Raw genomic sequence first — 72,089 nt, 5'->3', positions numbered from 1 at the left:
TCTAGGGATTTATTCAGAAAATATTGCAGGAAATTCTCCAGGAATACTTGCATGATTTTTTTAGGAAGTTCTCCTGGAGATTCCTTTAGAAATTCATCCAATTTTTTTATTCACCAGGGAATACCTCATGGATTTCTCCAGCAATTTCCACAGGAATTCATCCAGAATTTTATCAAGGAACTTCTTCAGAAACTCCTCCAGGAATAACCTCAGGATTTTTTTTTAGGAATTCCTTCAAATATTTCTCCAGGAATTGCTCCTGGACATCCTTCAGAAATTATGTCAGTAATTCCTCTAGAAATTTTTCCGGGTTTCTCCAGGAATTTCTCCTGAGATTCCATCAGGAAAAATTCTTCGAAGATTCCTTCAGGAAATCTCTCAGAAGTTCTTTCATGGATTCTTCCACGAAATCCTCTAGAAATACCTTCAAAAATTCTTCCAGGAAATTCTCCAGGAATACTTTCAGAATTTTTTCAGTGATTGCTCCAGGTATTCCTCTAGGAATTTCTCCAGGATTCCTCCTGGGATTTCTCCACAAATTTCTTCAAGGATTCTCCCAGGGATTCTTTCAGGAATTCCTTCGGGGATTTCTCAAGAGATTTTTATTTTCAGAAATAGAAAAATAATAAAAATAGCAATCTCCCAGAATTCCTCTTGGGATTTCTTCAAAAAATCATCCAGTAATTCTTTCAAGATTTCCTCTAGAGATTCCTCAAGCAATTCTCACAGGAGTAATTCTAGGAAGTCCTCCAGGCATTCCTCCAGGATTTTATCCAGGAATTTCTCCAGGAATTTCTCCAGAAAATACCCCAGGAATTTCATCAGGAATTTTTCCAGGAATTGCTTCTGGACATCCTTCAGAAATTATATGTATCAGCAATTCCTAAAGGAATTTCTCCAGGAAATCGTCTAGGGATTTCTTCAGAGATTCTTCCAGAAAATTCTCCAGGAATACTTTCCGGATTCCCTACGTATATCTCCAGGGATATTCCCAAAGATTCCTCCGGGGATTCCTCCAGATATTCCTCCAAAGGTTCTTCCAGGAAATCCTCCTGGAATTTCTCAAGGGATTTTTTCAGTAATTTTTCCAGCAATTCCTCCCAGAATTCCTCTGGAGATTTCTACAGTTTTTTTTCCAGGGATTACTCCAAGAATTCACCCAAGAAATTTCTCCAGAAATTCCGGCTGGGTCTTATCCTAGTATTTCTCCAGGAATTACGCCCGAAATTTGTTCAGAAGTTTCTCCAGGATTCTTGCTATAGATTTTCCCAGTAATTGCAACAAGGATTCCTCCAGGAAGCCCTCCTGGTATTTCTCCAAGAATTTCCCCAAGGAATCCTCCAGCAATTTATGTAGGGTTTCTTCTAGGATTTTTTCATGAGGTCTTTTCATAAATTTCTCTAGGAATTCCTCCCATAATTTATACAGGAATTTCTCCAGGAATACTTTCAAAAATTCTTCCAGTGATTCTTACGGGAATTTCGCCGGGAATACCTCCAGGCATTTCTGTAGGAAATGCAACAGCGATTCACCCAGGGTCTTCTTCAGGGATTTATCCAGGAAGTCTTCCAGGTATTTCTCCGGGAATCCTCAAGTGATTTCTTCAGAAATTCCTCTCAGGTTGTTTTCATAAATTCATTCAGGAGTTCATTCAAAAATTTTAGAAATCCTTCAAACATCTTTTCAGGGATGTACCCAAGGACTTTTTCAGGATTACGTGATGTTTTTTTCAAATTATTTCAAGAATTTGTAGAGGAATTCCTCCAGCGAATAATATTGGAAGATAATTTAAAAGGGATGCATACAGGCACCAGGAATCTTCCAAAAATTGGCCACCGCTAACAGCATCACGATGATTTGTGTAGATCAGGCGAGCTTTTTTCAACGCATTTTACGGATTATATAATGCTTTAAGAATACAATGTTAATATACTCAGTTTCATCGTGCTGCGTTTAGTTATAAAAGCTAGTAGGTACAAATTTGCTAAGGGTGCTTGCCCCCCTCTGACCGAAAAGCTGGCTACGCCCTTGAAAAAAACTCTAGTATTTTTTCAAAGATTGAGAAGAAAAGTAAGTAATTTAATTAGTTTTTATTTAGATTGTCACAGTCCTTAAGGGGTTATATGTGTTGAGTTGCGTGAAAATAAGGAAAAGTCTGAACTTTTGTAAAATCATGTAACCATAAATATAGTTTCAAATTATCGTGTGACGTCATACATAGTACAATTGTTAATTTGTAAAATCAGCTTGAAACATGAAAAAGTAGTACCAATTAGCAAAATTATAACATTTTCTGTAAAACGTGTTTTCTTTAAAGAGGTTTGCCGTGACTTTGAATCATAACACTGATATGAATTTTATTTTGAAAAATGTCGATCGTTCAAGGACATTTCTCATACATAGATGTAGTTTTCAATATCATCATATGATAATAGCTTATCCTAGTTGTTTATCACGTTACTTAACCTAAATAAGAGCAGACTTTTTGTAGTTCAACTTCCCAGTAGGTTTTATCAACTTTGCATCCGGGTTAGATACGATGTTGTTCTACAATACTAGCTTTGATTTTTTCCGTTGTCCTGGTGATCATTTCCGTGTGCTCATCTTGTGGAACTTCTCGTCGGAAGACGTACTTGTAGATCAGAGGCATTATCATACCGGCTAGCGGTGGTGCGACGAAGTAAATCTAAAAGAGACGACATTTTAGAACAACAGCCAGAGGGTCGATATCGATCAAACTCACCCAAGTAGATTTATAGCTTGCATTCCACACCGACGGCGGAAGGGTTCTGGCCGGGTTCATACTCGCCCCAGTGTACGGTCCAGCTGCAATCGCAATTCCGACAATAATCAGCGCGAACTTCACCGGTAAACCTTCTCCAAATTTACTGTTCCGGGGGTCCCACAACCCACAACACGTCCAAACCAGAATTCCGGTTATGAAAAATTCCACTCCGAATGCTTCCCATGTGCTGAGATCGTCATGTGGTGCGGTGACACAAGCCCCATTTCCGGTTTCCAGCGCTTCGGTGAACAACTTCATAGGGGTAACGGCCATTAGCAAACCGTAACCGCATAGGCCTCCCAGGAATTGAGCGATCAGGTAGAGGATGAACATCTGCGGGAACGTTTCTATCAAAGATTGTTTTAGGGAAAATCATGAGCTAAGACTCACCGGAATATTCAATAATCCATAAACCAGCGCTGCAATCGACAAACTCGGATTGATATGTGCACCGGAAACGTGACCGAATATGATGATGGCCATCATGATTGTGAAGCCAATCCCGATTGCGACGGACACGTGAGTAGGCGTGTTCCCGAAACCGGTAACGCAGCACATGCATCCCAGGAACACGAGCGTCGCAGTGCCACTGAACTCCGCCAAGAAGATTGATACCACATCCCGTGCGTTGTGGCCGGTACCTAACGGAGAGAGCCATAAAAATGAGGAAATTTATTATAATTGGTGCGCCTGAATGAATGCAGCAAGCAGTGCTGGAGCATTGGCTGCAATGGAACTGCCACATGATATACACTACCCGTCATAAGTATGGAACGGACTCACTTGAAAAAGTATTGCAACACTCAGTTGAATATTGCATCACCTTGAAAAGTTTAGCATCACCTCAAAATAACTACATATGTATGTGCTGCTGTATCACAAATTTCTGAAAGTATGCAAAGGTACAGTTTTCAGCAAAGTTGTTCGGAAGGTCGTTGGCATCACAATGGCAAGCAGTTGGATTCGCAATTCTGCCGCTAGGTGACGCTAGTGAGCATGGAAAAATGAGCATTTCTAACTAGTTCTATCTCGTGATCCTGAAGAGATAGAAAGTTCAAGTCTTCGGCAAAGTTGTTCGGAAGGTCATCGACATTATAATAACAAGCAGTTCATCCACTTCATATTCAATAGGTTCAGATCTGATTCACTTAATGTTCATGTGATTCAGGTGTATGCCATTTTGATCTGAGTGATTCGGGTCTGATTCACTAGATATTCAAGAGGTTCAGGTCTGGTTCAGTCCATGTTCAAATGATTCAGGGCTCATTCACTTCATAATCAATTGATTTAGGTCATATTTAAGTGATTCAGGTCTGATTCAGTTGATATTCAAATGATTCAGTCCTGATTCACTAGATTTTCAAATAATTCTGGTCTGTTTCACATTATGTTCAAGTGATTCAGGACTGATTCACCTCCTACTCGAGAGATTCAGGTCTGATTCAGTTGATATGCAAGTAAATCAGCGCTAGTTCACTTCATATTCAAGTGATTCAAGCCTGATTCAATTGATATTCAAGTGATTCGGGCCTAATTCATTAGATATTCAAGAGGTTCAAGTCTGATTCATTACATGTTCAAGTAATTCTGGTCTGATTCCCTTCATGTTCAAGTGATTCAGGGCCTATTCACTTCATAATCAATTGATTTAGGTCTGAGTCATTTAAATTCAAGTTGTTCAGGTCTGATTCACTTGATATTCATGATATTCAAGTGATTCAGGTCAGACTTCCTTCACACACTTAAAATAAAGTACCGCATTCAGCTGTTCTATTTTCGGTAAAAGTTCAAATTACCGATTGTTCAGCAAAATCTTACCGAAGTTCGGTGAAAAATTACCGAACGTTCGCTAAACTGTACTGAATTATCGGTAATGTTTACCGAACGTTTGGTAAAAATAATTGAACTTCGGTAAAACTGTTCTGAACTTTGGTAATCCAAACTTTTACCGAAAATAGAATGGAGGAACAAGTGACTCTAAAATAAATGTGCAAGTGATTTAGGTCTGATTCACTTCATGTTCAAGTGATTCAAGGCTCATTCACTTCATATTTAAGTGATTCAGGTCTCAGTCATTTTAATCCAAGTGATTCAGGTCTGATTCGGATCATATTGAAGTGATTCAGGTCTGATTCACTTTATATTCAAGCGATTCAAATCTGGTTAACTTAATATTCATGATATTCAAGTGATTCACTTCATATTCAAAGGGTTCAGATCTGATTCATTTCATATTCAATAGGTTCAGGTCTGATTCACCTGATATCCAAGTGATTCAAGGCTCATTCACTTCGTATTCAAGTGATTTAGGTCGGATTCACTTCATATTCAAATGATTCAGGTTTGATTCACTTGATATTCAAGTAATTCAATGCAAATTCACTTCGTATTCAAGTGATTCAGGTCTGATGTATTTCATGTTCAAGTGAGTCAGGTCGGATTCACTTTATATTCAAGTGATTCAGTTCTGATTCACTTCATATTCAATAGGTTCAGGTCTGATTCAATTCACGTTCAAGTGATTGAGGTCTGAGACATTTTATTCAATCCAAAAAATTGAGGCCCGACTCACTTGATGTGCCAAGTGATTTAGGTCTGATTCACTTCATATTTAATAGGTTCCGGTTTGATTGATTTCTTGTTCAAATGATTCAGGTCTAATTCACTCCATATTCAATAGGCTCAGGTATGATTCAATTCATGTTCAGATGATTCAGGTCTGATTCACTTCATATTTAAGAGGTTAATGTCTGATTCACTTCATATTCAAGTGATTGAGATCTAATTCACTTCATATTCAAGTGATTCGGGTGCCATTCACTTCATAATTTACAGGTTTAAGTCTGATTCAATTCATGTTCATGTCTGATTCACTTAATATTTAAGTGATTCATGTCTATCAAAACAAAAACAAAAATAGAGTTGCCAAATTTCAATGAGCATGGTCGTGCAGGGTGACCAGTTTGTCGAATTAAAAGTTGACCCCGGTTATTCGACAACAGTCGGTGTCGTATTAGCGGGGTAATACGGTAATTCACTTAATATTCAAGTGATTCAGATCTGAGTCATTTTAACCACAGAGAACAGACGTCTATCTTTGCTTTCTGCCTTGTGTAAAACTTTGTAACGGTCATATCAGAGTATGTGGTTATGCTCCCGTTGCGTGGCGCTAGCGTCCCATCACTTACATTGCTGTGTTGTCAAATTTGTTTCCAGTGCTCGCCGTTTTTGGCCGTTTGGCGCTCGTGTCGTTTTGTGGGCTAGTGTATTTTAACGATGAACACTGCCATCGTGGGGTCAAATCGACTTTATAAGTGGGGCAGTCTCCGTTGATGGCGTTGAGGTACACTTAAATCGTTTACACACGATTTCGACGTATTTTTGTTCGAGCTTAAACGTCTGTTCTCTGTGTTTTAACCCTTAATAGCTCTGGACGAACAACTTTTTCACAAACGGCAGCTACTCAAAGACCATACAATCAAAAAAAAAAAAAAATTGAACGAATTTTAAATCAAATGCGATTAGTTGGTCTTCCAATATCTGGGTGTGGCATCCCCCCCCCCCCCGACCCCTTCCCCCGTACGGGGGAAGGTTTCAGGGTATTGAGAAAAGCGATGCCACGAGGGTATTTTTCGGCAATTTTATTGAATCTGAAACATATTTTCGTTCTGGAAATTTGTATTGTAAAATGTGTTTGATCATAAAATGATCGCTCTATGCTGCCGCTACGGAATCGGTTCCGGACGTTCGGATTTCCGGACATATTCTGCGGAGGAAACTGCTACATACTGTATACTGTGGTTCGCATTCATAATCCTTTTTGCGGCTTGAAGTATTGAGTTTAGAGGTATGATGTCTTAGAAGAGTTTGTTTTATATACTTAACTCTTGATTTTGGAATTTCACCTTGATGATTAATCCACCTAAAAGTGCGATAGGAATTCACTTTTCTCAAAAATGAAGATAGGTATTGTTAGGAAGTTTACCGAACAAACTATTACCTTATTTGCTCAACTTTAAGAGCTATGTATCATTGTTTGTGGACGACCCCTTGTAATAGATTTGATGATATAACTTTTCCTATGGATTTTTGGATTTTTAGGATTTTTCGAGTGTTCTACAAAATTGTTCTTTGTGATGGAATGCACCTCGATCTGCTTTTTTCTTCGTACTAGAATAACTTTCCAAGTAGAACAGAGCCTACATCTCAACTTCCCCAAAAAATCCCAAAAAGGAGAAGTCTATGGAGTTCATGGAATGATTATAATACTCCTTCAGGAATTATTACCGTAATAACTCATGCAATTACAGCTGAGATTCCTGTATAAAAAAATCTGCTGTGATTCCTCTAACAAGGGAAGGTTTCGATGGTTTCCCCGGGGATTTAAACCGGACTATCTTTGTTGCATTCTTCATGTGGAAATATGAATAAACCCAAAGCCTTTTGGGTGATGGGCCAGTGGTATGGCCAGGCAAATAAGGCAAAATATACCTAACATTATTGAAAATACTCAAACGTCATCAAAATGCAAATTTCACAATGTATTGTAGGAGAATCAGTCAGAATATGCATGAAATAGTGATTTCATATCATATTTATTTTACCATAGGCGTTGTAACACCTTGTTCATCACCCATCTCACCCTGACAACGCCTATGGTAAATTAAATTTATTGCGAAATCATGTATTAATGCATATTCTGTCGGTTTCCACTGTAATACATTTTCAAATTTGCATTTTGATGACATTTGAGCATTTTCAACAATGTTATATTTTGCATAATTTGCCCCTTTGAGGGCCCCTCCTGACTACACAACTGGCCCATCACCCGAAAGGCTTTGGATTTATTCATATTTCCACATGTAGAATGCAACAAATATAGTCCGGTTTCCGAAATATCCTGCTGTGATTCATTCAGGGATTTCTACGAGGATTCTACAGAAACTATTCTTAGTATTTACCCAATAATTCATTCCGGAAATCCACTTGCGATTTCTTCGGGAATTCTGGATAGGATTACTCATGGAATACTTCTGGAATTTCTTAAAGAAACCACCAGGCAGTGTTGTTGGAGCTCATCAGCCAATTAATGTTGGTTATCTACCAGGAATTCATGGTGAACTCCTAGGAGCAATTACTGAAGAATCCTCAGATGATATTGTTTGAGAAATTTCAGCAAGCATTCCTGAAAAAATAGTAGAGATATCTGAAGGAATCCTAGCAGGAATTTCAGCTGATGTTGCAAGAAAAGGAATTTCTATAGACACCGTTACCGTTTTTTTTTTTCAAAACATTCCTCCACGAATTTAACTTAAAATTTCCCCAAAAATACTTGTTAATTTTTTTTCCACAAATTCGTCAAGTCGTTCCTCTAGCAATCACCCTCATTCTTGTTTACGAGCGTATCCACTTTCGAACGTTTTTGATTCGATGGAATCAGTAGGCCATTTGATTTTGCTGGCGTAAACGGAAAGGCGACCGTTTTACGTTCGAATGTGGATTCGATCGAAAACAAGAATGAGGGTGAATATCTTTTGGAATTTATTCAAGAATTCTTCTGGGATTAGCTCTAGATCATAGATTATTGATAAATCTTGCAAGATCAAGGAGAGATTCCTTTACAGGTACTACATGAAGCTGCGGAAACACCATTTGGATTGCTACATGGATTTTCAGCAAAGTTCTTCAAAATACTTAACGTATTTCTTATGGGGGTTTTTGTGTATTGAGAACATCCTTAACGAAATCCTTAGAAAATTGTTTTAATATTTCCGACGGTATATTTAGTAAATATCTCCCAGATTTTTCCTGCGACCTGTATCAAAGCACATACCTTTTTATTTTTGATTTTATACGATAGTTTTACGAAGTATTTTGATTCTTAACATGTTCGCAACTTAGGCAATATATTTTAGATTGGAGGCAAAACTTTCGAGGTGTCGCGGTGCACTTGCCAAGGCTTTGCAGTGCACCAAATGCACCGCGGTGCACGATCTGAAAACCCTTGCTCTAGATATTCTTGTTGAGATTCATCGAGTTATTCTTGATAGGATTCATCCAGCAATCAATACTGCAACTTCTCTATGGGTTCCTGCAGAAATTCACCCAGAGATTTTTTTTCAAAGAATTCCTTCAGAATTTCTCTTGCAATTCTTCCAAGAATGAATCTATGAATTGTTTCAGGAATTTCTCTTTTTTATTGGAAATCTTTTTCAGATTCCTTTGAGAAATTATGTCGAAATTGCTCCAGATATCTCGAGGAGTTCGTGGTGGGAAACCTTTAGGAAGTCTTGCTGGGATTCCTCGAGCAATTAATGACGGAAATTATTCATCAATTCCTAGAGGATTCTAAAGATCAATAACTGCAAAAATATCATCTGGAAATGCTTGTGAAATCCCAGCTAGAACTCTTCGAGAAATCCTGGTAGGATTTCCTGAGGGAACCCCAGCAAGAATTGATGGAGATACTCCGAGAGGATTTCCTCTAGAAGAATCATTGAAGAAATCTCTAAAAGAATCTTCGGAACGAATTCAGGATGAATCCTTGAACAAACTGTAGAATGTTTCAGGTATATGTTGGTTGCGTAGCAGTCTCTTAATAAATCATAAACTAATTTGTTTCTATGTCCGACGTTTCGATATATTTAACATCTTTTTCAAGGATTATATGATTATTGCAACATAACATAAACTTTTTGTGGTCAAGGAAATTTTACAAATCTTTCAGAAACTTTAGCTTTTTTGTCAGGAAGCTCTAGTTGCTGAGCAGTAGTCACAGAACATACAAACATCCGAACAAAAACTTTCTACACACATCATTAAAAACAATCATCACAAGTTTAAGTATATCTTATAAAATCATAATAATTAGCGACACAAAGCACTCCTTCCTTATGCTTACTGCTTCAAACGATTGGTTAAATGTTCGACATGTTCCAACGGTTTGTATGATACTTTGGATGCGGATGTTTCCGCTTCTTCACGCTGTCGACTCCTCCGGTTGATCAATCTATATGTCTGAGCGGTCTTGGGTAATGATTGAGCGCTCCCTCAAGGATTTCTTGCTGGAATTCTTCTCAAAGGATTCATCTAGGAATTTCTCTTGCAATATATCCAGTAAACAGCAGGGATTCCAAAAACACCTTCCAGAATTACTTCGGAAATTCTTGCTTATTATTGTCCCAAAAATCCTGCAGGAATTCCTGGAGGATTTCCTGCAGATAGTGCATGGGAAACCCAGCAAAAAATCCTGTAGGATACCTACCTGAAATGCCTATACAAAAATTCTTATCAGGGACTTTTCAAGAATATTTTTACGACAATTAGAAAAATTAGATTAAATCGTACAAGGATTGGGTCAATTTTGAAATTCCATACATTTAGCATAGATTGAAAAATAGGTGAAAAGCTTAAAACCTCATTTACTAGCAAGTCGATTTTTGTCACCTACACCCCTTCGCTTCTAACGCCTTCAATTCTTGTGTGAGTCCTTGCAGAAATTTACGGAAGAATCTCAAGAGTAATTCCTGGAGGAATTCTTGTTAAACACTTCTGAAGAAAGCACAGAAAGAATTTCTGGAAGAGTCCATGGAGAAATCCCTTCAAATGTCTAAATAAGAATTTCGGAAGGAATCCCAGCAGACATTCCTGGAGGATTTTTGGGAGCAAAATCTGCATGTATCCTTGGAGAAATAACTGGAGGAAGTATTGTGAAGATATTTGGAAAATCCTCTAGTGGAGTTCATGAAAACATTCTTGGTGCAATAATTTAAATAAATACCTGAATGAAACGTTGAAGCTATTTCTTCAGCAGTACCCGCAGGAAACGCCTAGAGAAGTTCATCAGGTATTCCTGGAGGCATTTCTTTTGAAATATCTACAAGGAATTTTGAACATATTTTTATACATATTCAGAAGTATTGTACCTTCAAGGATTCCTCCAGAGATTTCTCCAAGGTATTCTATAGAAATTTTTCGTGCGATTCATTCATAGATTTCTTTAAGGATTCCTTTAGATTTTTTTTCCAAGCGTACTAGCAGAAATTCATACTAGAATTTCTTCAAGAATTCTTGCTGGCATTTCTCAAACATTTTCCTCTGGGATTGCTCTATAAATTTCGCTTGAGAGCCCCTCTAGAAAACTTGGAAGATTCTCAGCAGACTTTGCCTGAGAACAGTGGCGTAGCTAGGAATTTGGAGGCCCGATGCGGAATTAAATTTGTGGGCCCCCATGAAAATTACAGATGTACATATACAAAGATGTACACATACAAAGATAAATCTATACATTTAACTGTCGAATGATCACGCCGTTGTATTTTGAAAAAAAAAAACGTTGAAAAAATCTCGATTTCTGTAGCTTAGCGTTGTGCAGGCAGTATTGGTCAACAGACTCACGGAAGGTTAAACATTATTTTCTATTATCCTTTATGAATTTCTTCGGAAATTTCTGCAAGGGTACATCCTGGAGTTGGGGTCTCCAGTTAGCCTAGCGGTTAAGGCTATAAATCGCCAATCCGGAGACGGCGGGTTTAATTCGCGTTCCGGTCGGGAAACGTTTCTCGACTCCGTGGACATAGTGTATCGTTGTACTTGCCTCACAATATACAAATTCATGCAATGGCAGGCAAACAAAGCCCTTCAATTAATAACTGTGGAAGTGCTTAAAGAACACTAAGATGAAGTGAGGCAGACCAAGTCTTCCAGTGCATACCTAGAGCCATAAAGGAGAAGAAGAAGAAGAAGAAGAAGAAGAAGAAGAAGAAGAAGAAAAAGAAGAAGAAAAAGAACATCCTGGAGTCCCATAAATAAGCGTAAGATTTATTTTAAAGAATTATGTCTATTTTTAACAAGTTATTTAGGTTACAGTTAACCTTTAGGAATTCCTTCAAAGATTCCTTGAGCGTTTTCTTTAAAACAAATCTTCCTTGAAAAATAATTTGTCATCAAGGCAGTTAATGCAAGGATGTCATTCAGTATATCTCTAAGCACTCCTCAGTGTTGTCTTCGAGTATGTTTTCAAAAGTACTTCAGAGTATATTAAAAAATTCTTGAGGCTTCATCGAGTATTTCTCGAAACATTTTTTCAGAAAGTTCACCAGGGATTCTCTCAATATTATATCAGAGATAATATTGAGAGAATCCCTGGTGAACTTTCTGAAAAAATGTTTCGAGAAATACTCGATGAAGCCTCAAGAATTTTTTAAAGTACTCTGAAGTACTTTAAACGAAAATATCTACAAAAGCAAGCTAAAACAATTAAAATTGGTCAAACGGTTAAAAAGTTATAGGACTCTAAAGTTGAAATTTTTTGTAAAAAGAAGAAAAAAATGAATTAAATCTTCAAAAACTCATATTTTGTGTGACTTTGGAAAAAATGATGTTCTACGAGTTTATTCGAAATTTAATTTGTGAGAAATTCATAAAAAAAGATTGAAAATCGGTTGAAAATTGAGAAAGTTATGGCACTTGAAGTGAAAACACCTTTTTATTACTCGAAAATTCGACTTTGAAGCGATTGCGCGACCTCTAAATCTCAATATTTTTGGCTTAAACTCAGAGGTTTCTCTTTTTGTGTCATTTGAATCCAAAGGAGCTTACGAATTCCAGGTTTCAACAACTTTTGAAAAGTAAGCCGCAGCCTAATAGACACCCTATCTTATCAAATCAAACAAGTTCTGCAGAAGTTTCTCCAAGTTTCTCCTAAGACTGTTTTGTTCAGGAAGAGCCTGGAAGCATCCTTTAAGTGATTAATGCTTGGCTATGATTTCATAGAGGATATCCATCGGGAATTCTTCAGGAATCGCTGCAATAAATCCTACAGCATTTTTTCCAAGGATTTCTTGAAAATTTCTTTAAACAATCTCTTGAAAATTATCAAAAGACGCTTTCAGAAATTCGGCAAGGATCTTGTAAAAACTCCTGCAACAGTTTTATCAATCGGATAAAGCTTTCCTTGCTTAGTTTATTTAAAAATCTCCAAGGATTCTACCAAGGATTACTTCTAGGATTTTTCCATGGATCGCTTTAGAAATTCTTCCAAGGTTTTATTAAAAATTCTGCAAGAAATTTTTCTCCCAAACTTTTCTCATGATTTTTTTTTGAAACATTTATTTAGTAGTTCAAATTCTCTGGCGATTTCTCCTAAGATTCGTGCGGATTTTATTCAATTATTTTCTCACAATATCCTTAATTGATTTCATTCGTTTATTTCAAGCTGGTTTTCCCAGGAATTCTACAAATAATTTTGTACATGAAATCTATCTGGTATTTTTTTCCCGCAAGGATTGCTTCACGTATTTATATAATTATTCATGTATGATTTATTTTGATGATTTTTACACAAATTCCTTCATGAAATTCTATAAGAATTCCTCCAATAAGCCACTCAAGGATTCAGGAACTCACCCTTTAGAAATTTAATTAAAAAAATACAACAATTCTTTCAAGAATTCGCACCGAAATTTCTGTAAGAAATTCTACTGAAGTTTCTTAAAACATTTTAAGGAATTGTTTCTTGATTTTTTTTAGGAAATTGTTTGTGAGCTTCTCTGGTAATCACCTTATTTTTTTAATTGTTTAGGAAAGATGCAGACGCAATTAAAAAAAAACGTAGAAATAAAAATCTGAAGAAATTCGTAAAGCCATTGCTGAAGCATTGCTGAGAATTGATTAAAGAAGTTTCTAAAGGAATTGCCGAACAATTTCTCATAAAAATTGCCGCTAAAATTTTTAATGAGGCTTCTAATGGAGATCCTATAAAAAACATGATCATTTTTATGAAAGGAATAGCGAACTCAATTTTCGTCACAATAGCTGAGACTGTTTTCAAATGAATTGCTTAAGGAATTGCAAAAAAAAATATCCGCACACACTATTCAGATTTTGCAGCTCAGTAATTTTTTCACTGAGTTCAGTATTTTTTCTATCTTTTTACTGAGTTTTCAACAGCAGATTTATCTCGGTATACTCGGTAATCGTATTTGCCGTGCTTCAGTAACTTTTGACAGTTTATTAGCTGAGCTCGGTAACTAATTTACAGAATATCCGCAAAATAAACAACCGAGTGTACCGAGTTAAATCTGCTGTTGAGAACTCAGTAAAAAGATGAGGAAAATACCGAGCTGATCTTAGTGTACAGTAAATTTTTAGAGCAATCGCTGAAGCTATTTCCAAATATTTTAAAAGATATTCATACCTCAACGAATTGCTGCAGTGATTACTGAATATTTTTAGCGATAACACCCGTTTCGTCCTGATTCCATTCACGAAACTTCTCAAAATTTCAACAAGCATTTGTACCATGTAAGGAACTCCAAGAACTTTTTCTTGGATATCTTTTACGATTTATCATGAAATTACTTCAAGGGCTTCTTTATAATTTCTCCAAGATTTTCTTCGAAAGTTGCTACAGCAATTGCTTCGGGAAATCTTCCAAGCGTTTCTTCAGGAATTCTTTCAAGATTTTTTAAAGAAATTTCTTGAAAAAATATTTTTGCAATGCCTCAAACTGTTTTTCATGAAGTTTTTTCAAGGATTTTTTTACGAATTTGTTTAATCATTTCTTTAGTTATACCTGCAGGGATTTCTTCAGAAATTCCTCCAACAATTGCGGTAGGAAATTGTTCAAAGATTCCTTAGGCGATTTTTTCTAGTCTTCTTTCACAATTCGTTCAAGAATCCTTTAAAAAATCCAGTGAAGATTGAATATTTTTCTTCAAGGATTTTTTCAAGCTACGTTACAAAGATTCTCAAAGCTTTTCTGCCAAAATCTCCCAAAGGATTTCTGCAGAATTATTCTCAGAGGGTCCTACATAAATTCCCCCAAGGCCTTCCGCAGAAATTCTTCCAAGGGAATATATAGGATTTCTTTTGAAGATTATTTTTTGATTTTCTCCAAAGAATTTGAGAGGAATTCTTTGGGGTTTCCACCATTGATTTATTTGAGAAATAAGCTAGGCATTTCATCATTAGTTCGTCCAAAAACTCATTTGCTTTTATCTTAAGGAATCCTTTACGCAATCTTTCAAGAATGTTATCAAAGATACCTCTGAAATCAACCCAATGATTCTTTGCGAATACATCGTGGAATTCATCTTCATTTTTCAAAGATTCCTTTAGAAATTCCTCCAAAAATTCATACAAGCATTTCTACAAGGATTCTTTCAAGAATTCCTCCAAAATTCCTTTAGAAAATCCTATAGAAAGAAGGATCCATTCAAGTATGGCATGATTTCTGATATTCATGAAAGATTCATGAGGAACTCCTGCAAGATTCCTTCTTGGATAAATCATTCAAAATATTCTTAGAGACATTCCTTAAGGTTCATCTGAAGGATTCCTTGGAGGACTTCATGACATAATCCTTGAAGGACTTTATGAAGGATTCCGAAGAGGTATTCCTAAACGAATGCTTGAAGAAATTCATAAAAAAATCTTGAAGGAATTCCTGAAAGATTTCTTGAAAAGCTCATGAAGAAATGCTTGGAAAAATTCCTGGAAAAATTCCTGGAAAAATCAATGTAAGTATTCCAAAAACTATACTTTGAAAAATTTCCATCTTTACCGAGAAACGATTGGCCCTTTTTTACACCGTCGTCGTCGTTGCCCCTCGAGTGGTCCGGCATTGGCAGATGCGCATCTCTCCCGTTCCGATGATTTGTAGACATATTTAATTTTTTTTTATTTTTATTTGTTTAATTTATTTTGCACACTTCGAAAAACCGATTGTTCGTGGAATGCACCACTTTTTCGTTGCACCGCCGACGTCACCACAGAATCACGACCACCTTGTTGCGCTGCGCGCGTAACGAACGTTTTACCGCGTTGCTGCAATTCAAAGTCCGACCGTTTTGCGCGCCAGTGCCAGGCGAACTAACGATCGCAGATGACATGCCCTGCTGAGGAAATTGTGTTTCACCTGTGCCCTGTATTGGACCGGTGGTGCCGCCGCGTCGGCGGTGGCGGTCAAGGCGTCGCGGCGGCCCAGCGTCGACGCACGGTTTAACGAAGTGGGCGCGTACGTAGGGGAGCGATTCCAAGCAACAGCATCAAAATTAAGGAAAATTTTTAATTCATGATTTTCTATTGAACTGAAACTTTGCACAGTTTTTCAGTTCCATCTAAATCGCCATTTTTCGATATCAAATTTTTATTTAGAGCCACGACTAACTTTTCAAAAGGGTGTATGTGAAAATGGTTCAAAAATATTCAAAAATATGCACAGCAAAAACGGATTGTTCGATTGTTATGAATTTTTCAGCAAAGTTAGATAGCTAAATGGTGATTTCTAAGAAAATATACACTGTGAAAAAAAATCTATTTTATCATTGAAAAACATCATTTTTGTCACAAAAACTCAAATATCTCAAAACCCTATCATTTTACCAACTTGAATTTTTTAGGGAAAACGGTCCATTGTATTAGCAATCTACCATAAAAATTTGGTGATGGTAAACTAATAAACAAAAAAGTTATAACATTTCAAAAATTTCACAATTTTTACATTTAGTAAAAAAAATTTTTCTGTGTAAATTATTTCGGCCGGGAATCGCGATTTGATGCTGATTTTATTGTTCAGCAAAGTTAGATAACTAAATGGCGATTCCTAAGAAAATGTACACTGTGGAAAAAATCTTTTTTAACATTAAAAAATATCATTTTTGTCACAAAAACTCAAATATCTCAAAACCCTATCTTTTTATCAACGTAATTTTTTAGAGAAAACGGTCCATTGTATTAGCAATCTATCATGAAAATAAACAAAAAAATTATGACAATTCAAACATTTCACAATTTTCACATTTAGTAATAATTTTTTTTAGTGTAAATTATTTCGGCCGGAAATTGAAGTTTGATGCTGATTTTATTATTAATGGCCTTGCGTGAGTAAAACAAGTTGTTTTTATTATATATTATATATACATATAATATACTATGTACCGTAATGTTCCGATTTTATCACGCCCTCCGCGCATTAGTCGTTTATTCATTAATTTGCTGTTACATTTGAGGACAAGTGTTTTCCCTCTTCTTCAAGATGAATGTTGAAAGCGTGTTTTGCAACGTTAAAAATATTGAAATGGGTATAGATGTTGAAGAATATTACAGGGCATTTTTGAAAAGGGGCGTAATTAAATTGTTTAAACAGATGTCGCTGATGGCAATTTCTCAGTTGTTGTCGTTTTCGAACTTCCTGCGCCCTGCTTTACCGATGATATACAGATGGCTCGTTTGTCAAATTTTAGACGGCAGGACGTGCAAATGCGTAATTTTGTACACAATGTGGACATTTGGGCATAACCAGTCTCTTTCAGTTTATCTATGGTGCTTTCGGTGAGATTTCGTAACTCTTTTGAACATTTTTTTTCATCAAACGGTCTACAAGAGAGCGTTGAGTTGAAGACCTTTGAGAAAGCGACTGTTCATCTTGTTCGTTAGATTATAATAAACAAAATCACTTATTAATTTTAACTTACTTGGTGGCTGAAGAAAAAAAAAATACTATACAATTTTTAATATTCATAGCGGTAGTATTTTTTTGTTTTTTTCGTGAGCATTGTCAGGTATGTATACAGACAAACAAACGTAACACTGGCGAAATTTTCATTGACCACGCCTTCAACGATCATTTTGAATCTTGGTTGTGGCTTTCATAACAAGAAGAGCGCCCATCGTTTTTCTTTGCGTTTGACGTTTCACACTAGCGCCTTCTGATGACGATATTGCACAACGCAGTGTTTCGTGAAACATTTCCACCAGGTGGTGATAGTGTGAACTGGGCGATGAATTTTCACTAAAATTGTTCTAGGCGTTTCGTCTGTTTGTCTGTGGTATGTACCTCTTATGCATTTGTTGTTGTTGAAGTTACTCGCATTCTTCCGATCATAAAGTCTGTTCTCTACACAATTAATTTTGATTACCGAGTTCGGTAATTTTTTGACGAGATTAAAACTGCTGAGCACCGAACTCGTTCAGCAAAAATGCATTGTTTACCTTTTCCATACGATTTTGACAGTTGTTTTACTGAGCCTCAGTAAAATCGATTACCGAAACTACCGAGATCGTACTGCTGTTATAATCTCGTCAAAAAAGTACCGAACAGGCAATTCAGAAATAAGTGTGTAAGAGGGATTTTTTTTGCGGATAAACTAGACGTATACGCGTATAAAAAACTTTTATTATACAGCTTTTGTCTTAAAAATAAATTCAATTCCATTTTTCTTATAATCAACAGCTTTTCAACACTATCAAGGGATTTTTTCACCAGTCACGTACAATAAAAAGTATGACAATCTCAATATTTTTGATCACAACACTGGATCGCGTCTAAGTTTCAAATAGATACTATAGTAATTACGAATAATCAAACTAAAGTATCATGAAAACAACGTGTTTAATTCAGGCGGTAGCCTTTACAATAAAATCAGCATCAAAATATAATTCTCGAAATAATTTACACAGAAAAAAATTTTTTTTTGTTACTAAATGTAAAAATTGTGAAATGTTTGAAATGTCATAACTTTTTTGTTTATCAGTTTACCATCACCAAAATTTTATGGTAGATAGCTGATATAATGGGCCATTTCCCCTAAAAAATTGAAGTTGGTAAAAAGATAGGGTTTTGAGATATTTGAGTTTTTGTGACAAATATCATATTTTTTCAAAGAAGAAAAAGAAATTTTTTACAGTGTATATTTTCTAAGGAATCATCATTTAGTTATCTAACTTTGCTGAAAAATTTATAACAATCGAACAATCCGTTTTTGCTGTATAGCTTTTAGAATATTTTAGAACTATTTTCGCATACACCCTTTTGAAAAGTTAGTCGTGAGTGAATATGAAGGTTTAATATCAAAAAATGGCGATTTATATGAAATTGAAAAACTGTGCAAAGTTTCAGATATTTTTGAAATGGTCGCTCAGGATCGACTGACATGACTCCGTGGAATTCCTCAGGGGACGATGGGATGAAATGGCGAAATGGGAATGGTGCAAGCTTAACGAATGCAACGCAGCCCAACTAGTAACTAGTTGGGTTGCGTTTCATTCGTTAAGCTTGCAACTGTGTTCTAATATTATATTCTGAATAAGGGGCTGTCCATAAACCACGTGGTCATATTTGTGGGACTTCTCAACCCCCCCCCCCCCCCACGTGGTCATTAGTCCATACAAAATTTTTTATTCGTCCATACAAAATGGTCATTGGCCGAAACCTCCCCCCTCATGACCACGTGATTTATGGACAGCCCCTAACCTCATTTGCTGCTAATTATTGTCATCAAAATTTATAATATTTACTAGCTACTCCCTAAGATTTTAATTAAAACTGCCAGAAAATTTACTTCTATGAACGATTTTGAAAATAGGTAGCAAGTTTTATCATAACGATGCGGATAAAACAAAACAAAAAGCCCTTCGTTGGATCACTAATCGGTAATAAATCAATAACTTTTTCCAAAAGCATCCAATTGTTTTGCGGTCTTCGAAGGAAAGTTTCATAAATGATTTTTCTACAAGAAGCATTGATCGATTTGAATTAAGGCGGCAAGGGCCGAACTCTAGGATTTTTTTTATCTGAAAGAGTAACTTTTCCCATAGCAAATCCTATGAAAACTTTGTAACGCTAGCGCTAAATTACAGTTTCACCGATTGCGCTGAAATTTTGTACGGTTCATATGAGACCTAAATGGAATCTAAAAAGTCGACTGGAGCGAGGATTTATTTTTTCCATACAAGCGTGTCCCATATTACTGGGTATGCTGCGCAATTCAGATCCCAATGTGATCCACTTGCCTCTACCCAGCAATTCCTATCCCTACCTCCACGCGGTACCGGCGGGAAACTATGAGCAACCTTAGGAAAGATCGGGTAACCAACCCCGGTGGGAACTTTGGTCGTAGGCTGACATGGAAGGGAGGGTTTGCTTCGGCAAACCTGAGCGTCTGTTCTCCAGGAGGAGCGGCTCACAATAGCGTCTGATCCGCATGTTAGGACCGGCTGATCAACGTCTGAGTGCCAGGGAAGGACTCTAAGCTCAACTGTGCACTATGGTCCTCCGGAAAGTAGGGGGTTGGTGTCAGCCGTGAAAAAACATTGTAACGGAAAATCAGCAACAGATTAATACGAACCGAGACGAACGGCAACGATCCCAGTGAACAAAACGGACTTGTGATTGGAAACTCGGTACGTGGAACTGCCGATCTCTCAACTTCATTGGGAGCACCCGCATACTCGTCGATCTGCTGAAGGACCGCGGGTTCGGCATCGTAGCGCTGCAGGAGGTTTCTTGGACAGGATCCATGGTGCGAACGTTTAGAGGTAATCATACCATCTACCAGAGCTGTGGCAACACACGCGAGCTGGGAACAACTTTCATCGTGATGGGTGATATGCAGAGGCGCGTGATCGGTTAGTGGCCGCTCGACGAAAGAATGTGCAGGTTGAGGATCAAGGGCCGCTTCTTAAACTTCAGCATAATAAACGTGCACAGCCCACACTCCGGAAGCACTGATGATGACAAGGACGCATTTTACACGCAGCTCGAACGCGAGTACGATCGCTGCCCAAGCCACGACGTCAAGATCATCATAGGAGATTTGAACGCTCAGGTAGACCAGGAGGAGGAATTCAGACCGACGATTGGTAAGTTCAGCGCCCACCAGCAGACGAACGAAAACGGCCTACGACTCATTGATTTCGCCGCCTTTAAAAATATGGCCATACGTAGCACCTTTTTCCAACACAGCCTCCCTTATCGTTACACCTGGAGATCACCACAGCAGACGGAATCTCTAATCGACAGCGTTCTGATTGACGGACGGCACTTCTCCGACATTATCGACGTCAAGACCTATCGTGGCGCCAACATCGACTCCTATCACTATCTGGTGATGGTCAAACTGCGCCCAAAACTCTCCATCATCAACAATGTACGGTACCGGCGACCGCCACGGTAAAACCTAGAGCGACTGAAACAACCGGATGTCGCATCAGCATACGCGCAGAATCTCGAGGTCGCGTTGCCAGACGAGGGCGAGCTCGATGAGGCCCCTCTTGAGGACTGCTGGAGTACAGTGAAAGCAGCCATCAACGACGCAGCCGAGAGCACCATCGGGTACGTGGAACGGAATCGACGGAACGAATGGTTCGACGAAGAGTGCAGAACGGTTCTGTAGGAGAAGAACGCAGCGAGGGCGGTAATGCTGCAGCAAGGGAATCGACAGAACGTGGAACGTTACAAACAGAAGCGGAAACAGCAGACCCGCCTCTTTCGGGAGAAAAAGCACCAACTGGAAGAAGCGGAGTGTGAAGAAATGAAACTGCTATGCCGTTCCCAAGAAACACGGAAGTTCTATCAGAAGCTGAACGCATCCCGCAACGACTTCGTGCCGCGAGCCGAAATATACAGGGATAAAGACGGAGGCCTCTTAACGGACGGACGTGAGGTGATCGAAAGGTGGAAGCAGCACTTCGATCAGCAGCTGAATGGCGTGGAGAACGTAGGTACGGGAGACCACGGCAACGGAGGAAACGAAGACGCCAGTGCAGCCGAGGACGGAAATGAACCAACTCCCACGCTGAGGGAAGTTAAGGATGCCATTCACCAGCTCAAAACCAACAAAGCAGCTGGTAAGGATGGTATCGCAGCTGAACTCATCAAGATTGGCCCAGAAAAGTCGGCTGATTGTCAGGATCTGGGAAACCGAACAGCTACCGGAGGGGTGGAAGAAGAGATAATCTGCCCCATTCACAAGAAAGGCGACAATTTGGAATGTGAGAACTTTAGGGCGATCACTATTTTGAATGCTGCCTACAAAGTGCTATCCCAGATCATCTTCCGTCGTCTGTCACCTAAAACGAATGAGTTCGTGGGAAGTTATCAGGCTGGCTTCATCGACGGCCGGTCGACAACGGACCAGATCTTTACCGTACGGCAAATCCTCCAGAAATGCCGTGAATACCAGGTCCCAACGCATCACCTGTTCATCGACTTCGAAACGGCATACGACAGTATTGACCGCGCAGAGCTATGGATAATCATGGACGAAACCGGCTTTCCTGGGAAGCTGACTAGACTGATTAAAGCAACGATGGACGGTGTGCAAAACTGCGTAAGGGTTTCGGGTGAACTATCCAGTTCATTCGAATCTCGCCGGGGACTGCGACAAGGTGACGAACTCTCATGCCTACTCTTCAACATCGCTCTGGAAGGTGTGATGCGACGAGCCGGGCTCAACAGCCGGGGAACGATTTTCACAAAATCCGGTCAATTTGTGTGCTTTGCGGACGACATGGACATTATTGCCAGAACATTTGGAACGGTGGCAGAGCTGTACACCCGCCTGAAACGCGAAGCAGCAAAGGTCGGACTGGTGGTGAATGCCTCAAAAACAAAGTACATGCTGGTAGGTGGAACCGAGCACGACCGGATACGTCTGGGTAGTAATGTTACGATACCCGAGCAGAGGGGAATATCAAATTAATAACAACGAAATTACAAAATCTGTTTTTATATCTCTTTTTGTTATTATTGTATTATCAAGGTATTACGTTTCCATAACATGTTTTGTTGGACAATAAAATTTTGTTATGACCAAGCTATTGGTATACAGCCATTGAATAACATTTCAATATAACATTTTGTTGTGGAACAAGTTTGATTATTATTGTATTATTGAGAGTGTACAAATAATATATGCTATTGCTATCAAAACTAAAAAAAGTTTTGAAATAAATCCTACGTCATTCAACAACGTTATTTACAGTATTTCGCGAGTTATGCTTACGGCATCACATTTGATAAGAGGTGTGGTATATTACGTGACATGGAGGTGCTGTAATGTGTACAAAACCAAGTCCCTGCTGGGCGCCGCGAGGTTTGAAATTGACTGAGTTGTAGCTGAAAAGTTCCCAAAATATCAGCCACTGCCCAAGTAGCGCAGCACCCTACATATATCAAAACGAGAATATAGCAGACGATATTGAAGGTGGGTTTTAAAAGGGACGTTCCAGATTCCGCCTTTGACATGAGAATTTCAATGATAAAAATGTCAAACTTATTGAGTAAACTTGTTTGAACCAAGCTTATACAGACAGCTGAATCCAAAATTGTAGATGGTTTTGAATGGGATATTTTAGAAATATTTTATATTTTCACATGTTTTCCCTGTCGTTCCAGAGGATGAAGTCGGATCTACCTATTTGTGGTAAAAGATTACATGAATAGTTGAAAATACGCCTATGAGGGAAGAAAGAAACTGAAGTTCGCAATGATTGTTCCGCCATTCTCACATGCTGGTCTGAATATGTATAGCATTCTCAGTCAACACGAAGTCATATACAGGGGATGACCAAAATGTTTGGGATAGGCAACTTTTTTTCTCCCACAAAAAAAATTCAACATGCTGTAACTTTTCATAGAGTGCATCAAAAAATCCCAAATTTTGACTGTTTGTCAACCTATTATATGTGCATCATTGGTACAAATTTGGGCTCCATTGATGAATTTTTCGCGAAGTTAGAACCGTTCGAGTAAAACACTATTTTTTTGACAACTATTTTTTGAACTGTCATATCTCGGAAACCAGTGAACCGAATTGAATGAATTTTTTAGCATTTATCAACGCTAACGTTTATTGATACTTGATACGACGTTATAAAATGTAATATTTTCTCACGGCGAATTAGGTTACACCGGGTTGAAATTTTTACCCATATAGAGGAAAATAAGTAAAATGTACAATACCACACAAAAATTATTAAATGTGTTCTTCCTTCAATCTAAATAGGCTCTAATATATCTGATTAGAGATAATTTGAAAACAGGAGTGGAAAATCTTTGGATATCAAAACTAAAATTTATTGACATTGATGTAAAAAAATTACATTTTTTCGAGAAAAATCCAAGAAGTGTCATGATAATGTGTTTGTGAAGCATTTACACATTGTTAGTGTACGTTCAAAATTTCATTCAATTCGGATCACTGGTTTCCGAGATATGACAGCTCAAAAATGAGTTGTCTAAAAAAAGGTGTTTTACCCGATCGGTTCTAACTTTGCGAAATATTAGTCAATCGGGCCTAAATTTGTACCAATGATGCACATATAACAGGTTGACAAAAAGTCAAAATTTGAGATTTTTTGATGCACTGTATGAAAAGTTATAGCATGTTGAACTTTTTAGTGAGAGAAAAAAAAGTTGCCTATCCCAAACATTTTGGCCATCTCCTGTATGATGTAGAAAAGGATGCTAATGTGGAGGCCATATGCGTACATGCTTTCATTTTACCATGGGTAAAGTGTACGCATATCGCCTCCACTTTAGCATCCTATTCAACAGCATGTGCGATTCTTTGATATCATAACTAATTTTGCTGTCGGGATGTTATCAATAACTCGTTAATATCAAAATTTGTTATTGAAATATTTCCCAAATTCACTGTTATTAAGCTGTTATTGACATTAACAAAACATGTTATTAAATTGATTTTCTAGGAACAAATTTTTGTTATGTGACTTGTTATTTTGCCGCTTATGACAGACAAATTTATAACTCAATATGTTATGTTAATAACATAAAAATAACTAATTCCATTATGCAGTTATTTTGCCAAAATAACGCATTTTGTAATGCTGTTGTTATTCTCTTCTGCTCGGGTAGACGGGGATACTTTCGAGGTGGTGGAGAAATTCGTCTACCTCGGATCCTTACTGACGGCTGACAACAACGTGAGCCGTGAAATTCGGAGGCACATCTCCAGCGGAAGTCGGGCCTACTACGGGCTCCAGAAGAAACTGCGGTCGAAAAAGATTCACCCATGCATCAAATGTACCTTGTACAAAACGCTAATAAGACCGGTGGTCGTCTACGGACACGAGACATTGACCATGCTCGAGGAGGACCTGCAAGCACTCGGAGTTTTCGAGCGACGCGTGCTAAGGACGATCTTCGGCGGTGTGCAGGAGAACGGTGTGTGGCGGAGAAGGATGAACCACGAGCTCGCTGCACTGTACGGCGAACCCAACATCCAGAAGGTGGCCAAAGCCGGAAGGATACGGTGGGCAGGGCACGTTGCAAGAATGCCGGACAACAACCCTGCAAAGTTGGTGTTTGCGACAGATCCGGTTGGCACAAGAAGGCGTGGAGTGCAGAGAGCACGATGGGCGGATCAGGTGGAACGTGACTTGGCGAGCATCGAGCGTGACCGAGGATGGAGAACGGCAGCCACGAACCGTGTATTATGGAGAAATATTGTTGATTCAGTTTTATCTTGAATTTGATGTAAATAAATGAAAATGAATGAATATAGCCTTTCCAGAACACTTAGTGTATGAGAAAGGCAAAAACGTGTCTAACACGTTAGTAAGTTTTTATCAGTACATATGTGAAAGTTCATCCTAATTTAATTTTTGTTTGAGTTAGTTGAAGTCACTTGATCTACTTAGTTGTTAAAATTAGTCTTCAAAACACCCATAAGACTTTCGGTTGATAAAGAAACGACGTACCAGATGCCCAGATAATTTATTGCCAGCACTTGAGTTAAGTGCCGTAGTCCAATTATCATACATAATTGAAAGCCTGACGCAGATAACCCCTGCGTTGGACGTTATCGTAATCCGCCATCTTGCCGTAGTTATCTGCCATTTTACTTGCATTTTTTTAGGTGAATAATGATTCGCTTCGTTACGTACGACTCCTATCTTTGTTACCAAAAAAAAACGAACAATATTTTTTTCCTTATCATAATAGGTGTGTATAACTCCTATCTACCAATAGCTTAATAAGTCGGTACAAATTCCGCGTGGAACAGAGTGCTCGTGAAATTATTTTTCGATGTAAAATAAACTTACGAAAGATGCCGCCGTCTATCGCTGATTGCAAGAGAGTTCGTGGGGCAATATCAGGCTGGATTCATGGGTGAACGCGCTACAACGTTCCAGATGTTCGTCATCCGCCAGGTGTTGCAGAAATGCCGCGAATACAACGTGCCCACACATCACTTGTTCATCGATTTTAAATCGGCGTTTGATACAATCGATCGAGAACAGCTATGGCAGATTATGCACGAATACGGATTCCCGGATAAACTGATACGATTGATCAAGGCGACGGTGGATCGAGTGATGTGCGTAGTTCGAGTTAAAGGAACACTCTCGAGTCCCTTAGAATCTCACAGAGGGTTACGGCAAGGTGATGGTCTTCCGTGCTTGCTGTTCAACATTGCTTTAGAGGGTGTAATTAGGAGAGAGGGGATAAACACGAGGGGAACGATTTTCACGAACTCCATTCAACTGCTTGGTTTCGCTGATGATAATGATATTTTTGCTCGTAAATTTGAGACGATGGCGGAAACGTACATCCGACCAAAGAGTGAAATCAGGCGAATCGGATTAGTCATTAATGTGTCGAAGACAAAGTACATGATGGCAAAGGTCTCCAGGGAGGAATCATCGCGCCCGCCATCCAGAATTTTGTTACGTTTGGTTTTATGTATGGAAAATACGGTTAGAATATTAGAGGATATAGCAACTGTTCCGCGCATTATGCAATGAGTACCCCTGCTTACCCTGTACCGTCTCCCGAAATCGAAGCCATCGGAGATCATCTCTGCTTAACGGCGTCATCTGCACACTTCCGCGAGCGCTCGATATCGACAGAGGCGATCGAATAGTACTTTCGTGCATGAGAATGAGAGTCGAGCACGAACGAATAAACCCACAAAGCACAGCAATTATCTCACCATGCGACGTTCCACGCGAGATCGTTAGAGCGAGAGGTCTGAACCGCAACGATCGTCAGGCGAGAAACTCTCCCCGTACACGGTTACAGAAGTTACACAGATTTGTGTACTACTAGATCAGCCTCACCGCTTTGTCAAATGTACACAGATACTTTTCCGGCTCCAGCGCTGGCATGAAAACAAAATTAACAATTATTTTTGCACTGATCGATTCCTGATAATGCATGTCATCGTTCAGAGAAAATTAGTTATGAACTTTGCTCCCATACCAGCGCTAGAGCCAGAAAAGTGACTGTGTACATTTGACACAGGGGTGGAGGCTGATCTAGTAGTACACAAATCTGTGTACATTGTACACAAGCCTGTGTTGTTTCATTTTAGGGTGTAGGCAGCCATCACTCACTCTCTGCACATGTTCCTGTCCAAGCTCATGGATATCGTTCGAACCTACCCGAGGGCAGGGCAGTTTTCATACAGACTGATGCGAAAGTCGGACGTCGGAATCGCGAGTTACGCCCAAGAAGAAGGCCGGCAAAACAGGAGACGGCTTGAACGATCCTTTCCCAGCTTTCAATGGTCTTGGACCTTCCTAGAGGACCTCCGGAACGCATCGGTGGAAGCAGCATGCAGACATGATGGTTAGGGTGTGCAATGCAGCAAACAAAAGGAGGCGAAAGGAAGAAGAAAGGAAGAGAAGAAAAGAAATAGTGCGAGCACGACCAGAAGAAACAGGAACATAAGAAAATAAAGTGGAGAAAATAAATTGTTGGCGTTGATTTATTTCAATGGGGGAAGCCCAATCATTTTTTCGTTGTTACAATTTATATCGACGGTGATGAAATCGAGGCGATTGAAGAATTCATGTACTTGGGCTCTGCAGAACTCTACGGTCGAATAAAGTTCACCGTAACACGAAGTTAACTATCTACAAAACGCTGATTAGACCGGTCGTCCTCTATGGGCACGAAACATGGACCCTACGTGCAGAGGACCAACGCGCCCTTGAAGTTTTTGAACGGAAGGTGTTGCGTACCATCTACGGCGGAGTGCAGACGGAAGACGGGACTTGGAGAAGGCGAATGAACCACGAGCTGCATCAGCTGCTGAGAGAACCAACCATCGTCCATACCGTGAAAATCGGGAGGCTACGGTGGGTGGGATACGTCACCCGGATGTCGGATAGCAACCCCACTAAAATGGTTCTCGAGAGTCATCCGACCGGTACAAGAAGACGTGGTGCGCAGCGAGCTAGGTGGATCGACCAAGTGGAGGACGATCTGCGGACCCTACGCAGAGTGCGGAACTGGAGACAAACAGCCAAGGAAGCCGAGTGGAATGGAGACGGCTACTATGTACAGCAGAGGCGACTTCGGCCTTAGCCTGATCGGTAAGGTAAGTAATCCGAGAACTCCTTGGAATTTAGGTCATCGGTTCTACAAGCGTAATCAGTGTTCTATTGGTGTATTATGAATAAAATTTATGCTTGCATCGCCTCGTGCTACTAATAACGTTCCGTCAAGAGAGAGTTCGCTATCTGTTTGATGAACTCTTAGAGCTCTTTTGAGTGTATGATCTACCAACATATTTGGTTGCCTCTAAGAAGCGATTTCTTCACCCTGGCTTAATCTTCTTTTTGCATCACGTTGGCAGCAGCTCGCTGACGTAGTGTACGGTTTGGGTCAAAAATGACCCTAATGCCTGAGGAGAGTTAAGCGTTAAACCAGGTTTAACTATATGAGTAAGCCTGGCTTATCGATGAAGCTGAGGTGAAGAAATCGGACATAAGAGTTTTACGACTAAGGTTCATACTCACACAGACTCAAGTAACTATGGCCTATCAAGTGTTGAGTTCAATGGTTATAGAAGTAGAAAGTTTGGCGTGAACTAATTTTTCATTCATTTTCTGTAAATATTTCGGCTAATTTGCCAATTTGTTGCAGAATTTCAAAAGAATTTACCGAGTGTATTCTTTAAGGTTTAACACTAGATACCTTGGAAGTAAAAAACTTCCTCAACTTAACCCTTAAAGGATGTGGACAACTTTTTTTGCAGTTTTACTTATAGCTTTTGACCCAGTGGGTGGATTTTCAAAATCAAAATGTTTTTAAAAAGGATATTAGTTGTGCTATCATATGCATATATGGAGACTATGTTATGCTAGAACATTTTGGAGATATAGCTGCAAATGTAGTGTACACCACTTGTTCTTCACTCGATTTCGCGTTTTATTTCTATGTCCATATGATATACAATGGAAATTGCACAATATTCTTTGTTTGGGTTGGGATTGTTAGATAGAAATGTTTTATTTCCTTTTACAGCTGTAACATAGATCTTCAGGTTATCCAAAACGTCCAGAAGTTTTTAACTTTGTCTACTGAATACAAATAGTTGTGTTTACTTTTTAAATCACTTGAACTTGATGAATTACTTTCAAATATACATTTTATAACATGGAGTGATTGTAGTCATGATCTGGTTATGTTCTAAGCAACTTAAAATAGCTCTGGAGTTCTGATTGTAAGGCATTTACCTTTAATAGTATATCAAACTAATGTATGCATGTCAGAACAGATTTCATTAGATCCATACATGTAAATCAGAGTATAAAAAACTAACTGCACATCAATGGCGATACCTTAGGCCATCCAAATTATTCTGGAGTTAAGGCCTTTATATCTACATCCGTAATAACGCATCGGGTGCATTTCAAATTTAGTATAGTGCGTTTTGGTAGCCATAGAAGATCATTTAAATCATATGATACTTGTATACATTTCATAGGGGCGTCCTGGATCATCCGAACTATTCTGAAGTTAAAAAATATGGTTTGAATTTAAAATGGTATATCAACAGAAGTGTACAAACAACAGAATTTGTTCATTTGATTCATACACACAGTGCAAGCCATGGGAGAAAAGTTTCCAGAGCATCAGAGATATCTGAGGTCACCTTTCAGTATTATGTGGTTAAGGCCTACAGATCTACACTCGTAACAAAGCATCCTGCACGTTCAAACTTGGTGTAGTGTGTTTTAGTAGACATATCAAGCCTAACTTTACAAAACACTCTATGTAACAATCGCATTGATCCGAGAAAATCACCTCCAAAATTTTGAATTTTTCTATGAAATCGTAATTTGTGTTTTCATCCCTTGAAAGCTTCAGATCGATTAATTGTATAACATAAAACTCAAATCAGGGATCTGATATTAATTTTCGGATGATTTTCGTTTAAATAAGTGAAACTGTTAGATAGGGTATTTTCTCTTTCGTTTGGTACATACGGTATTTGTGGATACATAGTTGACTCTAAAGATGGTATTGAAATCCGCATCTGCGTTGTGCTGTTAGTAATTGAATTATGGTCACATGCATCATACACTAGGTAGGAATACGCAGTGGGAAAGCGGTACTTACTGTGGTTCCCTCAAGCTCCAGAAAAAGGTAACACCAAAAGACCGTATGTCGCAGTTTGCTATGATACCATCAAAATGGTAGATAGGGTGTTGTGGAATTACTACCCTATGTAACAAAAATACGGGTTCCAATATACTGTTACATAAGGTGTTTTTAAGTTTAATTGTTTTAAACTTTTAGAATGCTAATTGACGAGAAGGAGAAACTCTACACATAGGATTTGTATCAATGTATACATTGACATGAAAGCCTCGATTTCTTTACATTTGCGACATACGGTGTTTTGTAAAGTTAAGCTTGATATATGATAAGTTCAACCATATATCATATAACTTAAAGCTGTTCTAGATCATCCAAACCATTTTGAAGCCAAAATAGACTGTTTTCATTTGTAATGACCTATCAATTTCAGCATTTATCTCATTTGATTCAAACATATAATACCTGTCATGGGAGACAAATTTCCAGTACAGCAGCGGTATCTGAAGCATTTTTTTTATACTATATGGTTAAGGCCTTCAGATCTACACTCGTAACAAAGCATCGGCTACACGTCCAACTCACTATAACGCTTTTTGGTTGTCACAGAAGATCAGTTGATACACGTGATACTTTAATTTACATCTTAGAAGCCCGGATCTTCCAAACTATTCTAAAATTAGACATATGGTTTGCATTTGTAATAGTCTATCAATAGAAGTGCACACATATCAAAATTTGCCCATCTGATTTATACATGTAACGCTAGCAATGGGAGACAAATTTCTAGTGCGTCAGGGATATCTGAAGTCACTTGTAATAGCGTATGGTTAAGGCCTTCATATCTACAACCCGTTGCAAATCATCGGCTCAGGCTCCAAAAAGCTAGACTTTACAAATACTGGCGTGAGTGAGAAATGTGCGAATTGGAGTGGAATTTGCGAAAAAGTTTCTCGTCCTCTCGGTGAGATTCGAACTCACGACTCCTACTCACTAGACAGGCTACAACTACACCACGAGAAGATCCGAAGATGTAGTGACTAACCTGAATTCAAGTTCAGCTCGAAATTCTGAGGTTATCTTTTCCACATACCGCACTTCTTTCGGATGAATTAGATGTCCATCCACGCTATACATCTATTGTAGTAAATCCATATAGCCAAAGCGTTCAGGAAGGCTGAAGGTGAACGGTTTGATTCCCGGTTGGCTGAGGATCTTTTTTAAAGGAAATATTCTTAATTTGAGGATTTCGATTTGATACTGATCAACTTATTTAGGATTGGCTTCTTCAGTCATATATTCAAGACAGGTATTTTATCCTGTTCTGACGATCCTTCCATTTTGTTGTGGCCTGCTTTAGGGATTGCTGGCTAAAATATTTTTTTCTGATTTGACCATCGAAGAAAAGCTAGAGTTTTAAGGATAAGGAGTGCCAACGGGAGATCGTAGTGGACGGATCGTTCAGGCTAATAGATGAAAAAAATGGGAATGAGTGAATGATATACTGCTGTGAATCGCAAGTCAGTCCCATCTGCATTTTGGGCAAAATGGTAGTTTTAGATCTTTCTCTCTGACTGATCTTTCAGCTGCGTAAATTAAAAACTATAATTTGTTCGAGAAACAACACTGAGTCAGGTTGTCATGTAATATAACCACCAATTCACGGTGCCAATGGATTCTTTCTTTGACAATAAACCAGCTGTAAAAAAAACTGTTCGACTGACGCTGTAGGAATTTTCGACCAAACTGGAGGAGTTTCGAATAAGTTGGCGAGGTCGTTTCTTGCTGTTTCCTTTTTTTATTTTACACGACTGCTCATAAACCTTGAAAAAATAGTTTCTAGTATCGGAACCAGGAATGTGTTTGACTTCAGAGAGCGAGTAAAGGCGGTTAAGCCTAGGCCCAAAGGGCCTGGACACACGAATTCAATATCTGTGTTCCATCCCTGGAAGCTGAGGATCAAGGAGTGACATTTACCTTCTTAGTTACGTCACTCCCACCGATTTTCACGAATTTACTTTTTATAAAACTGAGCGGTTGCTTGGTACGAGATGTCCCCAATCAATGGTAGTTTTTTAAAATAAATAACGCTGCACAGTAGGCCTGACTGCTTTAATGCTTATAATGCATTTCCGATGTACTGCAAGCATTAATAATGACAAGTAAAGTGATAGAAGTAGTCGAGTATATCATTTTCTAGGATTCTTTCAATGAATGACTGTGTATATGTATACTAGACTAGTTTATACTAGATAAGGACTACCAATAAGTTATGAACGAAAATATTACCGCCAATAGATGATTACCAGTGGTCAGTATCCAGACAGAATTTAGTACAGGGTGGCAAAAGCAAAAGAGAAACGATTCCACGGTTGCACGAAGAAAGTGTGATTACTGAAGCGTAGGAATGCATGGATCGGAATGATATGTGGAGATTTTATACATCGGTCAATGGTGCGCGTTGCCACACAAATCCATGGTGGCTGCGAAAAGGAATGAGCACTTCAAAGACTTGTTGAGTGGTAACTATCCTTGAGTTGAGTGGTATCGATAAACAGAATTACAATGTTGATGACGGTCAAGCAGTGGATGTGCCAACATAAGATGAGATTAGAAAAGCCCCTTATGTTTGTTATGTTCTAAGATCTGTCTTTCATTTTTACGGGCTTTATGAACTACCAATATGGGTGAATTCCCTCAAAAAATAAGCAAAAAAAATCTAGTATTTTTCCAAAGATTGAAAAGATAATTAAGTTATTTGATTTGTTTTTATTTAGATTTTCGCAGTCCTTAAATTTGATCTGCATTTAAAATCATGTACAATATTTCCTTATATAAAAAACCAAATTTACTTATTATAATTTCTTACAGATGTAGTTTTCAATATCATCAAATGAGAATAGCTTATCCTAGTTGTTTATCACGTTACTTAACCTAAATATGAGCAGACTTTTTGTAGTTCGACTTCCCAGCAGCTTTTATCAACTTAGTATCCGGCTTAGAAACGATGTTGTTCTACGATACTAGCTTTGATTTCCTCCGTTGTCCTGGTGATCATTGCCGTTTGCTCATCTTGTGGAACTTCTCGTCGAAAGACGTACTTGTAGATCAAGGGCATTACCATACCGGCTAGCGGTGGTGCGATGAAGTAAATCTAAAAAACACGACATTTTAGTTCAACAGCCAGAGGTTCGATATCGAACAAACTCACCCAAGTAGATTTGTAGCTTGCATTCCATACCGACGGCGGCAGGGTTCTGGCCGGGTTCATACTCGCCCCAGTGTACGGTCCAGCAGCAATCGAAATCCCGGCAACGATCAGCGCGAACTTCACCGGAGAACCTTCTCCAAATTTACTGTTCCGAGGGTCCCACAGGCCACAGCACGTCCAAACCAGAATTCCGGTTATGAAAAATTCCACTCCGAATGCTTCCCATGTGCTGAGATCGTCATGTGGTGCGGTGACACAAGCCCCATTTCCGGTTTCCAGCGCTTCGGCGAACAACTTCATAGGGGTAACGGCCATTAGCAAACCGTAACCGCATAGGCCTCCCAGGAATTGGGCGATCAGATAGAGGATGAACATCTGAGGGAACGTTTCTATCAAAAATTGTTTTAGACTAAATGGTGGTTAAAACTCACCGGAATATTCAACAGTCCGTACACCAACGCTGCAATCGACACACTCGGGTTGATATGCGCACCGGAAACGTGACCAAATGTGATGATGGCCATCATCACCGTGAAGCCAAACCCGATTCCGCCGGAAACGTTAGTAGGCGTGTTCTCGAAACCGGTTACACAGCACATGCATCCCAGGAACATGAGCGTCGCGGTGCCACTAAATTCCGCCAAGAAGATTGATACCACATCCCGTGCGTTGTGACCGGTACCTATCGAAGAGAGCCATAAAAAAGAGGAAATTTATTACTATTAAATTATTAGACTCGGTGCGCCTGAATGAATGCAGCAGGTAGTGCTGTAGCATCGTTCGCTGTGGAGCTGCCGCATGATATTTAAGATGACGTACTTCCAAGGTAATCTAAGATTGATTCCAGACTCATGGCTTAAAATTGTCAACTGAAGAACTTGGCTGAAGTTGATAACCAAAATGCTTGGAAATGTTTCATCAGCTGGAATAAGAAGTATGACAGAGGCCATACTGAATTGATAGTGTGTGTAGAATGTACCTGAGTTTGCGCAAATTGTTCGATTTGTACCTCGAAGCTTTGAGGGAGACGCCATCTGCATGTCAATATTCGGTATGAAGTATGCGGTATGACGTGCAGAGAAAACGCTCATCTACGGAAGTTCAAAGTGTAATCAGCCTTGATAGCTTTAAGCGGTTATACATGTTTATTGAAGGAGATTACCTAGATTAACAACTATATCCATGTTGATTTGCTTCGTTTGCTGATCCGAATGATTCTAATCAGAGTCGTCGAAACGTTTGGGAACATGTACATTATATCAGATGATTTGTACTGATATTGATCAGAGTTTAGTAAACTAAACAGATGACGATGTAATGTTAAGACGCAATGTGGTTGAGAATACGTAATTAGATATTTCTCTTTAACGAGCAGCGTGCCAGTTAAAATATGATCTTCATCTTCTTTTCCACTTCTCCCATCTCAACTGAGATGCAGTCTGCTTCTCAATTGTGTGTTATTGAGCACTTTCACATTCATTTACTGAGAGCTTGCGGTAGGAACAAAGCTCATGGAAATCAAGGAATTTTCAATCACGAAAAGTGCCTGGGCTGACCGGGTATCGAACCCTGACCGTGTTATGGCCTTGTTGAACACCCGCACGTTTACTTACCGTTCAGCTATGTATGGAGCATTCCTAGCTCAACGCATGAATCGCGTAGATGCGTCCTTTTATTAATTCAAATGAAATTTTGCTCATATCTAGCTTCTATCTGAACATGTTTTGCCTTTCTCGTATACTAAGTGTACTGGAAAGGCTATATGTTCACTCTAAAAATGACTTTTTGATAGAAGGCCCGGAAAGTCGAGTCACATATAGCAATCAACTCAGCTCGACAAAATGAGGTGATGTCTGTGTGTGTGTATGTGTGTGTGTGTATGTGTGTGTGTGTGTGTGTATGTATGTGTGTGTATGTATGTGTGTATGTGTGTGGTCAAATTAAACTCACATCACTTTTTAACAGTTGACATCAACCGATTTCAATGACCGACGGTTCATTCGACGCGGAATCTGGTCCCATTATTTCCTCTTTAAAATGGTTCGGATCGGTCCAGCCGTTCCGGAGTTATGGCCATTTAGGTGTTCCGGATAGGTACCCCAGGCAAGGGCCAGATATGAAAACGCTACAAACTCATCCATGCGACACATCAAACTACGGAATTTTCGATAACTTGATGAATGGTAACCATGAAAATGGTCTCAGGCCATATCTGAACCGGTAGTGTCCCGGAACTGGTTCCGGTTGTCCCGCCGGAAGTGGCCAAACATAAAAGTGAACTAATCCCATGCATGCGACATATCAAACCGCGGTTTTTTTGATAACCTGATGAACGGTAGGCAGGAAAATGGTCTCAGATAATATCTGATGCAGTTGTGTTCCGGAACCGGTTCCGGGTGTCCCGCCGGAAGTGGCCAAACATAAAAGTGAACTAATCCCATACATCCTCTCTCCTCCTCTTCTTGGCGTAACGTCCTCACTGGGACAAAGCCTGCTTCTCAGCTTAGTGTTCTATTAGCACTTCCACAGTTTTTAACTGAGAGCTTCCTCTGCCAATGACCATTTTGCATGTGTATATCGTGTGGCAGGCACGACGATACTCTATGCCCAAGAAAGTCAAGGAAATTTCCTTTACGAAAAGATCCTGGACCGACCGGGAATCGAACCCGTCACCCTCAGCATGGTCATGCTGAATACCCGTGCGTTTACCGCCTCGGCTATATGGGCCCTTAATTAATCCCATACATGTGACATATCAAACCGCGGCTTTTTCGATAACCTGATCAACAGTAAGCAGGAAAACATTCTCAGATCATATCGGAACCGATAGTGTTCCGGAACCGGTTCCAAATGTCCCGCTGGAAGTGGCCAAGTATAAAAGTTAACCAAACCCATGCATGCGACATATCAAATGGTGGCTTTTTTGATATCCTGATGAAAAGTAAGCAGGAAATATTTTCAGAACATATCTGAATCGGTAATGATCCGGAACCGGTTCCTGGTGTCCCGCCGGTAATGGCCAAATATGAAAGTGGACCAAACCCGTGCATGCGACACATCAAATCTGTTTTTTTCGATAACCTAATGAATGGTTAGCAAGAAAATAGGATCAGACAACATCAAAATCTACCGGAACTGTTCCGGGATCAATTCCGGGTGTCCCGCCGAAAGTCAGCAAATATAAAAGTAAACCAAACCCATGCATGCGACACATCAAATCGCGGCTTTTTAGGTATCTTGAATTAGCAAAAAAAAAGTTTCCGATCATATTTGGGACTACCGTAGTGTTCCGCAACCGATTACGGATGTTCCATAGAAAATGGTCAAACGTGAAGAAGAAGCAACCCATGAATGCGGCACATTAAATGACTTTTTAGGTAACCTGATGAAAAGTTAACAAGAAAAAATCATAGACCATACTTTGGAAAACCTACAGTGTGCCGAAACCGGTTCCAGGGGACCTACCGGAAGTGGTCAAATGTAGATGGGAACCAAACGTATGCACGCAGCATATTAAATAACGTCTTCTTCGATAATGCGAAGAACGGTCAGCAAGAAAATAGTCTCAGGCCATATTTAAGACTACCGGTAGTGTTCCGGAACAAGTTTCGAGTATCTCGCCGGAACTGGCGAAATGCAAAAATGAACCACACTCATGCATGCGGTACATCAATTCGCGACTTTTTAGGAAAACTTAATAACACTTTGCATGGAGCAAATCTAAGACCACATCAGGAACAATCGGTACAATCCCGAAACTGATTCTGGGTGTCCCATTGGAAGTGGTAAAATGCAAAAGTGATCCACACCCAGGCCCGGATTAAGGATTGTGGGGGCCCGGGACCCGAGTGGATGTGCAGGCCTCTCGGAGAGATGACCAAAAATGTTTTTCCTTATTTTCTAACAGTACTTGAGCAAAATGAAAAATAAAGCTAATGTTAGCAACCAAAAAATAACCTGATGAACGGTTAGCTAGAAAATAGGCTCATACCACATAAAAGCTACCAGTAGGCTTGCAGAACCAGCGGTTGGTGCTTCGCCGGAACTACGAAAGTGAATAAAATCAATGCAAGCGATAAATTTATGTAAGAGAAGAAAATCTTGACAAATTAAACCAAAATACAAACAGACGCCTCACTATACCCACTATCTATCGTTCTTGTTTTCAACGGTTGATTTAAGTTGCTCCTGTTTAACGTTTACTCACTACCACCGTCTAGCTAGTCGTGAAGAGATCTCACCAAATTACACAATTTCAGATTCCTGAGGTGTAAATATACAGTAGGATGAGTCAACGTTGTATGGTAAAATTTAAAGTTAATCAAATCAACCCCGAACAAAAGTTTCCCAATTCCCTTTAGCGTCTAAAATTACTGGATAAAATTTTGATGCAACTGGTTGCGCCCTCGCGCTCTGTAATGTGGTTGAAGTTTGTATGGGAAATTTCACATGATTGCATTTTTTTTTGTCAAATTTTACATGAATGTTGATACCAATGATATCATAATAAAATGTAGGCTTAAGTGTGCAAAAAAAAACCGCAAAACGATCTGTGATTGTGTAAAAAGTTATATCTTAGCTTGTAAGTATCGTCTTGATATTTATTGGACTTCAGTGTTGGTAAAGGTGCTCAAGCAGTCAACTGAGAAATCTGATTCAGTTCTGCTCATACGTTGAACATAACGTCGGACTATGTCTAATCAATAATTTTTGAGTCAATTCAATGATGACTTTGATCACATGCTTGCTTTTCTTATAAAGTATCAGGATTCAGAACATTGTGAACATATTCAACGAGAAAGGCACTATCACCACTAGGTGGATTGATTTGGGTTTTTTTATGTTATATTTGCTGTCTAACTTTTGAATAAGGCGTATGGAAAACAAAAACAAATTTTCTTCTTCAAAATAATACACCGTCGTTGGGGGTGACAATGGGTCAAGGGGCGAGATTGGGTTAAAACATTACCTGAAATATCTCATCAAATATTGCGAGTATCGAATTAAAAAAAATATAGTGTCATCCCTGTAGTTGTCAGCTATTCCTGCCCAAAAATTGGGCTTCAAAAGCAATGAGTTAACTTTTGGAAAATGATCGAAAAAAGTATGAAACTAAGGCCTTTTGAAAATGCCATCTTTAAAGCTCGATGAATCATCACACTTTTAGGTGGATTGATACTTTTTAGAACCCAAACAGATAGCCATCTCATAATACATTATTGGTAAGTAGTATCAACCTTCACCGGAACTATAAGTTTGTAGTTGTCAATGCGGAACAAACTCGGTACCCTTGACTCATTCTCACCCCCTTGAAGGGGTGAGAATGGATAAACTTTAATACACTTGTAGTTTTAAGGAAAATAAACGAATCCCGAGTATTTTTTTCATCATTTGAGCATGTATTATCAATGATCACATTTCAGTGATCGAAGGGCTTTTTCATACAAAGAAGTAATAGTTATTGAATAATAAATGTGCAAGTATGCATTTTTGACCCATTCTCACGCCCAACGACGGTAGCTCGAAAACTGTTCGTTGGATTGATATGATGTCTTCAAAGATGTTTGAGGATATTTTACTGACTTTCAGAAAGAAAATAAACTGAAATATTCATCGCGATTTCAACATATGTCAAAAAAAAAATGTATATATTTTTTTCAAACCTTACTCTTCGATTTTTTTTAAATTTTTTTCCTGTAGAGAGCTGACTTCTTGCTTCAAAATTTGCCTAGTTGCCCTAAATTGTTAAATGCTTTGAACTATTTTTCGCATTTTTCTTAATTTTTCATCAATGTTTAAAACAATGAGAAGGGACAATTTTTGTTTTTTTTTTCACGTTCTACGTTCAAGTTTCAATGAAAAACTATACAATAGTTTTTCCTATATCCAACCGTACGTACGTAGTGTAGTCAAAAAAATTGAAAAAATAAGGAAAATGGACCTTCTTCAATGTTATTCGAGACGGTTTGAAAATTCACATATCTGAAAAATGATTGATCCTTTTAATAAAAACTATAAAATAGTAAAAAAAACTTGAATGACATTTCACACATTTCTCTTATTCATTTTTTAAATTCGCTGTAGCTTAAGTATGATTAGATGTAGATTAAAATTTCAGCATAATTTTTCCATTGGAACCTGTACGTAAAACGTATTTTTGATATCAAAAATCTCCGAAATAGTTTCTTTGTGCTTGTTTTGAAAATCGATGAAAATATAAAATTCGAGAAAAAAAAGTTAGAAGTATATGACCATCCTGGGCTACTTGGAAAATTTTGCAGCAGGAAGCCTGCTGTCTGCAGAAAAAAATCGAAGAATAAGGTTTTTGAAAAATTGAAATAATTATACATCTAACATAGATCCGATATGAATATAACTCTCAGTGTATTAATTTCTAAAAGTTCTTCAAATATACTTAAACACCATCGAAGGCATCATTTCAATCCAACAAACCGTTTTTGAGTTATAATTTTTGGAAGAAGAAAACGAGGTTTATCTTCATAAGCCCATTTCAAAAGTTAGATGGGGAAAAACGGTTATGCGTTGATGCAGAAGTAAATGATTCACGAAATCCAGCCAATACAAAAAACTTCATTCAAATATATCAATTCAAAAATGGCATATTGATTGATTTGTCTTTATTAAAGAGACTTTCAGCCCTTGGCTGGTTCGTGTCTAAGAAAAAAAATGGCATAGTTGGAATTACTCTATGGCGAACTGAATCTTCAAAAACGTAAATTCCTTAATCGGCTTGGTAATATTTTGTTCTATTGCTTTGTTTTTAATTAACTCTCTTGGCAAGCACTCAGTTGTTTGTCCTGCAACAGTTAGAGATTGCTCATGTAAAAAAATATATATATATATTTCAAAGTATCTTAAAACGATTTTTTAAATTCTTTACCAAATTATTTTTCTAATTTTTTTTTAATTTTCTTTGAAATTTTTCAAATTTTTCAAAAATTTACTAGGAATTTTACTTCCGCAATTCTTAGAAACTGCATTCGAGATTCTTCGAATCTTATATCTAAAATCGTGGCCTAAGTGAGTTCTAGGACGAAAGCCACGTTAATAAAGACAAAAAAAATAATATCTAAATTTCACTAAAGATACTTGCCGAAATATTTCCTGCTTTTTTTTCTTTCGCCACAACTAGTCTAGTTTAAACCTTTTTCAGAAACGCTTCCTGGAGTTTAGGGATTTTCCAGAGCAGCCCTCAACGAATTCTTCCACTAATTTTTTTTTATTTCTCTGTAATTAGCTTAATCATCTCTTCCAGAATCTTACAACGAATTCACAAAAAAAGTTTATTCTGAAGCTTTGTAAAAATTCAATCGCAATTTTTCCACAGAAGATCAGTAGTTATTTACCACAAAGCTAATTGATCTGATATGCAAACTTTAAGAAAAATTATAGGAAAAATAATAATAATTATTGGATTATTATTGATTAACAAGTTACAAAAACATATGGGGCAGTTCATAAACTACCACTGCGTATAGGTTTTTGAAGTTTAAGGGATTCCAGGGGGATTACGTTTCATCTGATTTCGGGAAATTTCAGGGGGTATTTAAAGCGGTTTCAGAAAAGTTTCAAGGGGGTTTCATAAGCATTTGAGGCAGCTTCGGCGGGCTTCTGAGTGGATTCCAATAAACCCAAATTAAACACCCTGAAACCTTCTTGAAGCCGCCTGTTAAAGCTTTAAACCTGTAAATACCGTTGTTTCTCGTTGCTCGGATCGACTTCAGAATCCCACCTGAAATACATCTTGCCTTTCAAGATATCCACATGAATCCTCTCTGGAAAACCATCATCTGAAAGTTCTCTGAAAGTTCTCTGAAACCCCCTGAAACCCTTTAAACCCAATGAAACTTCCTTGAATTTCTTCTGAAAGCATCCAATAATACTTTGAAACTCTTCTGAAGCCTTTGACATCACTTGGTCCATCCTGAATCCTTCCTGATAACTCCTGAAATCTCTCCGAAACTCTACTAAGGACCCCAGAGACCTCCCTGAAACATCCCTGGAAACTCTTACAGCCCAACTAAACCTGTCTACCCCCCCATCACACTTTAAACTCCGTTGGTACATCTGAAACCCTCCTGCAATATTTCTGAAAGTCCCCTGAAAGCCCCATGAAAACCCCGGATACACCCTTGCAATACCCAGGACACCTCAAATAAAATTCTCTAAAATCACCCTTTCCCTGAGACCCCCGGGCGTTGCTGTGAAATCCCATTAAACTTCTATGACAACCCCCATGAACCCACCCCCCAAAAACTTCTTCTTCCCAATGGAAGGAAGCAACTCCTGAAGGAAACTTATCGGAAAGGACTCTTGATGGAATCCAGGAAGACAATTTTTGGTGTTCCTTGTGAAAACATTCCAGTAGTTCCTTTAGGAAATCCTGTACAAATTCCTTTTTGGAATCCTCGGAAACTTCAGCCGGAAACTCTTCACGGGTTCCGCCTGAGAATCCACCACGAGCTCCTTTTTGGAGTCATAAAGAAACTCCATTCAGCAGTTCTAGACATTCCTCCAAGAACACTGGAATTTATTTCTACCCATGTACCTCATAAAATTTTACTTCACGGCTACCTCCAGAGACACCGCCAGTTTTTTTTTCCGGAATTTGCATAAAAAGAGAATCCTCGCAGGATTTATTGGAATGATTTCAGCAAGTTTTCCTCAAAAGGTTCTTCCCGGTTCTTTTCTGTGCGATTTCACAGGTTTTATTCAGGAATTCCTTCTTTTGAAGTTTAAAAAAAAGAAAAATTCTCAAATGATTCATCTTTTAGCAAGTCCGGCTTTCTTCGAAAATGCCTTCCGAAATTCCTGCTGGGATTCCTTCAGGGATTTTTAAGGAAGTTTCTTCCAGGATTTCTACAGAAGTTTGTGCATATATTCATTCAAATATTCCCAACATTTCTGAGGGAATTCCTCGAAGAATATCATCAGAATTTCCTCTGAGTTTTTCTGTTATTGTTTTTATTATTGAGACTTTCAGCCCGAGGCTGGATCGTTACCGCTCTGTGAACTTTCATTCGGGATTCACCCAGGAATTCTTCTAAAAAATTCTCATGGCATTCTTTTAGGATTTCTCCAGGAATTTCTCCAAAGATTTCTTTAAAATATGCAGTTCCAGTTAAGAATTTTCTTTGCAGAGATTCTGAAATTCCATATAGATTGGGATTGTCTCATGCATTTATTCAGGTTTTTTTTAGGAATTTCGCCAAAGATTAATTCAACAATTCCAGCAGAAATTGCTCCAGGATCAAGATTTCAAGAAATTCTTCTATGGCTACCTGCAGAAGGTTCTCAAGTTTAACCAGGTATTTTTCAAAAAAAATTTTCGAAAAAGTTCTTTTTTAGAAATTTCTTCAGTGATTATGCAAATAATTCCTTGAGGATTTTTTTTTTTGCAAGATGTCCTTCAGATTTTTTTTTCTTTTAGTACACCAATCCCTTCAGAAATTACATGAACAACTCCTCTGAGATTTCGTAGTATAATTCCTGCAGAGGTATCTCGAACATTTCTTCCAAGGATTCCTTCAGAATCCTTAAGAAATTTGTTGAGGGATTTTTTCAAAAATTTTACCAGTACTTTTGCCTGCAATTTCCGCAGCCATCTTTCAAGAAATCACTTCAAAAGTTGCTGTACGGATTGTTGTTATCTATAAGTAAAAAATTTCAATCTGAACTATTAACTCCAAGTAAACATTTTCAAACTAATTTTACTTCCATAGCTCCTCCAGAAGTTTCTCATGATTTTTTTTCTTGAAATTAAATAGGTATCTTGAGGAGTTTCTTCGGGTTCATCCAGGAAATTCTCCAGAGATAACACAGAAAGTACTTCAGGAACTCCAAAGCATTTCTTCGTACAACCCTCAGAAATTTCTTTAGAAATTCCTTCAGAAATTCTTCCAGTATTTTTTTGTGCAACTTCTGGTAGAACTTCGAAAAAAATCCCTAGAGGAATATCTAAAACAGGCAGGAATATCCCTAAAAAAAATCTCAGGAGATATGTCTGATGGAACTGCAGGAGAAATTTCTTTAAAAAAAAATCCTTGTATCAATTTCTGCGAGAATCTCCAGAAGGAATCCTTCAAAGAATTTTTGGAGAAACCCTTGGAAGAAAATCCGAAGGAATCTCCGTAGGATTTATACACTATGAAACTTCTTAAGAAATGTCAAGCTTGCTGGAGGATCTACAAAATCACACTAGAAGTCTCAGGAAGTAGATTTGTATGAATTTCTGAAGAACTTCCTGGAGAAAGATGTACCTGAAGAAACTTTTTGGCAAAATCTTGGGAAAATTGCAAGAATTTTTTTTTTGATTGACCTGGAGAATATGGAAATCCTGAAGGAATCTCTGCAGAACTCTTGCAATCCCTGGCAGAGAAAGCAGAGAGCAGAGAGCAGAGAGCAGAGAGCAGAGAGCAGAGAGCAGAGAGCAGAGAGCAGAGAGCAGAGAGCAGAGAGCAGAGAGCAGAGAGCAGAGAGCAGAGAGCAGAGAGCAGAGAGCAGAGAGCAGAGAGCAGAGAGCAGAGAGCAGAGAGCAGAGAGCAGAGAGCAGAGAGCAGAGAGCAGAGAGCAGAGAGCAAAGAGCAGAAAGCAAAGAGCAGAGAGCAGAGAGCAACTTCTGGATTTGGAGGTATCACAGGTAAAATTGTTGCTTCAGCAATTCCTGAAGCAATCCTAGCAGAAAATTTACACCATAAATCTCATCGAAAATTCCTGGAGCATTACCAGCAAGTGTTTCTAGAGGAGTACCTGGAAGCATATTCGGAGAACCAAAAAAAAACAAAACCGAGGGCTGAAACAAGAGATAAATATTAAGGCATTTGCCCAAAAGTACACGTGGCAAATCCCTGAGGAAAGGAACAGCCGCGTTTTTTGCTCTCCGTTTACTCCATTCTTATGGGAGATAACATTGCGGCGTTTCCTCAAGTGCGGCTGCGGCTGTTCCTTTCCCAGATGATTTGCCGCGTGGAATTTCGTGTAAATGCGCGTTTGGAACAATACAAAGGCCGCGCGGTGAGTTATATTCAGCACACCCGACAATATCGTCTGGTTGATAAAACAAGGCAGGATGCGTTGAGCTGGCCACGTCGCATCGATGCCGTAAGAACGATAGGCGAAGATAATGTTCAGTAGAGAACCAGTAAAAAGACGGCAACTCCGTGGCATGTGTCGTACACGTTCAGTGGAACTGGAAGCGATTGGTCCTAATCCAGGTCCAGTGAGGAAGGATGCTTCATTCGGCGAAAATTCAGAGGAGCGAATTGTAGCTTACCAACTATCCAAGTAAGCTCAAGTAAGTATACCTATAGAAAAGCGTGTGCAATATTCCCTTAATCCTCAGTAGGCGCGCTAAAGTGTTGCGCAGTTTCCATGATAATAATTCAATTAAGACTCGACTACAATCATACAGTTTTGCGCATCCTTCCTCTGGGGAAAATATTGCCTACCTCACAAGCCTCTCTAAAGGACACTTCAACGTAATTAGGTACCGTACACCTCACCGACTGACTATCAGTATCAACGCGTGTCCAACTAATGGGCATGTGTACACATTTCGAAGTGTCGAGATTTTTACGGCACTTAGCAAGCGCTCTCGCCAGTCAATGACCATAAATCATAGTGAATATATGGCAGCTCAACACTCAACAGGGCAGCAAAATCTCCTATTTGCTACTGACAAACAGCTTTGCTATGTTATCGTGACAGTCGTCGAAGATCCTGGGATTACGGATGTACACCTTACAATGTCAATGAGAGTGCGCATTGTCACCAGAAATGAATAGACAATTTTCCCACTGATAGGGTGATTCCCATGGATGTTGGCCGGATGCCGAATTGCGTCTGAGCTGAGCTGAACTAATCAATCACCGCGTGGTTGGAGGACAATCCCGAACAGACATTGACCATCATTCCGAGCTTGCAGATGTAATCGATTGCCGAAAATATCCCCCACAATCAGATCTAGCAGGTTGATGCCGAATCAAACCGATCGATTCGGCAAACCGTTATCGTGTCGCCCCCTTTCGTCTGCCAGTGACGTTCGGCCGGCCACCAGTGCACTAAGGGCTGTTGAACCTGTTAAGGTGGCCAGGGTGTCCATCCATCCGGGAAATACGGGAAAACCTGGAAAAAACCGGGAACAACACGGGAAATTGTAAAAGACACCGGGAAAAATCTTTATGGTGTCTATCTGTACTTCATAAGTGTCAAGCAAGTGTTGAATAGAATGATAGCAACATTAACAGAGTTGCCGGTTGAATATGTTTAGGCAGCCTCTCAGGAATTTTAGTAGTTTCTGTTGGATCTTGATAAATTCATGTAAAAGAAATCAGAATATACAGTGACCCCACAATTTATGAATCGGCAAAAATGATCACTCAAGAACACACTCAACACACAAGAATCACTCATTTGATTAAATAAATAAATAAATAAATAGTGTACAAAATTAAGGTCACAAAATGAAGGGGTCACTTAACTTAACTTAAGACGAAATTTTCAGATTTCTGCAAGATTTCACCATGGACTTTTTGAGTCTTGTTAGGAAAATCGGAATTCCTGGCGAACTCAGTAAACCTGCAGAAGTTATTTACGGCGAAGAGATTTTCACGTTTGAAAAAAAAAATGTGTCAGTTTCTGGAGGGACTCTGGTGACATTCTTAGTGGAACTCTTCATATATTTCTGCCAGATCCCTTAAATTTGATCCCTTTGGCAGAAGTCAAGGAGAAAATTATTGAAAAACAGTGATATTGTGCCTATCCGCTTCTGTACAGAATTTTGGAGGAGCTTTAGGGAAAATTCAAATAAATAAAATTCTGAAAAGTATAACACTGTAAATTACAGCGAATTTCCAAAAAAAAAACTGCTCATGAAAGACTCTCTGATGGGACCCCATAAGAAATTTCTTAAAGATTTTCTTAGTATAGTAGTAGAATCCACAGAAGAATCTTCTATGGAATCTGTGAGGAAATGTTTCAAAATGTTACTTCCTGGAAGCATCACTCGGATCCCCGGAAGAGTATACAATAGAATCCCTAATATGTTTACGGCAATATTAGCCTAACGAAGCATTTTAAAAGAAGTTGTAGGTACAACTTTCATGATTTTTTTTGGTCAGAACCCATAGAGTACTTCCTAAAGGAAGAAATGTTGAATGTCCTCAAGATATTATTTAATATTGGAGAAGAACTCAAACGTTTTACTTCAAAATTCGGAGAAATCGGTGTCAAAAGATTTTGGATTCAGCAAGTAAAATGACGATGGAAGCAGAACAAAAAGTTAGATGGAGATTTTCACAAAATATAGCAAATAATTGATACATTAGTTTCTAAAGACCAGGTTTACCAAAAATGTTTCGATATTTTTCTACCGAATTTTTTATGATATTCAACAAAAATTTCGTGAAAAAATCAGACACAGTGACATTAGTTTCAATGATATTTTCGTATAGATTCCATTTCCTTGTTATAGAAAGTACCTTTTCAACTAACTCTAATCCTAAATTTCGTGTAAGAAGGGGAAATTAACACCAGTGATTGTAGAGTTAGTAAGTTTTTTTTAATCATAATTTATGCAACCAGGAAATCTATAAGATTCGTTTAGTCCAAAGTTATAGACCAAATTAAAACTGTATATAAAAAATACACTGAGGAGCGTCCTACTACAACAAAAATTTGCGTTCGTACATACTCGGGAAGTTAGTCCATACCCGGGAAAAATCCGGGAATCGGAAAACTGAATTTGAATGGACACCCTGGGTGGCAAAAACGGCTTTTTAAGCGAAGCTTTTGTTACATACATACATGTACGCAAACTGCACAGATGGTCTGATATGAGCAACATCTCATCAGCTAACCTCAGCTACGATCAGAAGGCAGTAGAGAAGGTTTTGTTCTCCGAAGAGGAACTAGGTTGACTTTGGGTATTATCGGCAGCTTTGTTCTCTTCGTCATAAGCAGAGTTGCACTCTGTCACTGTCAAGGGGCTGTTCATAAATCACGTAGACTTTTTGGGGGGAGGGGTGGGGGGGCGTCTGACCAAAGTCTACGCTCCATACAAATTTCAAAATTTTTGTATGGACAAAAGTCTACGAGGGGGGAGGGGGGGGGGTCTGAGATGGCCAAATTTTGGTCTACGTTGTTTATGAACAGCCCCCAATAATGGTAAGCAAATCGCTGATTTTATAGGCCGACTGCGATCCAAGTCAGTGTGCGCTCTAAATAGAGTGACTCAATATTGAGTCACCGTCACTTTCCTTGTTCCATCAGCAATGGACTGACTGTGATGGTGTGTAGATATCACTGATAGGCCATCTTTAAAATTCGTTTAAAAATCCAAATGAAGATTTACCAAGAGGATATTTTAATATCAGGTACAATATAACAAGCTTTGCATGTTGGTCACAAAAAAGTTTGAGTTTTTAATATCACATCAGTTGCAATGATTGTGATCTAGAGTGCGGGTCAATATCAGGTCGTTGCCTGTCATTGTCGCGTTGATATTGTACGGCCTGGAGGGATAGTGACGATGGTGCAATATCAGTAGTCACCTGGCAAGACTGATATTGCGCAACTCTGGTCATAAGAGGTTTTTGTCGGTCAAATTGCCTGAAACTTGGTCGTATAATCCAGCTTGGTTGGGAAAGATTTGAGGACAACTTTGAGTTCAACATGTTTCAAAAAACCCCTATGACGAAGAGAACAAAACGGCCGAAAATACGTAAATTCCTCTATACCAATATGAAATACATGATTGTGGGCAGGTCTAGGAAATCGCTCTTTTTTTATTGCTTTATATCTTGCTGAAATCAAGTAAAGCATTTTTACCAAGAATTTCATTCTTCCCATCATTGTGTGGAGGCGGCACAATCTAATTATGAATGCCGTTGGGAAACGAGAGGCAGGCGCCTCCGTTCGTCGCCGATAAGACAAATCCTATCTCGCGCGATAATGTCAATAGCGATAATGCCGCGTCTCATCCTCGTCCACTCCAATTGTTATGGCCGTTCGTTACATACCTACACGTATGTAATGATGACGATGGCGACGGCAGAAAGTCACTTGCAAAAAGCTCGTTTTGGTGATTAAACTTGTTTTGATAACTGCTGTTTTGCACTCTGGATGGGGCGAGCACGTGTTTAAACAGAGAAGCCTCTTCAAAGTGGCATTATGCACTCGAGTTTGCGTCAACAAGCATCATAAGTAAGTGTATATCAATTTACTTTAAATCAATTTCATAACACACTCATCGCATGGCTTTCCCATGTGAGATTAGGTTCCATGCCTAGGCTTTTCTGACTGCGCTGCGCATATCGTGCACCATATCTCATTACCATGTAATAACGATGCATAACTCGTAAGATCCACTCGTCGCAGTCACCACGTCGTATTCGTTCACCGAGCAGAACTTCTTTCACATCGCACCCGAAATTAGCTTCAATTGATGCTTTGTTATGACCGAGTCACACCTCCCATTCGCAGACGTCGTCGTCGGCCACAACAAAAACAACACACAATTAGTTTGGCCCTCGTCCAAAAAAAGATTCTGGGGATGGGTGATCGTGGTTAAATGCGCCTTTTTGGGTAATCTACTCACATCACCATTTTAATGTTGAAGTCCATTAAAATTGCCAGAAGCACTAAAAACATGTTTCGGATATTCTGTCGTAAGATAGTTATTTGTCAGTTCGACACAATTAAAGTCAGTTTGTTTGTGTCCGTCGTCGTTCCCCAGCCGGAGTAATTCAGTGCGATTCGTGGCGGTGATGCAATCAGTGACAGATTTCCGATTATCCGCGTCGTCGTAGTCGGTTTGTTTGTGTCCGTCGTTGTTCCCCAACCGGAGCAGTTCGGTGCAATTCGTGGTGATGCTATCAGCAAATGGCAAAATGTCCCCTGGTTGGACTTCTATCGGTGAGTTCGTTCCATATTATTAAAATATTTAATTTCATAGAATCTTAATGAAAAATTAAGCAATAGGGAAGTGGAACCATCTCGACAGGGGTCCTATTTTGGGCATTTTTCTGCTATAACTCAACCAATTCTGAGCCAATTGACACAATTTTTGGAACGCGATGAGATACGTATGGTATCTAGCCGTATACATAATTTCAAGTCAATTGGTTTGGAATTGACTGATTTATAGCGAAGATTGCCCAAAATACCGGCCGCTGCCCAAGTGGTTCGCTACCCTATATAAGATTTTTTTTTACATATTCACCCAACAAATATTGAATCGTCCGTCACGTCAAATGTCGGCCCTCGGCTTGGATTTCTTTGTAACTTTCAGTTAATAATATTTTTTTTTTTCTTTCGGCTAGTTTTTCTTTTGCATTTACAATATACAGTAAGGAGCCCATTTTGTCAGCCCCTGGTAGCATATTGGACATTTTTTAAATCATTTTTTTTTATTCATAAAAATACAGGGGATAGACAAAATTTTCACTTTTCAAAAAATGTTCAATTAGCTGTAACTTTTCGAAAAGTCCATCAAATATTCTCAAATTTGTACTGTAAGCTCTTCAACTAGTTGTGTATCAGTGAACAAAATTTGGAAAAGATTGGACAGTTCTTCACGAAGTTATTAAGATTTTTGAAAAAGGTAAAATTATCCGATAGCCAAATTTGAGCTGTTATATCTCCGGATTCAATGAACCGAATGCAATGAAATTTTGACCATTTATGACTTATATAATGAGCTATGAAAAACCATTGACTTAACTCAGTATTCTTAACACGAAAGAAAATTATAACGATTAGATTATTTTTCTAATAAAACACCAAATTATCCAAAACATCAACATCGTTTCAAAATTCAAGATGCAAATTATAGTTCATTTAGTTTCCCTCTAATTGACTTATATATAAATGCGTTTTAAAGGAAAGTAACAACATAGCCGCCAATAAGTTGAAAAAGTAATGGGATGCATATAAAAAATAGACCAATTTACTAAAAAATCGTGAAAAAAAAATTGCTATAACTTTTTCGCTTGTTAAAAATTTCAAATTAAGTCAAATGTTTTCCAGAGTTCATTATATAAGTCATGAATTGTCAAAATTTCATTGCGATCGGTTCATTGAATCCGGAGATATAACAGCTCAAAGTTGGCTATAGGAAAAATTTTATCTCTTTCAAAAATCTTTATAACTTCGTGAAGAATTGTCCGATCTTTTCAAATTTTGTCTACTGATACACAACTAGTTGTAGAACTTACAGTAAAAAATTGAGAATATTTGATGCACTTTTCGAAAAGTTACAGCTAGTTGAACATTTTTTGGAAAGTGATAATTTTGCCTGTCCCGATCATTTTGTCTATCCCCTGTATGTTCTGAGCGGGTCATAGACAATTGCAATGAGTGAGGGGTTTCAGAGAGGGTGTTGAAGGCACTTAAAAATGGGATCTTAAAGTGAATATTCAGTGCTGTGGCATAATGAATGTTATTTTTTTTTGCATTTTACTGCAGAACTATTAAATCTTTTACTACTTCTTTTTCATTTCATTACATCCCTCCTGGAACACAGAGCCTTCTCCCAGCTTGAAGCAAATGAGGTCTACAGAAGACAGTTGTCGGCAGCGGAACTGGTTAGTGCAGCTCAAATCATAACTTCTAGCTAAGTCAACGAATGAAAATGAACCATCATCTGCTTGATAATAATTGAATTTTATTGGCTTTTCTCGGTGAACTTAATACTACTCAAAGAAGGAGGGAGTAACGAAAGTAATGAAAGAAACGGTGGATAGAATCGCAAGTGTGCGACGAGAGAAATTGAATATAAGTTGAAAATTAACAGAGGGCCATAATTGAACAACACAATCACAACGACGACCCCTTTGCCTAACGTCCTCGTGTTGAACGGCTAGGTACAAGTAGTTTGATGATGACTACTAGCCCTAGACAGGCTGCTTGATAAGTATGTCATAACTCAAACTGCCCGAATTGGCTACGTTTCCGCTGCCTTTTCACCTTAATTTCCAGAGTTTGAGGAGAAACTTCAGAGAATACAAACATGGCTGCCACAATAACCGACTTGGTCCCCTACTCACGTTTTCAAGAGCACCAATCTTGAAAATTCGTAAACAAATGCTCTCGATTTGGAAAAGCTGCCTCTTTTTGAAAGTGAGCATAGCCAGGATAAACAAGTGCGGCTTGATTCGATGCTTCGTTCGACAGATTTGTGCCTCTAAAGTTTGTATGCACAATTGCAATGGGATTTCTTGATGTTTCACCTTAATCTCTAAAAAATCTCTCCTGCAGAAATTTACCGAGGAATTACAGGACGTAACCCTCAAGGCATTCCTGAAGAAATCCCGTAAGTAGTTTCTGCAAAAACCTTTACAGGAGCTCCAGATAAATCCCTTAAGTAATTCGGAAAGAATCCTTAAAATTATTGCAAGAATTCCTATTGCAATCTTTGGAGAAATCTCTATTAGGATATCAGATGAAATTCATAGAGAAATCCATAGAGGAACTCCTCAAAAAAGTACTGGGGAAATACCTGAAGCATTTCAAGGAGGAATCAGAGCAGAAATGAGTTGATAAATTGCAGCATGAATTCCAGGAGAATTTCCAACAAGAATTTTTGAAGGAATTTCAGAAGCAATACCAAGAGATTTTCGTATTGGTATATCAAGAGATAAGCCTGGGAAATCTCAAGAGGAACCTCCGGGAAAACCATAGAGGATGAGTATAATGAGTAATAAATGCAGGCATTTATAGAGAAACATTTTAAGAAATTTCTAGAAGGATCCCCGAAGAGGAGTTCCTGAAAGAATCCCTAGATTTATTCATCAGCAGATCGGCTTCCGAGGCAGGTTCTCCTCCATTTGGGAAATGTGTGCCATCCGTTGATTTATTCATGGATGAATGCGCGGAGTAATTCATAGAGGAATTATTGCAGAAATATCTACAGAAAGCGGGTCAGAAAGCTGACAAAATCGGGTCCTCACTGTAATTTGAATGGTTCGTCTTCGCGGGGTCGACATGAGTAATATTTTGGGCTGAATGAAAATAAGTGTAAATAGAGGATGCATGAATCACATTACCTACTAAGGTGATCATAGTTAATTTATCCATTCACCATCAGTGCTGTCATGGTAAAATCAGAGCTGGTTACTCAAGGTTTCCAAATTTCAGCGACCCCATACACCGGTCCACCCTGAGGAAATGGCTTCATAATTGCGCCTAATTAAGAATTTTCCGAGTAAACCCCTTCATGCATCATTATTCAATGAAATTTTTCTGTAATTTTCGCGCAAGGAACATTCTTGCTGAAATTCCTGAGTTTCGTAGAAAAATCTTCAGGGATTCCGTTATAAATATTTTTGGGGATTCATTGAGGATTTATCAAACATTTTGTGGAATGTTTACAGGAAGCAGATTGTCGCAAAATATCTTGGAATAACTTTAGCATGAGGGATTTTTAATATCACTTCAAAATGCATTGCTATCGGATTTCTTTGAAAATTTCTCCAGAGATTCTTTCGACAATTACTGCAGAAATTTTCTTTAGCACTTGTTCAGGAGTTTCTCAGAAAAAAATCTCAAAAAAATATGTTGAAACTGGTCTATGGGTTTCCTCAAAAGTTTCTTCCGAAATTTATCCCGGAATTTTGGGGTATACTATATGAAAATTCCTGTAAAGATTGATACAAGTTCATGGTTGAATTCCGTCATGTGTTTCTTCAAACATATCTGAAGGAATTCTTTCAGAAATATTGTCAGATGTTTTCCAAGAGTTTTTTTGGGAATCCTCCGAAAATTCTTCCAGGAATTTCTCCAGAAGTATCTCCAAGAATTCCTCCAAATGTTTCTCCAAAAGATTTCATTTCATAGGAATCCGAAGATTCTTTCAAAAATTCCTCTAGGGTTTTTTTGAAATTCAGAAATTTTTACAGAAGTTCTTTCAGAAATTATTGCTTGAATTATTTCAGAGGTTCCTTCGGGTGTTACTACATTCATATAAGGACTTTCTCGGGTATTTATATGGAAGTATTCAAGGATTCTTTCAGATTTTTTTTTTCAATGGTTCTCTTAACATTTCATGCAGAAATTACTCCAAATAAATTGCATTGCATTTTTCAAGGAATGTTCACAGAAATTTATCAATGAATATCTGCAGAGGGTTTTTCAGCTCGTTAAGGTATTATTGCAAAAATTCTCTCGAAAATTCATTTCTTCAGTGGTTCTCTAAAGAATTTAACCTGGGTTTTTATTGTTTCTGCAGGATTTCCTTCAGATCGTTTTTCAAGGTAGTATCTTAAAGATTTTTGTGTGCAAATCCCTCCAGAAATTTTATAAGTTTTTTTTTTTCTGGGAATAACTTTGGCAGTATCTCTAGGGGTTCTTACAACGATTCATTCAGAGCATCCTCAAGGGATCTCTCAGAAATTTATTGAGAGATTTCTTCAAGAATTCACCCAGTACTTTTAACTGCACTTTCTACACTCATTTTTAACAGATTTCTTCAGAAATTACTCTACGAATTTTTCCAGAAATTTTTTTTTTTTTACTTGTTCGTTTATTTGGGAGGCTCGGGCGCCACATGGGCATAACTGAGCCGAAATCTTTTGTTTTTACAATGATTTTACATTTTACAATTTATTACTGCCTTAAAACTATGTTAGTTTGGGAAGCCGAAGTACTCGCGGCTGTTTCGAGGTTAAGGATTGAGAAAAAAAAATTTAATAAAATAAAATTGGGAAGGAGGGATTTATGGGTTGAAAACTAAATTATTTGCTAACTTATACTAAAACATTGATGGGACAAATTGTCCATATCTGTAACGGAACCAAAATGAAAGGACTTTATCGGTAGAAAACGACAAGAAGAGGACAAACGGAAGGGGGATGACGACAGACAGGGGCGAACAACAAAACCAAAAGGCGGACAACGAAAACAAGGAACGTACTACATCAAACTCTGACATCAACACGTTTCAAAAACTGGTAAATCAGGTTCATGTATTCCAAATCAAGTCCTGCCAACCCTTCTCTAACGGGTTTCTGTTGTTTTCCTCGGACCCGGAGAATTTCATGCAGCTCAGATCTGACCTCACGATACTCATTGCATCCCCACACGACATGTTCGATATCCTGGTAAGCCACGCCACAGACACAGAGATTGCTTTCTGAGAGTCCAATACGAAAGGTATGTGCGTTCAACAAATAGTGGTTGGACATCAACCGACACATCACACGAATGAAATCGCGGCCTAAATCCAACCCTTTGAACCATGGCTTCTTCGACACCTGTGGAATGATGGAGTGCAACCATCTACCCATCTCTCCATCTCTCCATTTGTGTTGCCAGCTGATCAAGGTCTCCTGACGGGCCAATGCAAAAAATTCGTCGAAGGCGATTTGACGCTCGTAAATATCGCCTTCGCTAGCGCCCACCTTAGCCAGAGAGTCCGCTTTCTCATTGCCCAGGATTGAGCAATGTGAAGGGACCCAAGCTATGGTGATGATGTATGAGCGTTTGGACAAAGCACTCAAGACTTGGCGTATTCCATTCAGGAAGTACGCTGAGTGCTTCATCGGTTTCATTGACCGAACAGCCTCCAGAGAGCTTAGACTGTCGGTAAAAATGAAGTAGTGCTCAGGTGGAAGAGTGCGAATGTACTCTAAGGTGTAGTATATAGCCGCTAGCTCAGCAATGTATACCGAACATGGCTTTTGAAGTATGAAGGTGGCGCTATGAAATTCGTTGTAGACACCGAATCCAGTCGAATCATCGGTTTTGGAACCATCTGTGAAGAACTGTTTGGCCCCGCTAACATGCCCGAACTTACTTGCAAAAATTTGAGGAATACCTATGGAACGATAAGATTCCGGTATACCGGTGATCTCATCCTTCATAGAGAGATCAAAATCCACAGAGGAGCTGTCGAAGTCTGAGAAGTTGTCACGATTGGTGTTAACCGGAGATGGGCTTACCTCCAGCGTCATGTACCAGTAGTACACACTCATAAAACGAGTTTGGGGATTCTGTTCGAGCAGCTTTTCGAAGTTTTCTATGACTAACGGATTCACAACCTCGCATCGGATGAGGAACCGGAATGACAACTCCGCAAAGCGGTCTGTCAGAGGCTGTACACCAGCGAGTACCTCTAAACTCATAGTGTGAGTCGAGTTCATGCAACCTAACGCGATCCGAAGGCAACGGTACTGAACCCGTTGAAGCTTCAGCAAGTGTGTTTTCGCCGCGGATTGAAAACAGAAGCTACCGTATTCTAAAACCGATAGAATGGTTGTTTGGTACAGCCTGATCAGATCTTCCGGGTGTGCTCCCCACCATGTTCCGGTAATAGTTCGCATAAAGTTGATTCGTTTTTGGCATTTCTGTATCAGATACACAATGTGCTTCCCCCAGGTGCATTTGGAGTCGAACCAGATGCCGAGGTATTGTGAAGACATGCTATGAGTGATTGTCTTACCCATTAGAACGAGCGGAAACTTAGCCGGTTTGTGTTTTTTAGAAAAGACAACCATCTCAGTTTTCTCCGGAGAGAATTCGATACCCAGCTTCAGAGCCCAAGAAGACAAATTGTCCAAAGTATCCTGTAGTGGTCCTTGCAGATCGACTGCTATTGATCCCGTCACAGAAACAACACAGTCATCCGCAAGCTGTCTTAACGTGCAATTTTCCATGAGACAATCATCAATATCTCTGACATAAAAATTGTAAAGAAGGGGGCTTAAACATGAACCCTGGGGGAGACCCATGTAGCTAATTCGTGAAACTGTCAAGTCGCCATGAGCAAAGCTCATCTGCTTCTCAAACAGCAAATTGTACAAAAAGTTGTTCATAATTGGTGAAAAGCCTCTTTCGTGCAGTTTGTCGGAAAGAACATCGACACAAACTGAATCAAAAGCCCCCTTGATATCCAAAAACACTGAGCCCATTTGCTGCTTTTGCGCAAAGGCAAGTTGAATTTCTGAAGAAAGCATCGCAAGACAGTCGTTCGTTCCTTTGCCTCTGCGGAAACCAAATTGTGTATCTGACAACATGCCATTCGATTCAACCCATTTGTCCAGTCGAAAGAGAATCATCTTCTCCAACAACTTCCGTAGACAAGACAACATCGCGATTGGACGGTACGAATTATGATCCGACGCGGGTTTCCCGGGTTTTTGAATAGCTATCACTCTCACTTGCCTCCAATCATCCGGAATGATGTTGTTATCCAGGAACTGATTGAACAAGTTCAACAAGCGCCTCTTAGCCACGTCGGGGAGGTTTTTAAGCAAGTTGAACTTAATTCGATCCATTCCTGGAGCGGAATTGTTACATGAAAGAAGAGCAAGTGAGAATTCAATCATCGAAAACGGTCTATCCATATCGTCTCTATCCTCGGAAACGTCACGAATTATTCGCTCCACGGGTACGGAATCTGGACAAACTTTTTTTGCGAACTTGAGAATCCACCGAGGAGAGCTTTCTCTATCCTCGTTAACCGACGACGCGTTACGCATTCTTCTCCCGACGTTCCAAAGAGTTCTCATCGAAGTCTCGCGCGACAAACCCTCGACGAACCGACGCCAGTAACCGCTTTTCTTCGCCTTGCAGTGAAGAGAATTGTCAGACAAAAGTGGCACCAAACAAGCAACAAAGAAGGTGCGACGATTAGTCTTTATCCCCACTGGTGACAGATAATGACATGATCTCGAAATTTTTTGTTGCAGACAAAACGGAAGCTGAATTTGTTGCGTACTTTTCAACTCGTGAATAATCAATTATTACTAACCCAAAGTCGAAACTGATTGATGATAGAGCTTCACCAGAGTTGCAGTGTTTACCGACTTGAAGTTACCGTTCGCAAATCGCAATGCAAGGCTTAAAAATCTCTAAACTCGTGGTGTACGATGTTAATCCCATTATTTTCAAGTTGGGACAAACTTATGTCGCATGGGTTGTTTTGTCGCAACAAATACAGGTTGCGACATTGTCATTATTGTTGCGCGATGGTTGAATTTTGATTCACTGTCGCCTTGATCAAGTTCTTGAACTTGCTTTCAAGGGAAGCGAACCGCTTGAAGTTTTCGACCGTTTTTCCAGAAATGCCTCCTCAATTTCCTCAAACATTTTTTCCTTGGGATTACTTGGAGAGTTCCTCCATAACACTCTCATTATTTTTTTTCATTAATCTAGGGTTTTTTAAGGTGTTTCTTTTGATTCAATAAACTAAAATAGGCTCTTAAAACCATGATAGAACCAAAACAAAAGTTATAAACCTTATTGACGATTATTAAAACCTCTACATGAACAATTGGTCATCAAAAAGTTACTTGTGTAGGCATTCATTCAGGAATTCCTCAAAAACTAACTTCAGAAATCTCTTCAGAAAGTAAGTAAAAAAGAAAATCGTGTTAAGTACTGTTCCTTTGAATTCCACTAAGAATTTGCATCCTTTGACAGATACGTATTTCGACCTCAACTGTAAGGTCGTCTTCAGTGTCTTGTACTTGACTCGACAAGTACAAGACACTGAAGACGACCTGAGGTCGAAATACGTATCTGTCAATACGTATCTGCAAATTCTTAGTGGTATTCAAAGGAACAGTACTGAACACGATTTTCTTTTTTACTTATAGATATTCCCCTAACAAGCCCAGGTTAATCATCATCTTCAGAAAGTTTTGTCTAGAAAATTCTCGAAAAATTTTTCAAGATTTTTTCCTAAGAGTTTCCCAAGTTTTATGGGACCATGGATTTCTTAGAAATTACTTCAATGATTCCTTGAAAAATTCTTCAGTTATTTTTGTGATCCCTGCAAAATATCTTGAGAAATATCGATGAAAAATCTGTAGGTATCTTTAAAGAGATCCCAGGAGATATTTCTAATGGAATTGTAGGACTTATTAAAAAAAAATCTTTGTAGGAATCTCTGTAGAAATAATTGAAAGAATTTCTAAAAAAAATGGAGAAACCGTGTGAAGAATTTCCAAAGCAATGTAGCAGTTATATAGAAATTTTATAAGAAATTCTGAAAAAATCCATGAAAAGAATTCTCTGGAGATAAAAATATTTCCCCAAAGAAATGTCAGATTCCTGGAGAAAATCTTTCTTACAATTCTTGGAGGAAATTCTAAAGATATTCTTAGAGAAATCTTTGGCCGAATTAAAAAAAAAAAAAACAAAAACCTGGATATGGATAAGCGTCTGCAAAGATCCCTAGCAAAGACAATTGTGATATTTCTTAAGGGATTCCGAACAAATTCATTTGATTTTTTTTTGGATAAATTACCTTTAAGAGCTTATGAAGAAATTACAGGGGTTATGCTTAGAGGAAATTTCGGATAAATTTCTGTAATAAATAAGGAATATCTGGAAGAAACCCTAGAATCTCTGGGGGAATTCTTGCCTGCGATGCAAGATTCTCTGGAAGAATTACAATTGTATTTTCTGGATTAACCCGTGGAGAAATTTTTGGACACATTTATGTGAGAATTTGAATTGGAATATCTAGAGTAATTCCTGAACATATATCTAGCCTTAAAAAAAAACATATTTGGAAACAACTGAAAGAATTTATTAAGGAAGCTGAAAGATTTTCTTAAAAAATCCCTGTAGAAAATTCTGAAAAAATCCCGTGAGAAATTTCTTACTTTTTTAAATGAACCGCTAGAAATGGAGTATCGCTCCGTTTGCAATAACCCATGAAATCTTTAAAAAGAATTCTGTGGGAAACCTATGAGGGAATATCTGAAGGAATCCCTTTTATAAATCTCTTGAAGAGTCCCTGAAATAATTTCTAAAAAAGAAAACGAGTTATTTCTGTTCTGGGGTAAAATTTAAGACCGAATTCTTGGTTCATTAACCCTCGAGCAGCCGCGTCTTCGACCACCGTCAGTGACACCACGCTCACGCTGTGTACCATAATCGTGTATTTTTCATGTGGATTTTTAAGGCGAAAATGCTAGAGGAAACTAAGAACTTTCTAAAGGAATCAATGGAAGAACTCTTGAAGTATTTCTCAGGGAAATCTCCGAAGGTATTCATGGTACAATTTCTGTAAAATCCCGTGGAAGATTTAATAGAATAAATACCTGCAGGATTTTTTGATCAATTTGATCAAGAAACTGAAGAAATCACGGAGAAAATTCCGAATGCATTTTTGATAGATTTTCTAAAGAGCCCATGCGTAGAGTAATTTTTAGGGTTATTTTTGAATAAACTTGATGTGACGAATTTCTGTATAAAAATCTTCGAAATACTTCTTTTATTTGTAAAGATTTATGAAGGGAGTCCTGTGAGAGCGCAGAACAATCAGTAAAATGATAAAGGCGATTTTATTGCATTGAGGAGTGCGGAATGAAAATTCCCTTGTATTCAAAAGATCAAATTTAAGAAGCCCGCAACAAATAAAATTTCATAAAAAAACACATGAACAATTACTAAAGCTAAGAGCCTCTTGCGCCCTTCCAAAATCATAAAGCTACTTCTTATTCATACTTGATTTGGAATAGGAGCGGAAGCAAAAATTTAAATATAAGGTAGTAAGTTTTTCTTTTCTGGGCGCAACCGTATCGAGAAAATCAAAGAGGCTCTTTCAAGGTATTCTTATACATTTACACGTGAAAGAAAACTTCCGATTTCCGTATTTCATAAAGGGGCATCTTTTACACTAAAGGGGGCGATAAGCTTAGGGTATTCACAAGAGCACTCTTTTAAATTTTTGAGTGTGCAATCTTTTAAAAACTTAAAAAAAAGATATTTTCTTATATGTATTTGGGAGTGCGGAAGAAAACATATCCAAAATCGCAGTAAACGACCATATATATTTAGGATGCAAAAGGGTACATTCCAATATCAGAATTGTGATTTTTTTTACACGTCTATGGGCGCAAAAACAGAATATTCACCAATTCAATTTTGCTGAAATATGTAAAGGAGTAAATACATCTAAAATCACATAGAAGATATTCCTATATTTGAGAGAGCGTAAGAAAAAAATTCCAATATCACAAAAAAGATTCTTAATACAAATATGTAAGAGCAAAACTTGCAAACCAAGCTTGTACCCAAGGGATGGGTTTTAAGGGTTAATCCCTTGCCATTATTCAGGTTCTGCGCTATATCTTCTGATAGGAAAAAAAGACATCTCTAATTTTTTGATATGTTATGTATAAATGTCTCAACTTTCAATTGATGCAAAAAATTTGAAAATCGGTGGTTGCAATCATGGTGAAAAAAATTGTTTTGGAAAAAAAAATCCAAGATGGCGGCCAAAATCAATATGGCCGACCCAACTTTTTATTTTTTGTAAATAGTAGCTCTATCTTTTCTCGTTTCAACAACAATTCGTTTTGATGTGGTTTTGGAGAAATTTTCGAGTTATAACGGTTCAAATGAGCCACCATTTGACCAAAATCGAGGGATCTGCAAAAATGGTTGTGGCTCTAACTAACGGGGGTCCATCATTTTGAGTAACCAAATGCATTTTCCTTACTTTTTTAGCGAGGACTTTCAGAAAATCGGATCCTTAAACATTTTTGAAGACAATCGTGGGCCGGTCTCAGCGAGAATTACCAATATCCAAAAGTAGTTGCACTTTTTTGAAATGATGGTGCCGATTTACTTTCATAAAAGCGGGTCAAAAAAGTCTTTGAATCAAATTTCAACAGTTTTCAAAAATCCGATTTTTTTTCAAACAAAAATGACTTTTTTATTCATTATTTCTCCAGTTTGACCCATAGTGCAATAAACTGCATTATATGTCCGTTATCAAACCAAAAATCATAAAATTATGAAACAATTAAAAAAATATAAGAAAAAATCGATCATCCAATTCAAATGGAAATGCTCAATAATCTCATTTTCGAAAAAAAAATCCTGCTTGGATTGATTCGGAAACTTCTTCAAGCATTCCTCCAGAATTTCCTCCAGAGAGTTCTTTGGGAAGCCCACTTGAACTTCCTTCAGGATTTATTACTGTGATATGTCCAGGAATTTCTTCAAGGATTGATTCGCGAATTCCTACTAGGATTTTAACAGAAAAAAATTCGCTATAATTTCTCCAGTGGATTCTCCAATGATTCTCATAGACAATGCTCTCGAAATCCTTCCACGAATTTATCCAGAAATTCTTGTTATGATTCCTCAAAGGATTTTACCATAGATTACTCCAAAAATTTCTCTTGAAATTCCTCCACGAATTTTTCTAAAGTTTTCTTTAGGGATCCCCCGTGGAATACCCGCTGGGATTCCTGCAGAATTTTCTTTCTGTGATTATTACATGAATTTTTCAAAGGATTCTTCCAGTAATTCCTTTTGGAATTTTCCCAAGAATACCTGCTAGGAATGCTCCAAAAAGTCTTTCTGTGATTCCTTCAGAGATTTTTCTAAGGATTCCACCAGGATTATCTCTAGAAATTCCTGCTGGGAGTCCTCTCCTCTGGATATTCTTGCTGGGAGTCCTCTGGGTATTCCTGCTAAGATTCGTCCAGCAGTTTCTGCTGTACTTCTCCGCCGCTTTATCCAGGAATTCATTCCGTGATACCTTTACCCAAATTGTTTCACTTATGCCTCTAGGAATTCTTTTAGTATTCCTACTGGAAACCTTCTTGAAATTCTTTTGGGAATTCCTGCTGGGATTGCTGCAGCACTGCTGCTGGAATTCTTCCAGATATTTCTGGTGGGAATCCTACAGCTTTTTTTTCTGGGTTTCCAATGCAATATTTGCAGGAAATCCACCAAAAACTCCTAGAGGACTCTCGAGAGGAATGATTGGAGATATTTCAGCTGAAAATGCTTGGCAAGAATATCTGGAGAATCCCAGCAATAGTTTCTGCTGATATTCTTTGAGGAATTTCTAGAGGAATCGGTGAAGAAATCTCTGAAGGAATCATGGGAGGAATTTCTGAAGGATCTTCAAGAGAATTCCCTGGAGGAATTCCAGAATAAAATGTTGGAGTCCTCCTACTGGGAATTTTTCTTGGGATACCTCCAGATAGTCTTACTAGGATTCCTTCAAGGATTTCTTCTGGAATTCCTGGAGGATTTCCAGCAGGCCTTGATTGAGGAATCCCTGTAAGACTTCTTGGAGGATTACCCGAAGGAATCTCAAGAACATTTCCGGTAGGAATGCTAAGAGGGAGATTCCCTAGAGGCATTCTAAAGGAGTCCCTGGAAAAAATCTCTGGATGAAACTCTGGAACAATCCTTGGCGAAAAACAGCAGGAATTGCTGAAGGGATCCCATCAAGAATACATGTAGGATAGAAATCCCAGCAACAAATCCTAGATGTAATCCTAGAGGAATTCCTGAAGGAAACCGCAGAGGAATTCTTGGATAAATCCATGGAGAAAGCCTTTGAAGAGTCACAAGAAGAATTTCTGGAGGAATATCGAGAGAAAATTCTGGAGAAATTCCCTGTGCGAATCAACGAATCACAGGAGGGATTCCAGGAGAGAGTTCAAGGTGGCTCCCAAGAGGAATCATTGGTGGAAATCCGGAAGGGTTTTGGGCGCAATCCCAGCAGGAATTTCTGGAGAATCCTTTAAGAAGAAACATCAGGAGACAAATATGGCTGCCACAATGACCGACTCATGTTTTCAAGAGCATCAATCTTAAAAATTCGAAAACAAATACTCACTTGCAAAAGCTGCCTCTTTTTGCAAGTGAGCAAAGCCAGGATAAACAAATGCGGCCTGATTTGATGCTTCGTGCGTCAAATGCTAAATTGTCAAAAGAGAAATTTAAAGATGAATTCCTAGAATATTTTTCGGAGAAATCCTTTTTGTATTAACCCTCGAGTGATCGCGCTGTTGTATTATGTACAACACGTCGAAAAATAAAACTCGCTTTTTGCACTCAGCATTAGCGTGGCGCTGGCAGTGGTGGCCAACCGCGTGACTCTACTGAAGGTTAATTGTTAATTTAAATTTTTATCCATCGTTGTTTCTGAATTTTTAATTGCTATTCATTTTTGCCTTTCTCGTACACTAAGTGTACCGTCATTAGGGGTGACATTGGGCCTAGAGGGTAACATTGGTCCATTGATCCTACGGATTCAATATAAGTCAGAGAACTTGACGGTGGATGCCAAGCATCTTAGAATAATGTATTCTAGTATATTAGCACACAAAATGCATTCCCGTCGTACTCTAAATGTGCGGAATAGTGGCCCAATGTCACCCCACTTTGGCCCAAAGACACCCCGCACGACGGTACTGAAAAGGCTATATGTTCACTCCAAAAATGACTTTTTGATAGAAAGCTCGGAGGGTCGAGTCACATATACCAATCGACTCAGCTCAACGAATTGAGGTGATGTCTGTGTGTATGTATGTGTGTATGTGTGTGGGCAAAAAAACTCACATCACTTTTTGGCAGTAAACCTCAACTGATTTTAATGACCGACGGAAATCTGGTCCCATTGTTTCCTATGGTTTCCTAAATGGTTTGGATCGGTCCAGCCGTTCCGGAGTTATGGCCGTTTAGGTGTTCCGGACTGGTACTCCTGGAAGGGGCCAGACATGAAAATGCACCAATCCCATACATATGTATGACACATCAAACTGCGCATTTTCGATAACTTGATGAACGGTTAACAAGAAAATAGTCTCAGACCATATCTGAACCGGTAGTGTTCCAGAACCGGTTCCGGATGTCCCCGCGGAAGTGGCCAAAATATAATAGTTAATCCAACCCACGCATGCGACACTTCGAAGCGCGGATTTTTTGATAACCTAATTAACAGTTGACAAGAAAATAGTCTCAGACCATATCTAAACCGGTAGTGTTCCGGAACCGGTTCCGGGTGTCCCGCCGGAAGTGGCCAAATATAAAAGTGAACCAAACCAATGCATGCGACACATCAAATAGCGGCTTTTTTGATAGCCTAACTATCGGTTGGCAAGAAAATAGTCTCAGACCATATCTGAACCGGTAGTGTTCCGAAATTGGTCCTTGTATCCCTCCGCAAGTGGCCACATGTAGAAGTGAACTAAGCCCATGAATGTGACACTTCAAATCACGGCTTTTTTCAATAACCTGATGACCAGTAATCAAGGAAGTAGGTTAAGTCCACATTAGGGATCTAATTTAAGGTGATACGGGATGACGTGTTAATATTGCTATCTTCCGTCTCTCTCATCATCATTACCCTCGAAATTTTGATGATGCAAATCCCCAGTTCCAGTGGGCTGATCTAACTAAAAACTTAGTCGATTGTTCATCACATGTAAGCATACAAACGATCAAATTTTCAGCCAATTTCATGCAGTAGAATTCGAGATTTGCATCTTTAAAGTTTGAGATCAATGATTGATGATTCTGATGACGCTCCGTAAAGCCTGAAGGTAACATGATAAACAGTTGGCAAGAAATTATTCTCAGACCATATCAATGTGTTACGGAATCGATTCCGCGTGTCCCGCCGGAAATGGTCAAATGTACAAGAAAACCAATATACGCGATATATCAAATGATTTATTAGGTTACCTGATGAACGATTAGCAAGAAAATAGTCTCAGACCATATTTGGAATAACAGGTCGGTTCCGGGAACCGATTTTGACTGAAAGTGTAGACTTAGCTTTAAGTTAAAACACACATTAATAAAAATAAAAAAAACGATTTTGATTGTCCCGTCGTAAGTGGTCAAATATAAAAATCCGAACCTATGCCTGCAACACATTAAATCAAGGCTTTTTCAATAGTCCAATGAACAATTAGCCAGCAAAAAGTCTCAGGCCACATTTGGGAGAACCGGTAGTGTTCCAGAACTGGTAACGAGTGTACCGCCAGAAGTGTTAAAATATAGAAGGGAACCAAACCAAACCGCTACGGCTTTTTTGATAATCTGATGAACGGTCAGCAAGAAAATAGTTGCACGCCACATCTAAGACTACTATATAATAGTGTTCTGGACAGTCTTGTAAACATTCGACACTTTTCACTACCTTAATTTCGGTGCCGTAGTCGGGTGTCAACTTGCATTGTTACATTCATGCGCTACCGTTACCTCTTACACACAACACGAGCGGTAGGACGAAGATCAATAAACATAAACAAGGGTCAAATCAATGTCGTCTGACACGATGACATTTGTCTTATTCTAGCTTTTCGCATGGATTTCAGCCAATTCCGATTAAAGGGCTGTTTGCAGTTCAGAAGGAATTTCTCGGCCTATCTTGATGCATGGGAAATTCCTTGCCTGAATCGCCCAAGAAACCGTTTTTCTTCCATCGCAGTACGCAGTTGCGAAGAAATGTCAATTCAAATGGCAGTCACCGTAGAAACTTTCTGCCAGGAATCGCTCAAGAAGTTTCTTGAGCAATTCCTTTTGAACTCGAAACTGCGCTTAAGAATGATAATATTAGTTTATTCTTGCTTGTTGAATTGAATACGACATACATATGGCCAACACAGCTCTCATTGTGGAAGAAGACAGGAATAACAAAAACCGAACCGTCTCCCGAAGCTGCGATCGTGGTCAAGTGCATTCGTTTGACATTTTTTGTTTGTTTGTTTCGTACGGTAGTTTGATTGCTTGTGTTGCGAATGTCGGAAACAAAGGCAGCCGAATATCGACGAAAAGGTGTCAATGACTGTGATCTCTAACAAGACTGGTTCTGGAATCGGTTGCAGCTGTTCCACCAGAAGTAATTAAATAGAGAAGTGAAGCAAAATCATGCATGCGAAACAAAAAATCACGGCTTTTTCAATATATTATCGAAGGGTTAGCAAGAAAATAGCCTCAGATCACATTAGAAAACCACCGGTAGTCATCCGAAACGGGTTCCGAGTGTCCCGCCGGAATAGGTCAAATGTCAACCCATGCATCCAACACATCAATTCACGGGTTTTTAGGGAACCTGATGAACAAACAAGAAAACAGTCTGAGACCATATTTGAGACAATCGTTAGTGTCATGGAATGAGTTCCAGGTTTTTCGCCGGAAGTGGTCAAACGTAAGATTGAACCAAACCCATGCATGCGGCATATCTCTCTCTCTTCTTGGCGTAACGTCCTCATTGGGACAAAGCCTGCTTCTCAGCTTAGTGTTCTATGAGCACTTCCACAGTTATTAACTGAGAGCTTCCTCTGCCAATGACCATTATGCATGCGTATATCGTGTGGCAGGCACGAAGATACTCCATGCCCAAGGAAGTCAAGGAAATTTCCTTTACGAAAAGATCCTGGACCGACCGGGAATCGAACCCGTCACCCTCAGCATGGTCATGCTGAATACCCGTGCGTTTACCGCCTCGGCTATATGGGCCCTTGCATGCGGCATATTAAATAGCGGAATCATGAAAGTGAACAAAATCAATGTTAGCGATAAATCAAATCGTGGATTTGTTTTATAGCCTGGTAAACGTTGGGTAAGATTGAAAGTTAAGAAATTGTCAAAGTCTTCATATGTATATGCAAGAGATCAAAATCGTGACCAAAGTGATCTCATCAAATCACACCATTTCAGATTCCTGCGGTGTTAATATATAGTAGGATGGATCAACCATTAATAAGAAAATTATAGTTTGATCGCATCAACACCAAATAAAGTTTTTCTAATCCGCTTTACGTCTAAAATTACTGCTCACAATTTTGGTGCGGCTGGTTGAGCCCTCGCTCTTCTCATTGCGATTGAAATTTGAAAGGAAAATTGACCTATTCTGCATTTTTCTCAAAAAGAGGTCAACTTTACATGAATCGTGAAACCAAGAATAATAAAATATAGCCTAAAGTGTGCTGAAAAAAACTTTGTCGAAGATCGTATATGATCTGTGATTTTGAATAAAGTTAAGGTAGTCAAGTAGTCAACTTAGAGGTCTGATATTTGTCAGCTCTGTTTTGTCGTTGAACATAACATGTGCCATTAATAAGTTTCCCAAATCTATGATGGCTTTGTTGGAATTGTTGCTTTTATATATAAAGTGTTCTCAGCATTCAGGAACATTTCGGCTAACGTCGACGGAAGGATTATGAGTACACATTCGACGAGAAAGGCACTATCACCACAACGTGGATTAATCTGTTTTTTTTTATGTGAAAATTATACTTTATTGATGTAATTATTTTGTATTGAATTTAGACGCTTTCAATTGCTCTTAAATCAATTATTTATAAAAAAATTGTGTTGCATTTTTTTATTCGTTTATGGAACTTTTAGTTTCCATTGTTGCTTACACTACGATTTCATTTATTTTGTTTATATTTTTAAATGAAACATAATAACTTTTCTCTGTGTGTGTGTGTGTGTGTGTGTGTGTGTGTGTGTGTGTGTGTGTGTGTGTGCGTGTGTATGTGTGTGTGTGTGTGTGTGTGTGTGTGTGTGTGTGTGTGTGTGTGTGTGTGTGTGTGTGTGTGTGTGTGTGTGTGTGTGTGTTTTTTTTTGCCTGCTGTACCTGTACAGTCGTTTGATTGGAGCGGGAATTGAATCCTCACTTCGTGACAAACATTGAAATCCTAAATGATTGACGTTACACAACGATGCGGCATGAAACCTATTCAAAACTTTGTTTGTAGCTTATTGTTCTTGGCACACGAGTTGGAAATCACTATGATAAAGATAAAAATGTTCTCTTGCACCAATTATTTGAGTTTGAATGTTTATCTGTTCATACGTTCATATATAGCGCATTTAGTTCACCACTGGACTATCGCACGAGTTTTCAAGAGTGCGAAAACGTAAATAAAAGTGCGCGATTGCAACAAATAAACTCGGTGTGTTCAGAGCACTTATTCAGCATAAATCAAAGAAATAGTGCGCTGAAGACATAAACTGGATTTGATGCAATCGCGCACTTTTATTAACGTTTTCGCACTGCTGAAGACTGAGTGCGCAGTCCAGTGGTGAACTAAATGCGCAATACAACCAAGTACATGTACACTATTTACACTATTTACTATCGTTTCTATGAATCAATCATCCGTGATTCTAATGCTAACATCCAGTTTTCCATTTGGTTACATTTTACCCCGATCGCACTTGTTTTTATTTTTATCAAACGTTTTAGTGCACAGGCCCTAACCAACCAACAACACCCCAAATCTCGCGATTCTGCGTAGTCGCCACTTATCGATCCTTACCGAGAAACGATTGGCCCTTTTTCCCACCGTCGTCGTCACTGCCCCTCGAGTGTTCCGGCATAGGCAGATGCGCATCTTTCCCGTTCTGATGATTTGTAGACATTTTTAATTTTGCACACTCCGGAAAACCGGTTGTTGGTGGAATGTACCACTTTCTCGTTGCACCGCCGACGCCACTACAGAATCACCGAACGAACGTTTCTCCGAGTTGCTGCAATTCCAAGTCAAACGCGACTCGTACGTAGTTAGTCAAATGGCCAATGCCGCGTGGCTTAGGTACGGGGATGCGAAGCTAAAGAGCACGACCGACCGTTTTGCGCGCCAGTGCGAGGCGAACTAACGTTCGCAGATGGCATGCCCTGCAGAGGAAATTGTGTTTCCCCACTTTTGGACCGGTGCCGCCGGTAGCGGTCAAGGCGTCGCGGCGGCGCAGTCGACGCACAGTTTTACGGAGCGGACGCATACATAGGGGACGATGTGATGAAATTGCTAAATGAGAATCGAGCAATACAACCGAACTCTAGTTCAGTCGTAGTTTTTATATTCAGAATAACCTTTTCTCTTGCTAAGAGAGGGCATCAAAATTTCCACTATTTCCTAGCAAATTATTGAGATTTTTACTAGAGTTACGATGGGGAGTTCAGTCGGGCCGTATTGTTTGGTGGGAAAAGTGAAAAAGTGATGCGATCGTAGGACAGTTGCGATGAGGCTCTCGAGTTGCATTGTCCGAAGCGGAAAGTGAAGAAAATTTAATGTAGGTACATCTGGTCGACAACGGTCTATTGTCTTCTGTGCAGACAATTATTGATGGAGTGAAGACGGGGGTGCGGTCATCCGACGAGATGGATCTGGGTGAGATCATTCTGATTTTTTATACCCTAGAAAGAGTCGAGATAATTTCGCCGATGCGGATTCATGAAACTTCTTTAAAACCCATAAAGTCCAGTCATATCTACTAATTTTTCCAGCAGCTCTTATATTTACTTGATGTTGAAGCATTAAAAATGTTAAGAGAAAGTAATTCAAGCTCACAATCATTTAAAAAATAATACAGAATTGGTCAAATTATCTCAACTCCTGATAACAAGCATCACACGAGACTACTTTCGTTCAAACACATAATACGTAGCTGTCTAAGCATGAAAGTTTATTTTCCGTATTCTCCAAGTTGAATGTATAGAACTCACAGCAACGCATATCAAGTTTGTTAAATTTTTCTTCAAGTGATATGAATACTTAATTGAAAATAGGGTGCTCATATCTCCCCAATATTTTGAAATCGACGTAAATACACACATGTATTTTTTTTTTTCAAGAAATCGTTTCTTGTTAAACACAATTTAACTACAGTAATCGCAAGTATGACTCAGTAAGTAGTTCAATATCATCAAGATCGTTACGATATTACTACCGTGAACGGAAAATTCAACGTTGTTTCCAAGCATCTTCAGTCGACTTTCAGGTGGCCAAGTTAGGTGATTTGCGTGAAAAAAACAAGTGACAAGTATGTAGTAGGGTCAAGTATGTATAGTTAGGTTCTGCACGGGTAAAATGAGATGTTTGCACGGATGGTTTTAAAGGACTCTTTGTCGCGGGTACATTGCTGTGCAGTGAATTTTGTGAATATAAATCGTGTTTTTTTTGTCTCACGATTGATCGATAAAATCGAAATTGCGCTCGTTCTACGATTATCGTGACGCGTATTTCCATATAATCAGGGCCAGTGGTGTGGATCATATCACCTACCATAGGTGACTCCCAGATTCACACCCTACCTTAGCCAACTAACAAATACTCCTTCCCGTGACAACTGTGGGGATGCTGTGGATTCCACGGTTTCTAGTAGCAATGGTTGTCGAACTAATATTCCTTCCCTTTCCCGATGGCCGTAAGGACGTGGCCGGCACCGTTATTGACTTTGAAATGTTGAACTCTCGAATTGTGCACATTGGGAATGGTTAGCTAGTCCCAAGCTTCCACATTCAATGGTTCTCTGTGCAACTTCGATTGATTCTGGTCAATCACGGAGTAGCAACTACGATGTGTATGGTTATCTTTGCTTTGCTTTGCTTTGTTTTGCAAATTATTGAGATTTTTACTAAAACTGCCGCCACATTTACTTCAACTAACGATTTAAAAAGTCTGGAGTTTTATCATAACGGTGCTTTTTTGCATCACATTCCCCTACAATAATAGCAAGGGGCGTTATGAGACTGTGAGCAGCTGTGAAATCCGATGCAATGCATACATCGCAAAAGTGCGTAAATAGACTACGGTTGTTTTGTTTACCAGATACCTACCGGACATAGGGTGGTTTTTCTGTTTGGTGATTCGATTCATGTCTGGAATAGTTTGTATGTTTAATGTCACGTTTCATATGCACTGTAGTTCATCCACTTAACTTTGAATTTCATAAATACTACGGTGAAATCAATACATGATGATAAATTTCCAATGAGGGAACGTCCATTAATTACGTCACGTGAAAATTGGCCATTTTAAACCCCCCCTCGTTCTGACACAAAATAGTAAACTATTTTATGATGAGCAACAAGATTCTCCCAGAACCGCTGTCTTAGTACGCAAAACGTTAAAATGCTATCCTATTACAGAGTTTATCAGAAAGGACATTGTTGCGGTCATGGTAGAGGTACCAACCACTAGGGGTAAAACTTACATCGCTGTGGCTTCAGCTTACTTTCCTGGTGATGTTCCAGTCGAGGTGAGTCACTATTAGAGTATCTGTCTTCGAACAATATAGACATTTGCAATAATGGTGATAAACCTACTTTCTCAAATGCAATCAGACAAGAGGTCTTGGATCTAACACTGTGCAATGCTGTAATCTTGGACAAGATCACAAACTGGCACGTGTCAGATGAGATTTCTCTATCTGATCATAAACACATAATCTTCAATTGGAGTGGTGGAGATTATTCTAGAACCGCATTAAGAAATCCCAGGAAGACAAACTGGGATCAATATGTAGCTCAAATTTAGCTAGCAATTTCACTAATCCAAAGCGCCAGCATCACTCTCAAAAATAAAAAAAAGCTAGGGTAGAATTAATAACCGTCAATACAAACTTCATTGCTGAATTCGTATGAGGAGCTTTTGCATACCAACGAAACTTGGCGTCCACGGGTAGATGGATGCATTGAAACGTGGAGTGCGTTTTTGGGCGATTCTGTGCGTTCTGGACCAGAGAGTGAGAGTTCCGGTGGATAGAAGGAGAGCCAGGGATATATAAGAAGGTGGAGCCAGGTGGTTCGGCCTCTTTTACCAAATACGACACTAGTGTGACGGGAACGCGGTTAAACTTGAGTGCGGTTTCGATAAACCAAAAAACGTTACATTCGGGCGATTTTCGGGAGTGCAGTGAAAGTCTGGATTTTTGTGAGAGTGTTGAAGGTCTGGAAGTTTGCCCTATAGTGTGTCCATTGGACAAAAAGCGCGGCTATTAGGACCGGTCCACCAGGTGTCGCCTCGCTAGAGGTCCTATAGCTAGTCGCATGCCCGAATCAAAGTGAGAATAGGGACTTCCTCTCATAGACCCCACTCTAGTCAGTGCACCCTGTAAAGAATCTAGTGTCCGCTCAAGTTCGCTTCGATCGTACGTCACCAAACGATCCCGCTTCTCGTCGATCGATCATCCGATGTGGATGACGATACCTTGTCGATCACGTCATCACGGTCGATGAAGATTACGTACACCAGGAAGACACCGGGAACGAATCCACCACCACGACAAACTATTCCCCGACCACGTCCACCTCCACGACGGTAGCCGACCCCACTCTCCTCCACCACCCGCCCACGCACGCCCTGTCCGGTAGCTGACCGGCGCTCAAGCCCGAGGACCCTTACCACCACCACCAGCGACCGGCGAGTCGC

At 39.0% G+C, this 72,089-nt stretch overlaps 2 protein-coding genes across 2 annotated transcripts; both read right to left on the bottom strand.

Moving 5' to 3' along the window:
* Positions 1–2,331: 2,331 nt before the first annotated feature.
* Positions 2,332–15,646, bottom strand: LOC109428968 (aquaporin AQPAn.G). Its single transcript, XM_019704814.3, has 4 exons — positions 15,351–15,646; positions 3,176–3,426; positions 2,744–3,118; positions 2,332–2,686 (listed from the first exon to the last, which is right to left on the bottom strand). Exons 1-4 carry the CDS (start codon positions 15,451–15,453, stop codon positions 2,531–2,533), a joined length of 885 nt encoding a protein of 294 aa, XP_019560359.2. The 5' UTR covers positions 15,454–15,646; the 3' UTR covers positions 2,332–2,530.
* Positions 15,647–32,678: 17,032 nt separating this feature from the next.
* LOC115267753 (aquaporin AQPAn.G) lies at positions 32,679–68,520 on the bottom strand. The gene is made up of 4 exons (XM_029874990.2): positions 68,196–68,520; positions 33,567–33,817; positions 33,136–33,510; positions 32,679–33,078 (listed from the first exon to the last, which is right to left on the bottom strand). Exons 1-4 carry the CDS (start codon positions 68,296–68,298, stop codon positions 32,923–32,925), a joined length of 885 nt encoding a protein of 294 aa, XP_029730850.1. The 5' UTR covers positions 68,299–68,520; the 3' UTR covers positions 32,679–32,922.
* Positions 68,521–72,089: the final 3,569 nt, after the last annotated feature.

This window comes from Aedes albopictus, chromosome 3 (genome assembly GCF_035046485.1).
Source record: "Aedes albopictus strain Foshan chromosome 3, AalbF5, whole genome shotgun sequence".
NCBI classification, from domain to species: domain Eukaryota; kingdom Metazoa; phylum Arthropoda; class Insecta; order Diptera; family Culicidae; genus Aedes; species Aedes albopictus.
Note: the sequence above shows the minus strand (reverse complement) of the source record. Positions and strands in the feature narration are given on the sequence as shown.

Excerpts from the sequence above, each read along its gene's own strand:
- LOC109428968 (XM_019704814.3), bottom strand. The coding sequence starts at position 15,453 with ATGTCTACAAATCATCGGAACGGGAGAGATGCGCATCTGCCAATGCCG. Across the intron at positions 3,119-3,175 it reads ATGGATTATTGAATATTCCG|ATGTTCATCCTCTACCTGAT; the intron begins GTGAGTCTTAGC and ends ACGTTCCCGCAG. Across the intron at positions 2,687-2,743 it reads CAAGCTATAAATCTACTTGG|ATTTACTTCGTCGCACCACC; the intron begins GTGAGTTTGATC and ends CGTCTCTTTTAG.
- LOC115267753 (XM_029874990.2), bottom strand. The coding sequence starts at position 68,298 with ATGTCTACAAATCATCAGAACGGGAAAGATGCGCATCTGCCTATGCCG. Across the intron at positions 33,818-68,195 it reads AAAGGGCCAATCGTTTCTCG|GTACCGGTCACAACGCACGG; the intron begins GTAAGGATCGAT and ends TCTCTTCGATAG. Across the intron at positions 33,511-33,566 it reads ACGGACTGTTGAATATTCCG|ATGTTCATCCTCTATCTGAT; the intron begins GTGAGTTTTAAC and ends ACGTTCCCTCAG.